General features: G+C 40.8%; 2 protein-coding genes across 6 annotated transcripts; one reads left to right on the plus strand and one right to left on the minus strand.

Annotated features, from left to right (window-relative positions):
• Positions 1 to 760: 760 nt before the first annotated feature.
• pold2.L (polymerase (DNA directed), delta 2, accessory subunit L homeolog) lies at positions 761 to 16687 on the plus strand. Of its 5 annotated transcripts, none has more exons than XM_018250685.2 (11): positions 761 to 909; positions 2954 to 3182; positions 4793 to 4914; positions 5788 to 5911; positions 7789 to 7903; positions 12166 to 12364; positions 13546 to 13626; positions 14177 to 14334; positions 15191 to 15318; positions 15473 to 15574; positions 16338 to 16685. In XM_018250685.2, the coding sequence occupies exons 2-11, from the start codon at positions 2963 to 2965 to the stop codon at positions 16478 to 16480; spliced, it is 1392 nt and encodes a 463-aa protein (XP_018106174.1). In that variant the 5' UTR covers positions 761 to 909; positions 2954 to 2962; the 3' UTR covers positions 16481 to 16685.
• Positions 16688 to 18353: 1666 nt separating this feature from the next.
• On the minus strand, positions 18354 to 54128 carry aebp1.L (AE binding protein 1 L homeolog). Its single transcript, XM_018253466.2, has 22 exons — positions 53772 to 54128; positions 46528 to 46865; positions 43641 to 44141; positions 41613 to 41678; positions 40996 to 41058; positions 40742 to 40834; positions 37601 to 37666; positions 37283 to 37363; positions 37007 to 37066; positions 36562 to 36627; positions 35927 to 36036; positions 34717 to 34856; positions 33961 to 34045; positions 30208 to 30352; positions 29229 to 29317; positions 29007 to 29130; positions 25868 to 26064; positions 25425 to 25604; positions 24384 to 24771; positions 22729 to 22868; positions 21523 to 21622; positions 18354 to 19166 (listed from the first exon to the last, which is right to left on the minus strand). Exons 2-22 carry the CDS (start codon positions 46817 to 46819, stop codon positions 18619 to 18621), a joined length of 3534 nt encoding a protein of 1177 aa, XP_018108955.1. The 5' UTR covers positions 46820 to 46865; positions 53772 to 54128; the 3' UTR covers positions 18354 to 18618.
• Between the last annotated feature and the right edge of the window lie 17961 nt (positions 54129 to 72089).

Consider the following 72089-nt stretch of genomic DNA (forward strand, 5'->3'; position numbering starts at 1 on the left):
AATGTACGATCTTTTGCAGCCTATTACCCTGAAAAACTGAAAAGTCGCCAGCGTTTTTGGGACTTTGAAATTTTTCAACTATTTTTTTTGAGGAAGTCCTATGTACTCTATTGTACTTCGCCTGGTCTGAGGTGGCGAAGGCAAGTCTGGCGCAAGAGGTAATGTTCAGTAAAATCCGCATCTTAGTGAATTTGCATAGTTACGTCCATTCGCCAAAGCGAAAATTCATCTGGGGTTAAGAGTGCAAAGTACCGCTAGAGTCTATCTCCTTCGCTAGCGAATTTACGCCTGTGCCCGTTAGTAAATTCGGTGATTAAATGACGTCACACTGGCGAATTTTCACTAACATTAGTCGAATTTTCACTAACAGTCACTTCGCCCTTTAGTGAATTTCCCACTAATAGTCAAATGCTCTGTAAGGCTTCAGGCCCTCTCTTATTCATATTTCGGATTCTAAATCAAATCAGTGCATGGTTGCCAGGGTCATTTAGACCCTAGCAACGAAATTGCTGCAATTGTGCCAGGAGGAGTTGTAGCGAGAAGCGAAAGCAATTACAGGGTAACTTGGGACTCGGACCTGGGTATTGCTCCCAGTCCCAACCACCACAAATAAAATTAAATGATTTTTATTGTCTGTTTTGATCCAAAACAAGAAAACTAGTTGTGAGCGAATGGCCGCGGCCCGCTGTATCCAGCGCGTTCCAGTAGCAGTTCAAGCTGCATCACCATAAGCGCCTCGATCTGCGTAATATGCGTGCGCCGACCTGTAGCGTCTCTGTTCTTATACACTGCGAGGTGGTGACGTCTCAGTCTCATCTCGCGAGACTTGTGAGGAAATTGAGAGAGCGCGCCGGCGGGAGCTGAGGAGGTGGAAATTTAAACAGGGATCCGAAGTGCGGGCTGTGTTATGTAGGTGTCAGGTAAATGGCGGCGAGATGTCATTAATATAATGGGTTGTACAGAGACGTGTGCGGGAGGCCCCGGCTTGCGGCAGCTGCTAATAGTAATGTCCGCACTACTGCATTGTAGTACTGAGCACTCAATGTCTCTGCCTCTCCTCACTGTCAGTGGGGCTCAATGCTGCTCAATGCTGCTCAATGCTGCTCAATGCTGCTCAATGCTGCTCAATGCTGCTCAATGCTGCTCAATGCTGCTCAATGCTGCTCAATGCTGCTCAATGCTGCTCAATGCTGCCTGACCCATAACTGATTGTGCCCAGGAATTCATCTGCCAGGCTCAAAATACAGGTGTGGCCTATGTAAAGGGCCGGTTTACCTTTAAGTCAACTTGTAGTATGTTATAGAATGGCTTTTTAATTATTTCCCTGCTTTTACTGCCACTTTCCAGCTCTGAAATGGGGGTCACTGACCCCATCTTAAAAACAAACTTTCTGTAAGGCAACATTTATTGTTATTGCTACTTTTTATTGCTCAACTTTCTATTCAGGCCTCTCCTGTTCATATTCCTGTCTCTTATTCAAATCCAGGCATGGTTGCTAGGGTACTTTGCACCCTAGCAACCAGATTGCTGACATTTCAAACTGGAGAGCTGCTAAAAAGCCTTAAATTGGCCCTTTGCACCCTAGCAACCAGATTGCTGACATTTCAAACTGGAGAGCTGCTAAAAAGCCTTAAATTGGCCCTCTGTGTACTTGGTATGTCAGGGCCTATTCTGACTCCCAGTCCTGACCTGATTATGCACTTTTTGGGGTGCATTGTTGTTTGCTTCCACCATCACAGGTGGCTTCATTGAAAGCTGTAGTGACGTGCCAGCAAACTACCTGACCAGTTGCATGTGCTCAGGGTGTGACAAAGAACTCCATGAAGATGGCAGGACATCAGCAAGGGATGAAACCCACACGGTGTTACTGCTGAAATTATTGGGGTGGGTCGCTGCTCACCCTTCACTTTTAGTAATCATAAAATGGCTAATTCTCAGCGACTTTTCCAGGCCCGGACTGGCAATCTGTGGGTTCTGGCAAATGCCAGAGGGGTTGCTATAAGGTGCCATAGACACTAGGGATGCACAGAATTCGGTCCAGGATTCGGCCTTTTTCATATTATTTTTGCATATGCAAATTAGGATTCAGTTCGGTATTCGGCTGAATCTTTCACGAAGGCGGTTCGGCCGAATCCAAAATAGTGGATTCGTTGCATCCCTAATAGACACTCACTGTTTAATGGACTGGTGGTGGCTGTTTGGGCCTCTGTGTACCTGAAATGCCAGGGCCTGTTTTGATTCTCAGTCCAGACCTGGACTTTTCAATTGGACTTAAGTTTTTCTTTTTTTTTATATAGTTTTTTAATTATTAGCCTTTTTCTTCTGACTCTTTCCAGGTTTCGATCAGTGGTCAATAACTCCATCTAAAAAATAAATGCTCTGTAAGGCTACACATTTATTGTTATTGCTTACTCTTCTTTTTATTCAGGCCCTCTCTTATATCTCTCCCTCTTTCATATTCCAAATCAGTGTACTGTTGCTGGGGTAAATTGGACCATAGCAACCGGAGAGCTGCTGAATAAAAAACGAAATAACTCCAAATAATGCCAAAACCAATTGCAAATTGTCTCAGAATATCACCCTCTACAGCATACTAATTTTAAGGTAAACGCTCCTTTTAAGGGACACAGTAAATTGTATGCATTGATCGGAAGCCTGCCATTGATATAAAGCTTGTCATCTGACTTTTTTTTACCAAACATGGGAGAATATGGAACTCTGTATTTGTGGACTGCACCTGTTATATGCAGATGTCATATGTTGGGAGTTCCCCAAACACGGGGCAATAAGTCTGGAGGGGTGAAGTAGGCAGTCTTCATTAGCCCGTGTATGGTCACTTTTAGACAGTTGATGTGGAATAATACTTAATACTTGCATTAAGAAAACATTCATGCTTTATCGTATAAAATGGTATTTTTTTAAAAAATCTTAATCCTCTTTCCTTTTCTCCCAGGTTGAAATAATGTTTACAGATCTAGCTATTTCTGGGGGGCCTGGCCTTCTTACAGCCCCTTCTGAGGTCCAGTCCACATTTACACGAGTGTCCAACACACAGTACTCCAACTGCTCAAGCATATTCCGATTGGGAGAACGCACCTTTACTCGGCAGTATGCACACATATATGCCACTCGCCTGGAACAAATGCGCCCGCATTTGATAAAGAGCGCAAAGCAGCGATGGGGTAAGTATATTGCTGAATTCATATATTCAAGAAACTCTCTTAAAAAAGCAACTATCTTATGAAATTGCGGTATATAATTTAGACAAGTGTGGAAAGCCAAACTGCATTGAACCGATTAGTCATCATAATCGCACACACTCCTCAGGAACATGAAGCAGGTGAAGTATTTTGTTCCCTGGAAAGAAACCTATAGCAACCAATCAGATGTTTGTTTTCTAAGGGGAACTATTGCGAAAATGAAAGTTTAATATAAGCTTCCCCTTACTTAAATAAGAAACTTTCTAAATATAATCGATTAAAAATTCTGAATTGTTTCTGAAATAATCAAGTTTATATTCACTTCCTCTCTCAGCATCTGTTTCTCTTCATTCTGTTTTCATGCAGCAGTTGTGTGTCAGATGAACAATCCAATATATCTTATAGGGGGCTTCCTTTTCTAGCAGATTCGAGCTCACTCAAATAACTGATTCCAGTACAAGCAAAATAACTGCCTTTTGCACAAATCCTGCATGTAGAGAGACATGATGTCTGGTGATTTTAATAGTGAGCTGTAATACATCTTCTAGGCAAAAGGAGCCCCCCTATAAGATATATTGGATCTAACTCTCAATGAATATCTGACATCAGAATTAAGAATTCTTTGAAGCTAATCTTCAAAGGGTGTTCTAATATCATCTGCTGCTCAATCAAACCGTGATCTGGTTTTGCCACTTCCAGAGTAAATGTATCATGTAAATAATGAAGCTTCACTTGAGAGCAGATTAGTTCAATTTCTTTGTGAATTTTTTCATAGTGCTACATGTTTCAGACATGGGTCCTTTTTCTGGTGCAGTTCTGCGCCCACTGTGAGTTTTTGGGTTTGGGTTTTGTTTTTTGTGTTTTTTTATTTTTACAAAGGCTGATATTGATTACTGACTTAATCACTCTTGACCAAGTCAACAGCCTGCAAGCTGAAACAATGACTCCCATCAGTCTGTATGTGAGTAGGTTCAAACAGATAAAAAATCTTGGTGGTGAGGACTGAATCAGGCTTTGGATACGGTGCACTTTGGATTTGACTGCTCCCGATGTGATCCAGTTATCAGTCCAAGGGGCCAGTTTGTTGGATTAGCTAAATTCGGTTCACCACTTCGGTACCAAGAAAATATCTTATTTGGTCAACTTCCTATGAGAGAGAATCTTAGGTTTTTACGACGAATTTTGGTGCAGGATGCAGATCTGTGAGTTTAGGGCAAGGGCACTGCTCTGTTCTGCATCTCTGTGGATCTGCTCTGAAAAGTGGATCTGCTTCTTTCCGCCTGCAGCTAAAACTACTGGCCGAGTGCAGCAGAGCCAACTTGCCTTAGTGCCAAGGTATCGGACACAAGATGCTTTTTAAAAAGATTGTTTCATAACACCAGCAGTGGATATGAGGCGCTTATATGTAGAGGAGATTTGCCTGAAGACCAATTGAGGTTTCTTAAAATTAGCCATTCTATAATATCCTAAAAGTTACTTAGAGATGAGCCACCCCTTTAATGAATGCTTGCAGTAGGTGGTTCATTCCTTTAGTCCACTGTCAATTTTGTTTTGTGTAAATATTTAATAGATGATTTGTGTATTGTACACAGGTGATGATATAGCTGTGCGGAAGCTGTGTGAGCTGCAGGGGGGAGAGAAGTGTTGTGTGATAGGAACCCTATTTAAATCCATGGAACTCCAACCTTCAATCCTGCGGGAGATAAGTGAAGAGGTGAGAATTAAAGCTCTGCTAAAAATTATATGTTTTAAAAATGACTCATTGGTTATTTTGCCAAACTGAACAGCAGAGGGCAGTGTTGCCGAAGTAAATGAAATTGGGAGCACGAGTGCAAAGAAAACATTTGTAGTGGGCACCTATTAATGTAGCCAGCAGCCAATGTGCTAGTCTACTTTTCTGTTTGGAAAGGTGGATTTATTGACTGTCCCACTCTGCTTCTTCTTAACCTGCAACTGAAAAATTTGGTTATTGGTATCACTGACCATGACAACCAAAAACAGACACTTTGAGGCTTCAATTTTATTGTAATTCTTATTTTTTAACTGGTTATCATTCTGTTCAGGCCATCTGCTACCCATCTACCATTCTGACTTTCAAGATGCTGCCTGGTTATTTGAAAGGTTAAACCCCAACAAACAGAAAGCAGTTTTAATTCAAAGAGCTTGAGCACGACAAATATATAAATTCAAAAACTATGAATTTAAAAAAAGAAAAATTAACTTCTTATACACTGCCTTGGAAAACTGCTTTATATATAATATTAAAAGTACATTTTCAGCTGAACTAATCTTATGTCAGTATCGTTCGTGAAGGTGTCCATAAACTGTGGAACCCCGCACAATATCAGACTAATTTGGCATATGCTGACAAATGCCATAAGATGCCATAGATGGGGTCTGTTTGGGCCTCTATACTTACTCCGTACCATACTTGAAACACAAGTGTCTTCTGAATCTGTCCTTTAATGATCATTCAACCATAATCCATGCAAAAAAAAAAAATGTAATGGTGGTAGGGCCCAAATATACAAGACTGAAAGGCTGATTAATGTTTCCCTTATATTTTCCTCCATATAAATGTTTCCAGCACAACCTTCTGCCCCAGCCTGCAAGGCAAAAATATATCAGTGACTCAGATGAGTTAATATTGGAGGATGAGCTGCAGAGAATCAAGCTCGAGGGGGCTACAGATGTGCAACAGCTTGTGACTGGTGAGTGTGTAAGGCATTACAGTGAGTGTGCTGAAAAACACACATGGGAAAGCACGGTGTAACTTGCTTGAATGTTTAAAGGCCGACAGCCCTTCATGATTTATTAGCCTAACTTATCTGCCTCTGATGCTGGATATCAACCTGGTGCCAACTTTATGCAAATCGCTCAATTTCTTGCTGTCTGCATACTAATGTGCGTCCTTGAATGCTCTCCTTAAAACCCTGCAAAGCTGTTTGAGCCTCATGAGGAAAATATGTTATAAATATAATGCATATAATATAAATAATTTTTCTCTCTAATGCATTGTATCACAAAAGGCAGCACTGGTTATGGTGTATAGCATGCACTTATACCCGCAGGTGTCCAAACACAGGCCATTGATGGATCTGATCAATCATATTGGATAAGGGGCCCATACACAGTATTGTTCCTCTTGGAATAGCAGTGGAGGGGTTGTGGCTTGTCTTTATCTATATGTGTATAGCCAGCTTGAGTGCAGAGGTTTTCAGACCTTTTGGGGTTAAGTTCCCCTTTGCAGTCCAGCTCTGTTCCCATTGATTATTTAGCCTGTGATATAAGATATCATGTCATTGCAATAAATCTAGAAGTCATGTTTTTGGGGCTGAAGCAGGTTGAGGTTAATCGAGGAGCAGCATTGTTGAACTGCATATTGACTTCACTCAAGTGAAAGGACCCATGTTGGATTTATAAAGTCAGCACTGGACTTGGGAGCATGATGTAGTGATATGATTAGTGTAGCTTTCCTTCTGTTTGGCTACAGCTATATTTCAGGTCTTTTTTGAACACGCAGACAGTTCCAAGTACAAGGCACTTATTGGTTTGGATATGACATAAGGACATACATTTACATAAGACATTGGCAGTTCTAAGTTTCTGTGCATTTAGCTTATAGGAATGATGGGTCTCTGCATTCTGCTTTTGTTCTTCCATATATTAACCTTAAGGCCCCCATACACAGGCAGATATAAACTGTCGACAGATGTCGCCCAGCTGGGATTAAAAATCCCGTTGGATCAAGGACTGCATCAGTTCCTCAATCCTATGGACCATTTTCGCCTCCTTCTGATCCAATCGTTGATTCCTAGGGCCCACGATCAGATCAACCTGATATCGTCCCACCTGAAGGTGGGCATATCGGGGAGTGATCTGCTTGTTTGGCAACCTCGCCAAACGAGCGGATCTCCATATGTATGACTTTAGCCCTGGGGTGACTGTAGCAGTTCCACTTATTTCATATACACAATTTAAGCATTTTTTAATAATCTGTTTTCTATGCTTCATGTTATGCCCTTTCATGGTTCTCCCATATGGTCTTGCTTTCTGATATTATTGTAATTTTTTTGATTACTCATTGTGATTTTGTTCCTTTCATCGAGTACACTTCTGTGGGTATTAGTTTTTCTATTGTATGTACTTTTATGACACTTTATGTATTGTACACTATTTATTGGATCATTTTAACTATATATGAGAGTTTTTTTTAGATGTGTTTTTAACTTATATTGATTGGATAATTAATGATGACACGCTAATTGAACAATGCACTGCTCTATTTATTTGCACTCTGTATGTAGATCACGTATGCTTGACAAAGGGGTTTTACTCCCCGAAACGTTGCATCGCACTCCGCATTGAAATACATTTTTGAAGATTTCTCACAGTCATGTGTGCCGTTGGAATTCTTTTGCTGTACTCTGTTGTGGGGCTGCCGAACCTCTGCCAGTGAGCACCAGGCATATTGCTGTTATCTGTTGGGTGTGCGGGATCCTGCTTTGTTCCTAGCTTGCTTTCTGATGTCTCCTTTTCCTTTTCTCCCAATTCATTTTTATTTCTTTCCCCTGTTCTACTCCCTTAGGTGCAGTTCTGGCAGTTCTCGGTGCAGAAGAGGATGCTGGGAAGTTTGTGGTGGAAGATTTTTGTCTGACTTCTCTTCCTGTGCAATCTCCACTCCCCAGGCTAAGTGAGGACAGGTGAGTCCCTAATTAAACAAGTCTGTGTTGCATTTCGGGGTGACACAAACAAGTGCTGTGTGCAGTAATCCTAAATATTTTCTGCTGCTGTGCCATCACCACATGATGCAGTCTGCTGGAAACAACACGTTCTTTTTTACTGGACAGGGCTTGGAACTGTGCACAACATGTGTTTCTCTATGAGCCCATTGCCTTCCGGCTGCTCCTTTGTACTGTATCTGTTTATTTTGTGTTACGGCTCTCTTTGTCCTGTTCATCAATATTCTGTCTGGTTAGAATAGAAGAAACAAGTGAAGTCAATGGTTTTAGGAGTGTTCTCTTTCCTAGGTAATGGCACACATTGTATTCTCACCACCAGCAGTAACTGACATAAATAGTGTGGCCTAATTCTGCAGATAGGCAACCTTGCCTTGGTTGTCAAAACTCTTTGACCCCACTTGTGTGACTGGTCTTTTGCAAATAAATAAAGGATCAGGTTGCAGGCACCACATTTATACTGTCAACCAGAAAAGAAGATAAATCTAAAAGTGATCTGGCTTACGTTGATTAGGTGTTTACTCATACCTTTAGTACCCATTGCTGTAACAGGCAGAACAGTGGCGTAACTAGATGCTACGGGGCCCCACAGCAAATTCAATTTAGGGCCCTAAAATATTGATAAGTTGGCCTATTCTACCAAAATATATTAAAATAGGGCTTCACTGGGCCCCCTACACTCTTGGTACCCCTACACTCCTGGGGTAGATTCCTGCGCGGAACCAATTTCTAAGACCCCAACCGCAACCCGCATATTTAGCCACTTTGATCCGATACCGGACCCGCAACTGCCTTATCCGCAACCCGCCGACAACCATCAAACAGGAAGTGGCGGTGCTGCATGCCGGAAGTGACATCATCAAAAGTGGGCGGGACAGAAACAAGTTTTGTAAAACTTTAAAAGGAGTAAAAAATCGACAATATTAGTCTTTAGTCTATTAGTCTTAGAGAAGACATTTAGATGAGACCCGCAACCCGACCCGCGGCTATACCCGCACCTGAAAATCGGGTAACCCACGGGTACCTGACTCTATCTATGGGCCCCCCTGTAGCCGCAGGGTCTGCTTCCTCTGTAATTACGCCGCTGAAGTAGAAAATCTGATGTAAAGAATAACAAGATAATTTGTGACATAAGTAGTCCTTGTGGTTGATCTGTATATGTTTGTATAAAGAGATCAGACAGTAATCTGTTGGAGCCATGAGGAGTTAAAATTGAGTATTGTATCGGGTAATGGGAAACATCCCATTGTCTTCAGAAGTGCTTCCATTCCTGAACAGGAACCAGTGTGGGAGTCATTTTACTGAATGTTTCGCAAAGAATAAACACATGGCTTTGGAAGCCTCTTCAAAGTGTTGAAATTCTGGCTAATTCCATGGAACAAAAAACAGAGGCACATCTGGTTTTAGATTCAGGGAAACAGCACAGAAAAATAATATATTAATAGGATGTGCTTGTCTCTGGGCTTTTATTTTTTTCATCTGCTGTTTACCTGCCTTAGACTGTAAAAACAAATGCGGTATATGTCTAGTACCGGGCATCACTGGCTTCCCGAACTACTCGTGAAACTAGATTATTTTAATGCACTTCTTACTATTCAGGCCCTTTGCCATTTCATCCTTCCTTCTGGCAGATGTTGTGTTACTAGTGTCATTGAACTCTGCAACCAGAATATTTAAGTTTTTTGAGCTGCATACATATTAAGTCTTATAAAAAAATACCTAAACATTAAAAAGACGTTAGATTGCAAAGTCTTTTCTCTTATTAGGAGTTAATTGTATAGTGAGATTCCCCATAAATGGGATCTAAACCCCAAAACAAATTGATGTAAAGTTACTGAGAGGGATTCTCTGTGCACTTTTGCAGTTCAGTCATCTCATTTCTGAGATATTAGCCATTTCAAACTGCTGATAGCAGGCTTTCACTCAATATTTCTCTCAGAAATTCATAGTCAGCAACACTGGGCTTAACTAGCTTTTTAGGAAGTGCATACACCATTATAGTGGCCTTTTTAACTTATTGCCCCGTATGGTGCCAGCAGACAAGTCTGACCCATATATATGACTGAAAATTGGCTAGATATCTATTAGGCAGGTTTGATTTTGCTGTTGGATCAAAGTTCACATCTGTGCATTTATTCGGTCATTTTCTTGACTGCCTGCTAGGAACAATTTCGATCCAAAATTGCTGCCCAAGGGCTTAATGATCAATTCAGCCCAACATAAGCCACCTCAAAGTTGGCATATTGCTGAAATATCCTCTTGTTAAGTGTCCCCGCCAAAGTAGAAGATCTTTGCATAATGGCTAACTTAGGGTTGCTGCCACTCTGACCTTCAAAGAGAACTGCTGAGCTAAAAACTGCTATTAGCAGAACTTTCTTCAGGAAACTCAGGAAGTTGCTAGCTCTAGAGGGAAAATCCTGTTGTCCATTGAAATCCCGCTCGGGTGTAAAGGATCGTGGGGTGGCAGAAATCCGTGAGCCATACCATGCACGCTTGGTATTTGCCACAACCTGCCCAAAAAAGGGAGGTTGCAGCAGGAAACGTAATCTAGAGAGTGAGTCTAGGGAACAGGCCTTGGCCGGCAAGGCCCGCAAGAGCCTGGGGCCCACCGGGTTTTTTTCCGGTACCCCGCCAGCCCGGTCTGACCTTGCATATGCAGTTGGACAGATTACATAACCCTGTCTTGTATCCCTCACAGTTTATAAAATACCACATTACCTGCAAGTCAATTTCACTTAGAGGGAAATAACATATTAGGGTTCTCCATATTGACGGCATCTGTGTTCTATACTAAGGTAGTAAAGCATTCGTTAATCTGGTTATTCCCCTATTTGGTTAGCTACAGACTCAAGGTCGCACCAGGAGCCCCAGAATTTATCAAACTTCTATGATCCTCTATTTTCATATGTTAGTTTTATACAGTGGGATCACTTTGTTAAATAGTTGCTTCCAGAGCTTCAGTGTGGGAGGTGTGGTGCCCATTCAATGCATAGCTGCTGTTTTCTTGGCATAGAAAAGTAGTAATGTAAATAATAGTCTGGAGTGTTTCAGAGGCACTGTGTCATCTAGGGAAAAGGCCAGGTTATTTGCCAGAAATTCTACTACTGCCGACCAAAATCGGTAAGATTGGGGACAGGACCAAATCACATGAAACAAGTAGCCGAGGCAGTACCGTATCCAGGGCAACAGTCCATAGGTACTTGTGTCATCTGGTCCAACTTCATAGGTGTCACTTACAGGCGATGGAACATTTTATATTGAATAAACCTGTCTCTTATCAAAACAAGACAGATTTTATGTAATTAGATTAATACACATGGAAGTCCAACATGTGCATTTTACCAGAGAATTCCTGGTTTGTTCTGACGTATTGGGGGCTTTTTGTGCAGAAAGGAAACAAATGGTGAGCAAGACCACAGTAACACAAGTAGACAATGGGGCAGATTTACTGAAGGGCGAAGTGGCCAACACTAGCGTCAATTCGACTGAAATCCCATCTGCAGGGACGTCGCCAATTTACTAACAGGCGTAGAGGACAGTTCACTGGGGAACGAGACAGTTGCTAGCACTCTATCGCCAGGTGACTTTTACAAAACATTCTCTTTCATCAGTTTCCTTCACCACCTCAGACCAGGCGAACTGATAAGATGAAGCTACATCCTCCTCAATCTTATGTCAGTGACATCATATCCTGAATGCCGAAAAGTCATAAAAGTTGTAAAAACGCTGGCGACTTGTCCCTTTTTTTAAGCGAGATTGCCTTTAAAAGTCCAAACTATTAAACTTTTTTGTGTTAACATTTTTCCCCAGACATTTGAGAGGCATGGCACATTTGTTTTAGGGTGGGCTCATGTCTAGGGCATTAGAGGATCTCTTTTGGTTTTTATTTTGCTTCCTTGGACATGTGTAATATTAAGTGGCCACTTCAAGTACTTGCACCAATATTACTATACGACTTTTAGGTACCCGCCCTATTCAAATTGACCTTAGTGTAAGAGGACTAACAAAGTTTTGATATGCAGAAGTGATCGGTAGCTAGCGAAAAGTTGCCAGAGTTCAGCGCGCAGGACGCAACTTCACATTTTAATGAATTAGCGTAGTGGTAACTAATTTTTGCCTGGGGAAGTGTGGTTAAGCGTTCACTGGCGACAATTCGCCCTTTAGTGAGTTTGCCCCGATGTGTCTTGCAACTTGCACCTAAAGCATTTTTTTGATTTGTGTGACAGGTTTGTGCTGCTGACCTCTGGCCTTGGTTTAGGTGGGGGCAGCGGGGACAGTCTGATGGGACTGCAGTTGTTACTGGATCTAGTGACTGGCCAGGCGGGTGCAGAGGAAGATCAAGGTTGTGCGGCTCGGATATCCCGCGTTATCTTGGCTGGGAACCTGCTGAGTGAGAACACACAGGGCAAGGATTCTCTCAATAAGGTACTAGGAGATTTATTTTTTTTTGCTTGAATGTTTAAAGAAAAGTTTACATTGATTTTACATATACAGGTAGCGAGTGAGTAGCAACTGCAATGGTGCTTGACTTGGCAGAGGTGCCTTCCATAAAGAGACAGAAGAAAACCTATTTAATGAAAGCTATATAAGCCAAAAATATGTTGTGTGAGAGCACTTTTTGCACACAGACTGGTTCTCTCACTAAACCACTTTCCTGCCTGTGCAGTTTCTTTTCAGAAATCACTGGCTACTGAAACTAACTTTATCACTTTTCTGTGTTTTGCTTATAGCTGCCCCAGCTCTCCCTTCATGTCATGGGCTGAATGGCTGGAGAGCATTTTTTTCCAGTCATTTGTCGTCCTTTTTAGTTGCTCATCTGCCAATGCACTGGCCAACCTGCCCAATTCCAAAACTAACTGATATTACATAGTATAGGGACATCAGTAGGGACTTGCAGGCCTCCATACACATCAATAATTGTAAGATTTTGCTACAGGTATGAGACCTGTTATACAGAATGCTTAGGACCTGGGGTTTTCCAATAACCGATCTTTCCATAATTTGGATCTTCATACCTTACGTCTACTAGAAAATCATGAAAACATTAAATAAACCCAGTAGGCAGGTTTTGCTTCCAATAAGGATTAATTATATCTTTGTTTGGATCAAGTACAAGTTAATGTTTTATTACTACAGAGAAAAAGGAAATTAATTTTAAAAAAAATTGGATTATTTGGGTAAAATAGAGCCCATGGGAGACAGCCTTTCCATAATTCGGAGCTTTCTGGATAAATGGTTTCCAGATAACCAATCCCATACCTGTATATGAATGGCCAACTATAGGCTTTTTTTGATGTCTAGGAACAGACTGGCCAGATCAGGCAGGAAAGTTCAGAGCTTCAACAGTGGCCTTAATAGTTAAATATGAGTGTTTATTCCTGTAAACATGGCACAATATTTGAGGAAATTCCTTGTGAAACATGAGAAATTATGAATCCTCACTGCTGATTCCCTGGTTGTGATTTAATTTTTTTTTTTTAACAATTCTTTATTGTGCAATTATAGCAATACAGAAAGACAGTCGTATAATAGCCTGGTTGTGATTTATAATGAAATCTGGAGACCCCAAACGAGTGCTTGTGGCTCTAACACTTGATGTTTTCTAGGCTAAGTATCTCAGCAAGAAAACTCAGGCCGCCAGTGTGGAAGCTGTAAAGATGTTGGACGAGATCCTCCTTCAGATGAGTGTAAGTAGAATCCAAGCTAGGAGCATCCTTGCCGTTTCTTCATTTTAATTCCGGTTGGGTTCCGATGAGTTGGCTATAGAGAGAATTTTGTTGGTTGTTAGAGACTAGACAGAGGCTCCCTTATTCACTGAAGTCTTTGGGATGAAAATTATTCTTTGTGTATCAATAAACCTTTTTAGTTGAACTATTAAAGTGCACCGACACCTGACCTAAAATGCAAGACGGATGCGTGGCATGGTCAAACCGTGGGCTCCCAGGGTTCGTTTATGAAATTGTAATCAACATTACTTCTTGGGATGGTCCTTCTAGTTTGGTTTATCACTTAAAGGAACAGTAACATCAAAAAAGTGTTTTAAAGTAATAAAAATATAATGCAATGTTGCCCTGCACTGGTAAAAATGTGTTTGCTTCAGAGACAGAAATCCACCAAGCCCTGTAATCTCCTGGAACCTCCATTTGTCTCTGTTCTGATATAACTCTTATGCCCTGTTTCATTTGTATAAAGTGCTTTTACATGCCGATTGTTTTGATTCCCACGTTCTTTCCCCAGGGCTCAGTGTCTGTGGATGTGATGCCTGGTGCATTTGACCCTACAAACTACATCCTTCCCCAGCAGCCCTTGCACCGCTGTATGTTCCCACAGTCTGCTCTATACTCCACCCTTCAGCTTGTGACAAACCCCTACGAAGCAGAGATCGATGGTGTCAGGTACTTGTCCTTGCATCTTATCAGTCTAACTTTTTTTTACAAAAGACCATAGACCTAGAGATAAGCTCGTTTGGCGATATTGCACATTGAAGTGGGCGATATCGGGCTGATCCAATCGTGGGCCCTAGGGCCCAACGATCCGATCAGAATGGATCCGATAGGGGTGGTCGGATCACGGGGACCGCATAGACGCACGGATGTTGCCGCGATCCTATGGGATTTTTTAACCTGCCTGATCGATATCTGGCTGACTTTCGGGCAGATAGCCCCCGTTTCGGGGAAGCCCGTCAGATGGCCCCACACTTGGGCCAATAAGCTGCCAACTCGGCCTGTCTGCAGCTTTTATCGTCTTTCAAGGAGAATTCAACCTGTAATAAAAAAAAAAATACATATACCCCCCCCAGACACACACCCTCGTGCAAATACCCCTAATTTTTTACTCGCCCTCTGTGCAAATTCTGGCCTCGGAGTTCATGGCAGCCATCTTCTTTCTTTGGTCTTTTTCGGAAGTTTCAGCACATGGGCTGTGTGAGAAAGTTTCCAGTCCCGGACCACTGCACATGCCCCCAAAGTGACAAATTTCTAAAAAAATTTCAGAAATTTTCATCACTTTCACTGTATGCACAGTTGTTCAGGACCGGAAATTTACTCCAACTGCGTATGTGAGAAAAAGAAAGAATAAGAGAGAAGAAGATGGCTGCTGTGAATCTGCACGGAGGGGTGAGTAAGAAATTAGGCTGGGGGGGAGGAGGGAAGGGCATCTACCCAGAGTAGGGAGGAGGGTTTTTTTATTACGGGTTGAATTCTCCTTTTAGGGCAGTATGGTCATCTTTCACTGAGAGACATTCTTTTTTAGGTTCCTGGGGACATCTGGTCAGAATATCGGGGACATCTATAAGTACAGCAGCATGCAGGATTATCTGGATATATTAGAGTGGACCCTACAGGTTGGACACTTGTGCCCTACTGCCCCTGACACACTTGGTAAGTGTTTTTATCTGCAGCGATCTATAAAACCATATGATATGGCCGCCTAGCAATGGTGTCTGGCTAGTAGTTGCTTTTCATTGTCGTTTGTTATTGTTGTTTGGCTTATCGAAGTATTGTCATCCCCATCTAACGCCAACTCTCTCTGCAGGCTGTTACCCCTTCTACAAGTCTGATCCGTTCATCTTGCAAAACTGCCCCCATGTGTACTTTTGTGGTAGTGCCCCCAAGTTCAGTTGCAAAGAGGTTACAGGTGAGAGGGATGGGTGCAAGTGATTGCCTTAAAGGAGAACTAAAGCTTAACTAAACAAGTAGTTGTTGTACATTATGTTTTGTGCTTCTGTTCCAGCCCAAGGCAACCACAGCCCTTTAGCAGTAAAGATCTGTGTCTCCAAAGATGCCCCAGTAGCTCCCCATCTTCTTTTCTGCTGATTCACTGCACATGCTCTGTGCTGCTGTCACTTACTGAGCTTAGGGACCCACTCACAATATACAGTACACATAGAATAGAAATGTCACAATATAAGGCTGATTAGTAATTAATACAGATAATTACTACATGGCAGCACAGAAACCAGTGCAATTAGCATTAGAATTTAATAATCAGCCCTGTAGCATCAGCTTATATTACAGTCCAACCTCATTTTCTGCTGGATAATTAGTGACGAGCCCTAAGCTTAGCTTCTCAACAGCCAATCAGAGCCCACTGAGCATGTGAGTGTCACAGACACTTTCCAAGATGGTGACCCCCTGTGACAAGTTTGAAGTCCTGGATCATTGCTGCTATTGAGAAGCTGAAACTTTAGGCTGGTGCAATAAGTTCACTATATAAAATATGGCATTTTTAGCCATATTTATTTTTATGATTTAGTTCTCCTTTATATCCTGTCTGCAAATATCTTACACTGTTTAAAAGCTTCACTTTGCCTTTCTTTCTCTCCTCTCATTGGCGGCTCTTTTACAGCTTACTGGCCACATTCTAATAACTTGTCATTTTGGGCTGATTATATTCCCAGGTGCCGAGGGCCAGCGAGTTCTGCTTCTCACCGTCCCAGAATTCTGCAGCACGCAGACTGCCTGTCTGGTGAATTTGCGTACCCTGCAGTGCCAGCCAATCAGCTTCTCTGGCTTCGGTGCAGATGACGAATTGGGTGATTGATCTGCTGAAATGTTTAAGCTACGGAAGTAGAACGAGTGGAGACCTGTACATTTCTGAGCACTAAGGATCATTGTGTTATACTCTAGATATCCATTTTTTTTTTACTAAGAAGTTAATGTGAAATGTATACCCTAATATGATGTTTCTTTATATATATATATTTTTTAATGAAATGTCCCTGAGAGAATAAAACGTTCTCGCTCTGCTCTTGTTTGTCCAATTATTCATGTAATTGCTGGTTTCGTCACATGATAAATACTCGTAGGTATTGGCTGTTTATAGACCCCTTTATTAGTGATCGAAGGGGCTGTATCAGGATAATATGGATTCAGTTTGGCTATGAGTCCACCTGATCAAAGCATAAAGGGCACAATAGGAAAGGAATATTCTTTTATAAATAAATGTGTTTGCCAATTGTAGATAGATATAGATATCTATCTATCTATACAAAATTGGCAAACACATTTATTTATAAAAGAATATTCCTTTCCTATTATTATATAGATATATATATCTCTATCTATATATCTCTATCTATCTCTATATCTATCTATCTCTATATCTATCTATCTCTATATCTATCTATCTCTATATCTATCTATCTCTATATCTATCTATCTATCTATCTATCTATCTCTATCTATCTCTCTATCTATCTCTCTATCTATCTATCTCTATCTATTGTCTGTCTGTCTGTCTGTCTGTCTGTCTGTCTGTCTGTATCATCTATCTATCTATCTCATCTATCTGTCTGTATCATCTATCTATCTATCTATCTATCTCCATGCACAGCTTCTGTTGCTTTCCTGAGTGTGGACTGAAAGACGAGGCTCCACAAATAATAAGAAAATGAATATCCCTTATTTTATTCACAGGAATTCTATGTTCTAGACACAGCTTTTGCCACCCACAATAGTTTCACATTTACCTGTGTCCTATAAAAATAGATGCAAGAATGTGGATATTCCGATTTTTAAGCAGTGTGCTATTAAAGTGTACCTGTTCCATATCCGAATGCTTCATTCAGGACCAGATATTATGCTGGCAGCGAGATGGCAGTTTCTAATGAGCTTTGTAATTAAAGGGATTCGGTCATGATATTTAAGATGTATTTTTTTTATTTCCAAATTACACTGTTTACACTGCAAATAATTCACTCTACCATATAAAATTTAATTCCTGAACCAGCAAGTGTATTTTTTTTAGTTGTAATATTGGTGTGTAGGCTCCATCTCAGGTCATTTTGCCTGGTCATGTGATTTCAGAAAGTGCCAGCACTTTAAAATGGAACTGCTTTCTGACAGGTTGTTTTTTCTGCTACTTAATGTAACTGAATGCGTCTTGAGTGGGACTTGGATTTAACTATTGAGTGCTGATCTTATATCTACCAGGCAGCTGTTATCTGGTTACCTTCCCATTGTTCTGTTGTTAGTAGGGATGCACCGAATCCAGGATTTGCCATTTTTCAACAGGATTCAGATTCGGCCAAATCCTTCTGCCTGGCCGAAACAAATCCTTATTTGCATATGCAAATTGGGGATGGGAAAGGAAATTCAGTGATTTTTTTTTATTTTTTTTTTGTAACAAAACAAAGTAAAAAATGTTTTCCCCTTCCCACCCCTAATTTGCTTATGCAAATTTGGGTTTGGTAATCGGCTGAATTCCCAAAGGATTCGGTGGGTTTGGCCGAATCCAAAATAGTGGATTCGGTGCATCCCTAGTTGTTAGGCTGCTGGGGGGGGAGGGGGGGATTTCACTCCAACTTGCAGAAAAGAGTAACTGAAGTTTATCAGAGCACAAGTCACATGACTGGGAGCCGCTGGGAAACTGACAATATGTCTAGCCCCATGTCAGATTTCAAAATTTAAATATAAAAAAAATCTGTTTGCTCTTTTGAGAAATGGATTTCAGTGCAGAATTCTGCTGGAGCAGCACTATTAACTGATACGTGTTGACATGAGAGTATTTCTCTAAGAATTCAGCATTGAATGAAACTCGTAGCCCCAGTTGGGCAGCCTTACATGGAGGGTATTATTGTTCCTCTGCATATCAAGCTCTACACAAGACGTAACTGTGGAGTGGACTCCATTTTGGTAATGATTTTGTATCTGTCCTCATGTTTCTGTTTGTTTGGCCAATCAGAAATCCCCAAAGTTCACAGTGTAAGTCTCTCCTGTGGTAAATGGGGCTGCGGGCGTGCTCACCTCCTCCTCCCAAATCTCTGTCTCCACTTCTGTAAAGATTTCTGTGTAAGTCTCAGTCTCTGTATCCCAAAGTGACTCTGTAGGGGTTGGAGGTTCCAGTCTGCGCGGGGGCATTGTGGTTGGGGTCTCAGTGGGAGGTAAGGTGGTTGAGGGAACAAGAGGAGTGGTGGTGGGAGGCAGAGTAGTGGTGCGGTTTCTTTGTCTGTTCTGCGACAGGCGCCGGCGTTGCTGCAAACGTTGACGGGCGGCCGGTGATAGACGACGCCCCCCTGGGGGTGCCAAACGGAAGCGGCCATTTCCCTGCATTGCAATGATCTCTTTGATCCTCTTCCAGTTCGAACGTGCCAAGACAAAGTTGCAGTGGGTTGCCCCGATATCATAGCCCACACTGCATGTCTTGCTGCTCTGAGTGTAGCCTTCAGCACGGACTGTGACTCGGTATTCTCCAGGGTTCAGGATTCGCCAGTAATCACCGTTGCTGGCTGCCAAAGGAATTGATAAAGACGTTTGTCATCAAGGTCCCACAAATGTATTTATATATATTAACTACAGGTATGGAATCCGTTATCCAGAATCACAGAGAGGCCGTCTCCCATTATCCAAATACATTTTTAAAAATGATTTCCCTTTTCTCTGTAATAATAAAACAGTACCTTGTATTTGATCCCAACTAAGATATAATTAATCCTTATTGGAAGCAAAACCAGCCTATTTGTTTCATTTATTGTTTACATGATTTTCTAGTAGACTTAAGGTAGGAAGATCCAAATTATGGAAATATCCGTTATCCGGAAAACCACAGGTCCCGAGCATTCTGGATAACAGGTCCCATACATGTAGTCGAATGATAACGAGCTCGGTTCGCTTTGTGTTTCCTCCAAGGTTGGAGCCTTGTCTAAAGGTCGTGAGTTACAAGACATGGGAGCAAATTTTACACCTTTTACTACGGTATGTTTAACTACATAAATAGGAAATTATTTTAAAACATTTGGATAAAATGGAGTCTATGGGAGATGGCCTTTCCCTGTAATTCAGATCTTTCTGGATAACAGCTTTCTGGATTTCCGATCCCATACCTGTACTCCCAATGCTACTCACACATGCACCCATCTCTTATACCAGACACACGTTGCAGTATGTAGAGCATGGAGGACCATAAACTCTAGGGGGCAAATTTACTAAAGGGCGAAGTAACCAACGCTGGCGAAATATCGCAAGAGTGATGTAATTTTGGTACTTTGCCGATTTACTAACAGGCGCAGGCGTAACTTCGCTAGCGAAAGAGACTGAAGCTGGCGATCGTTCGCACTCAATCGCCAGGCGAAGTTGCGCTCTGGCGAACAGTCGTTACTCCGCAAATTCAGTAAAGTCTGTTTTTTACTGAACGTTACCTCTTGCGCCAGACTTGCCTTCGCCACCTCAGACCAGGCGAAGTGACATAGAGTAGATAAGACTTCCTAAAAATTTAGTTGAAAACATTTCCCAAAAACCGCTGGCGTCTTCTCCTTTTTTCAGGTGATTTTTTGGGATAACCGACTTCCCCCTACATTTCCTAACATATGGCACATAAACTATACACTGGGCTGAGCAATATAACAACTTTATTTTATTTTATTAAGGTTCCCTGGGCTTGTGTAATGTAATGTATTTGCTACAACATATCCGTCCATTCAACTTTAACTTCCCGACGTATACAAATTAGCCAATGCTAGCGCAACTTTGCTCTGCTTGCCGAATTAACGCTAGCACAACTTCCCCAGCGTTCCGCTCCCTGGTCGCAACTTCACATTGTTAGTAAATTAGCGTTGTCTGAGTAAATTTTTCACCTGGCGAAGTGTTGTCGCTGCCGTCTATGTCGAATTTACGCCGCTTAGTAAATTTGCCCCTATATGCATGGGAATTACCTGGTAGATTTAGGAGCACCTATTGAAATATGAGTTAGAAGGCGCACACCCAATAAACAATGCGAGGTGCTAATCCAAAGGAGGCTCCCCATACGAGTCTCCAAGATAATAATGGATAAAAAATCAAACGAAGCATTGCACACCCAAGCTCAAGCACCCAAAAAGAGTTTTTATTACATCAAAAAAGAAAAAGTTACAAAAATAGTCCAGAAACGATCTTTCATTGTCATTAGCTGAATGGGTTTCGATCAAAAATTAGAGTGAAGATTTTTTTATTTTGACTGCCCCGGAGGAAGACTTTTTTGGTCAAAACGCACTGGGCTAATGATATTTCTTTAACACAGGGGGTCCTTCACCTCCCAGCTCCCATCATAGCGAGTACAAACAGCAGATCAGGGCTCAGTGCAATTCTAGAGGCATCCCTGTAGCTACAATTAGTGGATGGCAAATGATAGGGACAACTGTGCACCCACTTTAGCACCCATTGCTGCTTCTTATAGTTGTAAATGAACCTGATCAGTTGAAAGATTGTTTGCTGTGTGATAACTACAGTAAGTACAATAAGTATAGGTATGGGACCTTTTTTCCAGAATGCTGGGGATTTCCAGATAATGTATCTTTCCATAATTTGGATCTTCATACCTTAAAGCTACTAGAAAATCATTTAAGCATTAATAACCCCAATAGGCAGGTTTTGCTTCCAGTAAGGATTAATTATATCATAGCTGGGATCAAGTACAAGATACTGTTTTATATTTACAGCGAAAAAGGAAATACAGTTTTAAAATTTTGTATTATTTGGATAAAATGGATTCTATGGGAGTGGGCCTTTCCATAATTCAGAACTTTGTGCATAATGGATCCCATACCTGTACAGGTGCCCCTTCCAAAGTTAATGTCTCCACTGCATTCCTGTCCACCCACCAGCCATTACCTGTTTTTATATTGCGGTTGATCTCTCCTATATAGATGGTGGCATTGGCTATAGGCTCTCCTTCTCTGTCTGTCACAATCCCTTTAATGCCACGGTGTACCTGTAAGTGTGGGAATGTGGATGGATTAAACCTGCTAACTGTCATCTGTTTGTCATTATATTTATTCTGCATTAATAAGCACATAGATCTATGAGGACACTACTACTGCAGACAAGACACAGGGCTCTTCTGAGTGGACTATAAACTCTTGCAAAGATGACTGACGCCCTATGTATTTTTAAGGAGAAGGAAAGGCTAAGTAAGCTTTATAAGAAAGGTCTATATAAATACACCAGTAAACCCTCAAAGTAATGCCTCTGTCAATAAAACCACAGCATTTCTTTCCTTCTCTAGTGTACACATGGGCTTCTGTATCAGACTTTCTGTTTTCAGCTGAAACCTCCAGGGCTAGGGCTTGAGCATGCTCAGTTTGCTCCTCTCTCCTCCCTCTCTGCTGTAATCCGAGTCCAGAGCTATGAGTGAGCAGGAAGAGACTCAGGCAGGACGTGATGTCACACCAAGCTAATATGGCAGCTACTATCCTAAACAAACAGAGAGCTTCTAGAGTGGTTTACTCAAGTATGGTATAGAATTCTACTGTAAATATAGTGTTATAGCTTGCACTATTGTGGCTAATCTATTGACAATAAACTGCTTCGGTTGCTTTCCTTCTCCTTTAATACAAAGCGGAACAATGTGTATCTGTATCAGTATGATGTGCATATTGTTATGTCTTGTGTAAATCACCACTGGAAACTATGGTGCTATATAATCAATAGTTATGCAGTGGGTTGATTATCCAGTTCACCACATGGGGGCAGCATATTATTATGAATACAGAAAAAAAATGGAGACTTTGGGGAGGAGTAGAGGGAAATAAAAAATATGTTGGACCATCTCAACCAACTAATGTGCCTCCACTTGTACAGGCCAGAGACAAGGCCAAGGTTTTTATCTAGATGGATATTGACACTAGAATTAAAGCTTAAGGTATTACTGACACCTGCCAATGTTGGAGTCACTTTTCTGTGCCTACATGAGGAAGGTGCATTTCTTGGCCAATGAGCAGCAGTACAATTTTGCTTTATGATGTCAGTTCTAGAGATGGATGAGCATTTGTAGGACACATGAAAAGCAATCCAGCCATGTCTGTAAAGTGCACTTACCTGCTCCATGAAGGAAAGAAGAGACTCCTTGTTATTCTCCCACTCCTCAGCCAGCTCAGTCTCGTGTGGGTACTTGTCACACCCCAGGTATATGGACATTTCCAGGCAGTTGGTGTGCAGGTAACTGAAATCATTCATAGCTGAAAGTAAAGATCAGGGTAAGAGGAAGAGAAGAATGACAAAGAGCATATATTGTGAAAAAAATCGAACCCTCTTTCTTTCACTCATCCACAATACTTTTGGTGGCATGCGAGTTATAATTCCTCCCATAAAAAGTTCAGGCATGCAAGATATTCATCTCTCCACATATTCTCCCTGCAACTGTATTGTGGTACTACTTGAGCTCTCCCTATGTTAAAAGAGACTTATTGTGTAAAAACAACAAGTGTGCCAGTGTATTAAACTCTTTTAGATGTTGAAGGAATGTGCTTTAAAAAGTAGTTTTTCTGGTTTCTTTATTGAAAATTTCTGCATAAACCCACCTATGCCCATCTGTTCCACTTTCTGCTGCCTCCTTTCCCAGGCTGTGCAGGGGAGCTGGCGGCACTCAGCACTGCACTGTAGCATAGGAACCAACCAGCCCGTAAACTGACCGGATAGGGAACTGAAGCCTGTCTGTGCTTGTGTTACTGCAGGGCTGTGATTGGCTGTCCCCCTCCTAAGGTAGCCATATACGAAAAGATCCGCTCATTTGGCAAAGTCGCCAAACGAGCGGATCTTAACCCAATGTCCACCAAAGGCAGGGAGATATCGGGCTAATCCGATCATTTGGCCCTAGGGCCAAACGATCAACAAAGGAAATGGGCGCCAACGGGATGAGGACAGTATCAACTAGCCAATGAAGTCCTCGATCGCCAAGAAAAATCCAACCTGATGATCAATATCTGGTCGATTTTTCGCAGATAAACTGCCGAATTGGAGCTATTTCGGCAGTTTTAATCTGCTCATGAATGGCCACCAGGGATTGACCCAATGTTTCCACTCCTGTAGGACTGTCTGGAGCAGAACCAATCTTAAATAGAATTTACAGAGCAAAGAGGGCCGGAATTTCACTTGGTTTTTGTCCCTGGCAGAAAATATAATATTCTAGTTGTGAAGTAGATTAGTGGAAAGGGGTCCAGAGCTAGAGCAATGATTGAACTATTTCACCTATAAATTTGCAGATATATAAGTAGTTATTCTTAAAATGGGAATTTTTGGATGCATCAAATCCAGGATTTGAATTCGGTCAAATGCCAAATATTCAGCTAAATACAACCAGAACTAATAATCTAAAGACTTCATTTTTTAGTTTAGGATTGATGCCATCTTTTACTTTTTTTACTCAAGGTGGAATACTCAAATTAAGGTTTGGATTCGGTTTGCTTTGGTATTATGGTATTTGCCATTAATCGGAATCCAGAAATGATGGGTTTGGTGCAGACCTAATGGGAATGTCTTTCTCAGGACAAGACAGCTTTTTGAATAATGGTAAATTTACCTGAAAACATTTTTCTGTTATCTCCAAATCAAATGTTAAATTTGGGAAATGATTTTTCAGAATTTTAGTTAATGAGCTCCCAGATGCCCTGCAACTCTCTTTACTACAGTGATTGATATTAGATTTTCCCCTCCCTGTAAATTGGCACTTGGAGTTTAGAATCAGTATGTCTTACTGCCAGATTGTGGCCTCCATTTTGCCCCATTGACAATGCCCATTCCCTTTGTGTAGTCTTCCGCGTGGCAGCTTCCCCGGGTTGTCTCCCCCATGTTAAGGTGGGCTGAAGAATAAGAAATGGCAAGCCATCGAAAGATTGCATGATCAGGAGTCCGGGACACCCCTTCATCATCCTCAGTTCCAACCTCCATGAACTCTTCTTCTTCTTCCTCCTCTTCCTGTTGGAACTGTTGATAACGTGGTCTTTCTGGAGATGCCTCCTCTTTTACTGGCCGCGCCATGTCATATGGGTAAGATATTAGCTTTTCCCCTCCCTGTAAATTGGCACCCAGCACAAATGGGATTTTTTCCATCCAAGCTATGATGGATTTTGTCTCCATAGCAACCTAAGGATGGATGGAAAAATGAAACCATATTATTATTCTTTATATATACTGTATAACATTAGCCTGGTAGGCCACACTTTACAGAGAAGGGTTATAACTTTTCACATTGTTCTTCACCCAGCAGAGTTTACAATCTAAGGCCCCTATAACAATATATATATACACTTATATATACACTGGGGTCAATTGCAATGCAGTTAAATATTTTTTGGAAAATGGGAAGAAATCCATGTAGACATGGGATGAACATTCAAATGTAGAACTCAAGATCACCAACCCTCCCCACCCCCAGAGTTATATGACAGAGGTACAATTCTCAAGTTATTAAATTTAAGGTTTGTAACCATGAGTCCAGTGACATTTCTATGATTGTTTTCAACATTAAAATAAGAACACACACAATTTAGAGTTGTCGAGCCTTAGCTAAGGAGCCAAGTTCCTTTTCTTAAGGTGAGAACAATTGTGTTTTTTCAAACCAGGTAGTCCCTTAAAGTAACAAAGCTACTTGTTAAGACAAGGAACCACTTTGAGACCTGATCCACTCCAGTGTTGTGTCAAATTAGAATCACAACAAAGAAATACATTTTCCTCCACAACCAAATGTTAGTGATTTTCCAGAGTAGCATGTTCAGGTTCTTACTGAACTCACTTACCGTAGCATCTTCTGCCATGAAACTGTCTGGAATAGGTAGATGATGGTTGGGCACACGGTGTGGAACCCACTTTCTTTCTTCTGCTGCCCAAAGCGCTGTGTTCAGGTCTGGGAAATTGGTGAAAATATCATAACCTTCTTCTGTCCAGTGACCCAATGCCCAGTTCCCTAACTCTGAACCCTGAAACAACAAGTAATACTATTAGCCCAAGGCTTCCACTTTCAAAATATTTATCTTTAACAGTTCACCTTGCAAAGCTTTCTTATCTCTATTACACAGGTTCATCTGTTGTCTCTTAGGTGGTCTAAAATCTCTACTATGAAGATAGCTAGAATCTTAGCCACAAAGCATAACAGAACTGCTGCTTTTAGAGATAGGAGGAAGGCACACAGTGGACCATTTTCGGGCACAAAGAAAACATTTTTCTAATCATATTTCCCTACCATCTGGCTTGCAATCTCATAACCATCTGGATTTAGTGAAGGGACAAGATGTATTCTAGTATCCCGGACCAAGCTTGTGATGCGAGGGTTCCCATCTCGAAATTCTTTGCATATGAACTGCATGAGGAGAAGCAGCAACTCTCGGCCTAAAACCTCATTGCCATGAAGGCCTGCTGTGTAGCGGAACTCCGGCTCGCCTAGAACCAGAAGGAGTAAAGAAAACGGATCAGGGACAGTTAGGAAAATACTGATTTGAAAGAAAACATTTCCAAAAATAAAGTAAATCCAGGACATAGAGCTTCAGAAAAAGATCAATGTGGTGTCCAGGTGGACATACCTTAAAGGAAAACTATACCCCCCAAACAATGTAGGTCTCTATTAAAAGATACTGAGTAAAACAGCTCATGTGTAAAACCCTGCTTCATGTAAATGAACCATTATCATAATAATATACTTTTTTAGTAGTATGTGCCATTGGGTAATCATAAATAGTAAATTGCCATTTTAAAAAATAAGGGCCACCCCCTGAGATCGTAAGATTCACTGTGCACACATACAAACCACATGTAAGATCACATGAGCCAATTAACAGACAGAGTTGTGCCTTTTGCTTCCTCACTTCTTCCTGTTACAGTTAGTGTTGTAGTATTTCTGGTCAGGTGATCTCTGAGGCAGCACAGATAGAGTCACAAATGGTGGTTCAAGGCAAGAGATGTAAAAGGGCAATATTTATGTAAATATATATTCCAGTTTGGTAAGATTCTTTAATATGTCATTCAATTTGATATAAACTATCTGTTGCTTAAGTATTCATTTTGGGGGTAAAGTTTTCCTTTAAGACCCTCAGCCTATAAAGGGTTTAGATGAATGTCAATAGAAAAGTTATATGGGATGGCACAAGACTGGACCAACAAAAGTGATGCATTAAAAATTTATTTATTTATAGAAAAAGCATTAGACAAAAAGATTTAGCCTTACACATTCCGTGCCTATGGGTCACTTAATCATAGGCTCAGTTAGGAAAATATGAGAATGAATTTTGGGGTTTGTGTATTGTTAGGGTTGCCACCCAGCCGGTATTTAACCGGCCCAGCCGGAAAAAAGGATCTCAAGGCCGGTGCCGGTATTAAAAAAATACCGTCAATTACATTGAGGGTAGAATTCTGAGGGAAAGAACTGCAACTTAGTTTTAAGCAGCTTCGCTGCACCCTCATCCCTCCCTGCTTGAAATTCCCCAGCTACGCATCACCTGTCACAACGCTTACGTGACCTGGAAGGTGTTGTTTAGGGTTGTCACTGCCGGCTCCGCACCTTTTTGCGTCACAGTCCGCCCCTTTAGTACCCCACCACTGGCCGGTAATTTTTTTTTTAAAAGGTGGCAACCCTAGGTATTGTTAGGATGGTGGCAGAAGAGGCTACTGGGGGAGATTAGTCACCCAGTGACAAATCGCCTCTTCTTCAGGTGACTAATCTCCCCTAAATGCCTTCCCGCCAGCTAGAATGTAAATCGCTGGTGGGATGACACTCGGATCACTTCGGCTTTCCAAAGTCACCTGAAGTTTCCTTGTGAATAGTATTCTTGCAAATTGGGAACAAAGCGTCCATTCAGAATTTCAACAACAGTGTAACCCAACCTTTGTTAATAGAATTTCTCCCTGGAAGCAATACCCAATGGGGCTCATTTATAACCACTAGGCAAATTTGCACCTGGGCAGTAACCCATAGCAACCAATCAGCTCTTTCAGTGTCCTGCAGGTTGAACGCTGAATGTTTGCCATGGGTTATTGCCCATAAGCAAATTTCTCCAGTTTTTATAAATGGCCACCAGTGTGTACAGGATATACATCGCACTGATCATAAAATAAATCACTAGCAACACACACACACAACAACACCACAACAAATGAAAGAGTATAACAGAAATGTATGATCTCAATTATGGAACTTTTTGTAGATGTAACAACCCACCAAGTTAAACCAGATTCAGATGCCATCTCTTTTTATGAACCCTTATCCTGAAAGGCTCACTTAAAAGAAATACACAATTGTATTTTGGGGATGACTACAATGAAGCTGCTGGAATTTTCCATGAATTTCTATTAGCAGAAAAACTTTAAAATTCTATGACATCTGTAGCCTGAACATGAAAAGTGGTAACTTGTCTTCGACTGCAGCCATACGGTTTCTCCTAGGCATTTGTAATTTCCATGGTTTCTTGGTGGGACACATGCTAACTACAGCACAAACCTTCCAAGGCCTTTCCAGAGCATCGTATCTTCTTTCGGAGGGGGAGTAAAAATTACTGAGGCCATACTGACAGAACACTTTTATCTCCAACGTTTCATTGGGTTTTGATGACTGTTATTTACTTTCTCGTAAACTTCAAAGTGCCCTTTATTCTCTGAGGAGTCATCCTTTAGAAAAATAGTGTGTTAAGCAGTTTCATAGTCTAATGGCCTCAGAGCCTTAAACAAAAGAATTTAAATAACAGAACCCTGCTCCGTTTGGCCTAATTATCAAAATTGCCCATAATTGTTACATCTTGCTTTCTCCCTATTTCTATGAGAACAAAGAGGCTAAATAGATGGAATAACAGAGTAAACTGTAATAAAAAAGAGATTTGGAGAATAGAGGTTGATTGAGGAGAGGAAGAATAATAATACTGAGAGTGGCCCCTGGTCTAAGATTAATTGGTGGGCCCCTGGTAAAGGTTTTTGGGTGGGGCCCTGGTGTCCCAGTCCGACACTGAGTAGAGAGCCCTGACCTCCTACTTTAACATAAAATCTTATTCTGAACCTTATTCCTATAGCTATAGGGGAATAATTTGCACCAAATGGTGAATGGAGGAAATTAACAGAAGGTGAAAAATAGAAGCGCAAAACAAAGTAACTTAATTGTAATGATCTGGATGTAATGGGACATTTAAAAGGTTGGGTTCACCAAAGATCAGAGAACAGAAGTTGGCAAAAAAAAAGGCATGTCTTTCTCCAGGGCAGTTTAAAAGAAAAAGTTCAATTGGGCAGACATTCTAAAACCTGCCAGTGATCTTTACATTTGTTCTTTGATCATCTTCACTGTTATATACCTCCTGAACTATATCATGTATTCTGCTTGAAAACTCTCAAAGCTTTCTACAGACCTGTCTCGTGGTCTCCTGGGTTGTCAGAAATCTCCATGGCATAGATCTTTAGTCCCTTGGGTGTCTTCCCGATGTTGTATATCCTAGTTATAGTTGGACATTCATCATTTACAACTTTCATGACCTGCAGAAAACAGAGAGGAAATGAAAGCAATTATTAAATAGTTTATTATTTTATTAAAGGAGCTTCATTCAGCAAGCTCTAAGGGCAGGGCAGCTCACCTGTCTCATGTCTTTGTAATTGTGATGTCGGAAATCCAGATTATCTGGGGATGTTAACACCTCATTCTGACTGTAAAAATGGACCACATCTGGGGACAAAGCAATATAGGTTAAAAGTTGTGCACCTATAAAAAAAGGTTAATACTTGAGATAGCAATAGGTAGAAATGGAGGTGCTATACTATAGAATAGTAGAGTAGTTGGCACTGCTGTTCATTGAGTGAATGTATGAGAAATAAGATTTATTGCCATGGGTCACTAGATCTGATGCATACTGTATGTCGTGATCTTTATTGCCTTCCCTAGTCAGCGGAAAAAGGTGTGCAATATAAATGGAACTAATTAAAGGAAATCTATACCCCCCCAAACAATGTAGGTCTCTATTAAAAGATACTGAGTAAAACAGCTCATGTGTAAAACCCTGCTTCATGTAAATGAACCATTATCATAATAATATACTTTTTTAGTAGTATGTGCCATTGGGTAATTATAAATAGAAAATTGCCATTTTAAAAGATAAGGGCCGCCCCTTGGGATCATACGATTCACTGTGCACACATACAAACCACATGTAAGGTCACATGAGCCAATTAACAGACAGAGTTCTGCCTTTTGCTTCCTCACTTCTTCCTGTTACAGTTAGAGCTGCAGTATTTCTGGTCAGGTGATCTCTGAGGCAGCACACAGATCATCACGAAATGGTGGCTCAAGGCAAGAGATGTAAAAGGGCAAGATTTACTTAAATATATATTCCAGTTTGGTAAGATTCTTTAATATGTCATTCAATTTGATATAAACTATCTGTTGCTTAAGTATTCATTTTGGGGGTAGAGTTTTCCTTTAAGAGTCTGGGTAAAATAAAAGGTTTATTTAGTGGTGTACCCAAGAATGTGTGTGTGAGAGATGGAGTTGGGTTTCTGACTGTGGATATATATACAGTTTTATAGTGTGAATACACTTTGTATAGCAACTATGCTTACTAGAGAGAGGACAGCCAAGCACCTCCATACGCATACACTGACTGCCATTCCAGGTCTGTGGGTATATTCTGATGAATCGCGCTGCCACTGGTTCAGGGAAATCTGTTTGCACTGGTGTGTCTTTATCCACATTACCATAGAATAACTGTGGGCAGGGTGGAAGGCAAAGCATTACAAAGAAATAGACCTATAGCCATAACACATCTCCGTCTCATTTATTAACAGCACTCAACAAATTAAACCCCTGCCTATAATGCTAATTAAAACTTAAATCCCTCTTTTACAAAGAGTTTCTTTCAACTATTTAGTGTATCTGCCATTAAAGCTCACTAAAAGTGCATTCAACAATATAATAATAAATTCTCCTTCTGTAGCTGAAGATAAAAACTAATATCCTTCCCACCACACTTTGGGAGACACTTAAATGCGTTTTAAGGGGACATCTGATCTCTTTAGGTACTAATCTAAAAAGAGAAAAGAGAAATGAGATCACTGTCTTACTAAAAGAAATAGCATCCTTAGAACAGGCCCATAAAGAATCGTTAGCCCAAAAAACTTTTGCCACCCTGGAGAGCAGAAGGCTCAAACTAAAATCTCTCCTTGACCAAAAAACCCAGAAGGCCTACTTAAGTAGTAAGCAAAAATACTACGAATTGAACGACAAGAGCACCAAACATTTTGCTAGAACGTTGAAATTGTTACAACCACAAACACATATTACATCCATCGTAGATAAAAATAATATTCCACAATGTAGCACTAGGGGTATTGCTGAAACATTTCAAGCATATTATCAGGCACTTTATAAACTTAAACCCCGATATAATTCTGAACAAACAAAGGGAAAAATTTAAAAGTTTGTTGAGGAGGCGAATCTCCCAAAATTAACCTTGGAACAAGCAGCAGCCCTAGATGTACCTTTCTCTTTAGCAGAGATAGAAAATTGTATTACCTCACTGCCTAATGGGAAAAGTCCTGGACCTGATGGTTATACAGTACTATTCTACAAAGTTTTTTTAAAAGATATCTCTCCGCATCTACTGGAATATTTTAATTCTATAAATAATGTTACGAAATTTCACCCCCAGGCTCAAGAAGCCCACATCACCCTAATTCCGAAACCAGATAAAGACCCACAATTATGCTCGAGTTACAGGCCTATTTCCTTAATAAATGTGGACCTAAAAATTTATGCAAAAATCATAAGCAATAGATTAAAAGAATATCTTTCAGAATTAGTTCATCAGGACCAAACTGGATTCATACCCAAAAGACAGGGAAAGGAGAACACTGCTAAGGTCATCTCATTAATAAAGTACTCTCAAGAGGAAAATATACCAACCCTTCTACTGACTATGGATGCGGAGAAGGCCTTTGATCGGGTCTCTTGGTCTTTCCTAGGAGAAACCTTAAAGGGCCTGGGTTTAGGAAACATTACTATACAAAGAATTATGGCATTATACGACAACCCTACCGCAAAATTAAAGGTAAATGGTTCACTATCATCTAAGGTTCAAATATCCAACGGGACTAGACAAGGGTGCCCACTTTCCCCAATTCTGTTTGTGTTTGTAATGGAATCTCTCCTTGCCCATATTAGGAGAAACCCAAACATACACGGGTTACAGATAGAAGGGAAAGAACATAAGTGTATCGCCTTTGCGGATGACTTGTTATTGTGTATTTCGGACCCCTTTACTTCTCTCCCAAATATAGTGGCCATATTGAAAACATTTGGGGAAGTTTCAAATTTTAAAGTTAACTATGCAAAATCGGAAATCTTAAATATTAATATTCCAGTAAGATCATTCTCATTGATACAACAAAATTTCCCATTTAAATGGGCGAATAGCGCTATTAAATATTTAGGCGTTCGAATTCAATCTGACTTAAATAAAATATATCATGATAACTATGACCCTCTAGTGACAACACTTCAAAATCAATTAGACAAATGGGACAAATTGCAACTTTCTTGGTTTGGTAGGATACATGCAATTAAAATGATTTTACTACCAAAAATTTTGTACCTTTTCCAGGTACTACCAATATTTTTGCCCCAGTCCTTCTTTATATCCATAAAGTCTATGTTAATCAGATTCATATGGGGGGGTAAAAACCCTAGATTGAAATATCATCTCCTAACCCAGCCCAAAAACAAAGGTGGGCTTGGATTACCAGATATATTTCTATATTATATAGCAGTTCACTTAGAACGGATCTATGGCTGGGCTAATGATAAAGTAAAGAAGGACTGGTGCACCCTGGAACAGGCATTTATCCCTTACCCTATCGAAAACACTTTGTGGGTTGAGAACGAGAGTTCCCTTAAAGAACTGTTAAAGCACCCACTTATAGGGGCAACTTTGAGGGTCTGGTTAAGAAATAGAGATAAATACCAACTTACTATCCGGCCATACTATCTTCAACCTTTAATGTATAACCCCAACTTCGTGCCAAGCATGGAAAGGGGTTCCTTTAATAGGTGGAATATGTGGGATAACAGAAAAACAAGAATGGGTGACCTATTTATAACTAATAAATTGATACCATTATCTGACATGCAAAAACGATGGGGTTGTCATCCAAGAGACAATTGGGGATATAACCAACTCCTTGGGTACACTCAAACAAACAAAGCACCAAAGAAGTTATTAAATTGGAACAGACCGGCAACTAGCTGGGAACAAATACTTATAACATCACCTGCGGTCGAAAAAGTTCTAGCAAAATCATATAAAATCCTCTTAAACTCTCAGGCCTATCCTTTATCTAAAAACACTTTTTGTAGCGCATGGGATAAAGAGTTAAACATTACTACATCCGATTATACGTGGGAATTAGTATTTAAATCAATTCATAAATCATCAAGAGCTTCGAGGACTAGGGAGGCCTCGTATAAATTGGTCACCAGATGGCACCTTACTCCGGCCAAATTGAACAAAATTTCCTCGAAATTGATTATTAATTGTTGGCGATGTATGGAACATAAGGGAACACACGAACACATTTGGCTGACTTGTCCAATTTTAACCACATACTGGGAAGAAATTATTCATGTAATAAATGTGGTTACAAAAAGTGATTTTAGATCTAACAATTATGCGCTAATTCTGCTGAATATTATGCCCAGCTCTGAAAGGGTAGTAACCGATTCTCTCACCATTCACTTACTTCACTCAGCTAAAGCAATGATACCCCTAAAATGGAAATCTACCAGTCCTCCAACGTTCTCCGAATGGGTAACAAAAGTAGAAGAAATCAGGAGGTTGGAAGAATTGTCCCATATTATACAGAATAGTAGTAATATTTATTGGAACATTTGGCGCCCTTGGATAGACTATTTAGAGAATCGTTAAACCCACATGGTATAATAAGAATCAATTTGACAGACCCTTTGATTATCTGACTAGTACTTTTTGTATAATTGATATGATAAGCTATGCGGCATTTACCCCCAAAACCCCACCTTTTCCCTCCCCTTTTCTTTCCTTCTGTAACCCCCCCCCTCCTCTTGAATACTTTTGTATGGATAAAATCTTAAATAAAGATATTACAAAAAAAAAAACTAATTTCTTCGTTACAATTGATGTCAGATCTCTTTCACAGTTATTGCCTGTAGTTACCAGGCCCACCTTCATAACTGAAATTCTTCCTTTCATTAGACGTGTTTCTGTGATCTCTCTATAGTTTCACCAGTTCAAGCACACACACACATGGAACCACAAGTTAATGGAAGGTTCACACACTCACCATCTCCTCATATCCATTGCTGTACAAGACCCACTTCTGGCTGTCATTGCTAAACCCCACATGGAACGACGTGACAAAATCATCACTGTGAGAAGCAAGGAAGTAATAGAGATAATTGGGAGCTGACCTCCATACTTCATCATCATTCATCATCATTTATTTATATAGCGCTGTCAAGATACGCAGTGCTTTACTGGGTAAGACAAAACACATGGGGGCCAGGTCTAATTCGCACTTTAGTGATTTTGAGAGTAACATTTATTCGCCTGAAGCTACGTGATTGGCAGTATCTTTCGCTAGCAAATAGTCGTCTACGCCTGTTAGTAAATTGACGATGTCCCCGTGGATGAGATTTCTTGGGGAATTTTCGCTAGCGACGGCCACTTCGCCATTTAGTAGGGATGCACTGAATCCACTATTTTGGATTTGGCCGAACCCCCGAATCCTTTGTGAAAGATTCGGCCGAATACCGAACCGAATCCGAACCCTAATTTGCATATGCAAATTAGGGGTGGGAAGGGGGGAAATAATTAACTTCCTTGTTTTGTGACGAAAAGTCACGTGATTTCCCTCCCCATCCCTAATTTGCCTATGCAAATTAGGATTCGGATTCGGTTCGGCTGGGCAGAAGGATTCGGCCGAATCCGAATCCTGCTGAAAAAGGCCGAATCTTGGCCGAATCCCGAACCAAATCCTGGATTCGGTGCATCCCTACCATTTAGTAAATCATGAAATGGATGGGACAGGGATACATACTGGATAAGGGAATCCCGGCCTTGTGTTATTACTCCAGTGAACAATGTGGTTCTCCGTGTGTCCACCTCCAACCACTGCACCTGGCTCTCATCCTCCGCACACCAGGCGCCATCAAAGAAATCATCCTCATTGGCTCCTGTCTGGAGATGGCACAGGAAACAAAAAGAGGGGGACATAAGCTATAGGTGAAGTCATTTTTAGCTTCTAATTAATCTTTTTTCAGAAGGTTCCATCATGACTAAAATAAAGTCAGAGTTAAACAGAATTATACTGGTGCTTGACAAATCCCACAAACAAGGAATATATTGTGACACCATGAGAGGAAATGCACAGAGAATGGAGGGGGAAATATATCTGAATATTAATTAACTGTCCCCTTGGTAACAGGGTACTGCATCACACATGCATGGAAATGAGAGAAAACCATTAAAATGATAATACCAAGGGGTACTAATGTTGCTTTAGGACAATTGAGGTCAGCTTCTGGCAGATATCCAGTCATTCCTCTACACCCAGGGTCACACACACACACATTGGCACTTAATATCCTCCTTTTTGTGTCTGTAAGTTACCCTCCCATTTAGATTGTAAGCTCTATGGAGCAGGGACCTCCATCCTCTTGTCTCTGTGACACTAAACTCTTAATCTTTAGTGTGTATTTATTATGGCAATGACTCCCTGTTTTTTCTATTAATTTCTTGTTCTGCTGTACAGTGCTGCAATTTCAAGTAGCGCTATATTACTAAAAATATACATACATACCCACATCTCCCAACATTTCGGAAATAGAAAGAGGGACAAAAAGATTTGCTTCATGGAGCGCAGGGAATTTTTTTGTCACACCCATTTTGTGGCCACACCCCCTAATTATCATGCTCATTTTACAAAATTTGGCAAGTTATTACAGTTTTGCTAATGAAGGTGAATTGCCCTTTAAACTGCCTGCAAGTCACAGTTTCCACGACCTGCTTATCTTAAATTGTTTCTTTGTTTATCTTAAATTGTTACTAAAGTATCTAAGTGCACCTGGTGGCTGTTCTGGGCTTTCTGCCAAAAGCCAATTAAATGAGAAACTTTGTATCTTTTTCTAGCTGTTCATTGCAGGAGATCAAAGAGAAAGTTGGGACATTTCCGTAACAAACCAGGGACTGCAGGTTGAGCTGTCACAATCGGGACTGTCCTGCGAAAGACAGTTTGGAGGTATACATACCTGCATATTGAGTCTTCCTCTCTGAGCATGGAGGCCGTGGCGCAACATGGAGGAGGCCAGAATCTGATCATCCTCGATGCGGTGGGATTCCAATCCAATAGGTGGGCACTCTGTGGGAGGAATGAATAAGAGCAGGCAGGGTTAGATGTGTGAAATGCAATTACATTGTTAATAGCAATACCCTTTACTCATGTCCAAAATATTTTATATTTTTTCTTAGCTGGATGAAATATGTCTGTGTTTTTGAGATAGGGCAAGTGGTAGACAGCCAGGGCCATAGTAAAGAGACAGACTCTGGCGCCTGGTGATGGTGATAGGACGAGGCTGCAAATAATGGGGTGGAATTACATAAATCGTGATGTTTAGCCTATTGCCCTTCAGCTGTTGTTGTACTGCACCCCCAGCTTCCCTGAAAAGGATGTTTAGAGTAGTGGTTCAACAATAGCTGGAGTTGCAGATCCCTTGTGTACAACTTGTCCTTTGTACTTATATCTCCATTTCACAACCCTGGGGCCTCTTTTTATTTTATAAAGACCTCTCTGCATGCATGACAAGGAGGCAGAGTATCTCTGTAAGCCAGTGGCACTAGTACTCATTGGCTTGTATGCTTGGTTCGGCTAGTGAGGATCACTCACTTTTCCTCTCTTTTGGAAGCTGCTCCTCTTCCTCTTCCGAATCCCAGGATTCAGGTTTTTTCTTCTCTGCAATGTGACGGAGAGATATAAGCAATGTATCCTAGGATTTACCTGGTTCCAGTACAGAGTGTCCCACCATTAAGCCCTTCCTCTCACCCAGTTCTTAACCATCTGCTTCTTCTGGAACTCCCACTTATTATCCATAAAGGAGACATTATACTGATTAATTATGGTTATTGAAAGATTAGTCCAACATGAGAATAAACTTGCTGGGATTTTGCCTTCTTTCAAAACAAATTAACTATGACAATTAACTTTGTAATTTTCTCTATGATAATTATTCCTTCGGTTTAGTTTTTTACTTTTTACCGTTGGTTGCTACACACACCTGAATTCCTCCCATCTTTCCTCCCCCTTCTTCCTCCATTTTATTTCCTTTTCTCACCTTTTTCCTTCTCCTCTCTTTCCCGTTCTTCTTTGCTGCTGGTTGGTTTCTGAGGTTTCTCTTTAATTGGAAAAATAGTACGATATGTGTTATATCACTGAAATCTGTTTGTAGAATGAAAGCCCAGTAAATAAGGATGGCAACAGTAAGGAATTAGGGATAGTAGAAGAGAATACAAGGGGGTATTTATAGCTTGTGGGGGGCCTAAATAATTTATTTCAACCACTGGTGACTGCCATTCTAAGTATGCCAATTGGTAGGCCTGGTAATCATTACTTGAGGTATATTTCTCTTCATCTGTTCCCTCCTCTTCCTCCTTCTTTCGATCTGGTGGTCTAAAATGCACTGTGTAATCATCTGAAAAAATAAGAGCACATTTCTGGGGTTACATTGCACTCTCTTTCTACTAGCCTGAAATATTTTAGTTCTCACCCACTTCCACAGAAAACTCTTACAAGAAGCTCTATATCACTGCACTTCTTACCCCTGCTGACTCTAATAGAGAGAGAGCTATATAACATATAACAGATAACTGCACTACTTTACCAATGTAGAAATGCTAGTGTTTGTATGTGTTGCCGGTGCTGTACTTACAGTCATCATAATTGAATTTGAAATCAGGATAATCGGGGGGCAGCGTGGGTGGTGCCACAGGTTTCCCTGAAATGAAAAAGAAGTCAGTTATGGACACATTCTTTCCATTTTTGATCATTCAGGAGCTGTGGTTCACCAGTGTACAGTTCCACGAACAGATAGTTCAGACCAGAGTCCAGAGCAAATAATTTTATTCCTCATTTCTCTTATTAAACAACCCAGTTTTAGCAAAGAACTAAAATGATGAGTTTATTTACTGCATGACCATTTCATAAAAAATAGATGTATATGATACATAAACTCAGTTTATTTAAGGGATGCACTGAATCCAGTTTTTTCGATTTGGCCAAACCTCCGAATCCTTCGTGAAAGATTCGAGCGAATACCGAACCGAATCTGAACCCTCATTTGCATATGCTAATCAGTGAGGCTGACTGAAAAAAATTTGACTTTAAAAATTTTACCTTGTTTTGTGACAAAAAGTCACATGATTTTAAGGATCTGAATCCTGCTGAAAATGGCCGAATCCTGGCCGAATACCTAACCGAATCTATTTAGTTTATTTATATAAATATCCTTATCGCTTTACCCAGTTTTATGCTATATCTGAACGTGTATGAAAATATTTTTTTTATATATATTACAGTGAACTTTTCCATTAAATTATTCACTGAAAAGTTTGGGGCAGTGTTCCTCTTGGGCTACCACTAGGGTTGCCACCTGGAAGGTATTTTAACGGCCTGGCCAGTAAAAATTGTTGCTTGATGCCAATGTTATTTATAGGGAAAAACCATACAAATATAGGAAGACAACCTTAGCTATGACAGTTAGATCAGTATTTTAGCAATGAAACAGTGCACTGGTTCCCCCGGGCAATATAAAATTTGGAGTCCCAGCCACGACAGAAAACATGACCTTCATTCCCACTACTAACTCCCCACAGTCATGGAGTCTGTATAATTGTAGTTTCGCCATGAGCTCAGAGGAAATTCAAAATGGCCATGCCCACACTGAGCATTAAACATACCAGTGTGATACATTGTGGTGCAGACAATCATACATGTTAAGTAAACAGTGTCAGTGACTTTTCTGGGTTTTGCCTCCCCCATCACTAAAAGCAATCACTGGGGCAGCTACATACAAATACAGACTTGCTGGGTGACTAAGGGTATAGAAGTATTATAGAGTATTTGTATGATAGAAACCAGTGACTCAATATTATTATAAAGGGAGTTCACCTCTAAGTTAACTTTTAGTATAGAATTCTAAGCTACTTTTCATCGATCTTTATTATTATTTTTATTTTTGGTTTTTTCATTATTTACCGTCTTCTAACTCTTTCCAGCTTTCAAATAGGGGTCATTGACCCCATCTATAAAACAAATTCTCTGTAAGGCTACACATTAATTATTACTATTACTTTTTATTACTCATCTTTCTATTCAGGCTTTCTTCTACTCATATTCCAGTCTCTTATTCAAATCAATGCATAGTTGCTAGGGGAATTTGAACCCAAGCAACCGGATTGGTGAAATTAGAAACTGGGGAGCTGCTGAATAAAAAGCTAAATAACTAAAAAATAACACATAATAAAAAATGAAAATCAACTGCAAATTGCCACGGAATATCACTCTCTACATCATACTAAAAGTTAACTCAAAAGTGAACAACCCCTTTAAGAATATCTAGACAGAGCAGCTATTTCTGGTGTGACATAACACAAAAATGTAAAAAGTCTTAACTGTCCTTAGGATATTTCCTACCTAAAATATGCCAAAATCCCATAGGTGCACGTGAACTTGCATATAATTCCTTATAAAGCCAGCCAAGAATGGCAATGCAAGTAATGAATTCAACTTATAAGGAGCATTTGCTTTAACTACAACACAGATTTTATCTGAGAGTCTCAGAGGATCTCAAAATAGAGTTCCCATTATTTGTTTTGGACACTATACAAAAATTCCAAATTACTGAACAATTCTCCAGGTCTGAATGCACATGATGTTGGAGGTTAACAATGTTTCCATATCCACATGAACTGTTTAGCGATCATTTTTTGTTTTGTTTTGAAGCCCCTTGTGGAGCCAAGTAAAGTAGCCACCATTTCTGGAAAATAAATAATTGACCTTCCCATTAGTTTTATCTTCCTACCCTATTAATAGGCCATATAAAACTCTAGCAGAAGTTTTTGTGCCACTTCCAACATGGCAGGGGTATTAGTTACTGTGCTTAGTTGCTCTAAAATAGAACAGAAAGGAAATAAACAATTCCCAAAACTTCCGTGATGATAAAAAAATAAGTAATAACTAAGAAAAAATGTGTAATAAAAAGTCTTTAGCATCATCCAATTAAAATAATTAGCACAACACATGGCAAGAAACAACCTGGAGACTCACAAAAATCAAACTCATGCAATGCAGAAAATGAATATTCTGTAAACGATATTCTGTCCGGGCCTCAGCTATACCAAGAAGTTATTTTAGATATGGTTTTCACTGTCATCAGAACATATGGAAACATATTTGCCTTTGCAGACAGGCTAGACAAAATCCACCCACCAAGACTGACCCACAGCTGTTTTTCATACAGAGATTCTGCAGGCAAAGCTTATTTTGTAGGTGAAGACAAATGTGGTTGGCACAGGAAAGTCTGTATTACCAGAAAAAAAAAGCGCAATCCAGCAAGAATGAAAAGTGAATCACTAAGAATGAGACCAAATAATGATCTTGTGATTCAGTGTCATTTCCTGAAATCTCTTGGACCTTACCATAAGGTTTAAAATTTAGTTTAGTCCCCTCATAACATTGTTAAAACATATATGAAAAGATTTCTGCATCTGCCATGCAGCCATGGTTCTAATAATATCTGTCAAAACATAGATAGTAAACTATAAATCCCCACTCCTAAACCTTCCAACCTTGACCTCCAGTCTTAGCATCAAGGAGACAAAATAGGCAGATCTCATTCTAAGTGGTCTATATGCTGGGTTCCCCTATCCTGTAGGAGTCAGCCCCATAGTTTGGGAACCATTGCTTTAGGGGGCTGTGATATAATACAGGCACATCTAGGCCAGTCCTGTAACCAGCAGCTAGCCGATATTGGTCTAATGCAGTTATGATCAACATTTAAAAATGTACTCACTTGGTGGAGGTTTCTCCTCAACAACAGGACTTTCTGGCCTTTTGTGCTCAGGGATCTTGGGTGGCTTCTTCTTCTGGCGCCTAATGTAGGCATCTGAAGGAGCAAAAAGAAGACATCATATTAAAATAACAAAAATCAAAACTGTGGAAACTGAGGAAGGAAGAGAATGTAAGAGATTGAGGAATACAGAAGAAGAGACAGAAAACAAGAAATATAGCGTGATGGGGAAAATATGGAGTACTCTGTGTTCATACAGTCATCATAATCCTCCCTTTCCAAGCGTTCATTGTAGTCCTCGGTTGGAAGTTCTTCTTTTTCTGGCAAAATAAAACAGTTACTGACCACACTGTATATTGAGACGATAATTTTCCTTGTATACTACATGGCTATATGTTGAGAAGCTTGTACAGTATATGATCTAATTTTGTTTGTCTTTCTTCACACACCACATGTTGGCATTTAACACGTGGCATGTAACAGATCAAAGTACTAACCACAGCACTACAAATTTCAATTTTAGTTAGTGCTAAGATAATGTAAGAGCAATCACCCTCACGTTTGCTGAATAACTTGCTGCTGCTTGGAGACCCTTTCAAACCGATTAAACAAGGGCTGTGGCACATTTCACTTGACACAATGAGCTATGGGCTTTCCAGCACCAGTGATCAATTGAAGCATATTCACTGGTATCAGGTGGCCAACAGAGCATCCTATTCAAGTGGAAAGGAAAGCAGAGCAATCCTTGGCCCATAGTGGTGTGTTAATCACTGCCACAAATAGTGTGGCTTAGCCCTGAAAGAAGCAACTCTAATTGGAAGAAACAACTCTGAAATAACATTGCATGAGATTTGATGAGATGTAAGTGACTCACCAGGCTGAGGTCGGCGCTCCTCTCTGTCTGGTTCTGGAGGTTCAGGAATTGGTAATACAGGAATTTCTGGAATATAATATGTAAATATTTGAGAAAGGTGGAAACTGGCTCAGTCCATTTTACAGGCCCTTTAAGCTCTGTAAAATAGGGGCCTAAAAATAACTCTTCTGTTACACCCCTACATGGTAGCCTCTAGCACTTACTATATTACACACTGTGCAGGTAATTCATTAAGGGGCATTTTAGGACTCTGTGCTACCCTGAGGCGGCCAAGTCGATGCCACCCTCTAGATTCGTTTTTTTACTGTCAGTGAAAGAAAGGGTTGCAGCTTGACTATATTGCGAAGGAAGAAACGGCAGGTTTTGGCAGTAGTATTAATATGAATAGAGAAGGAGAGAGACTAGTTAAAGGTGACCCCCAAGCAGTGTGCTTAAATAACAGGATTAATGGTCATGCCATCAATAGTTATGGTTTGGGTGGGAAGACCATGAGCTCAGTTTTGTCAAGTTGAGCTTGATGTGGTGTTGGTTCATCCAGGAGGAAATAGTTAGTAGGCAGTTTGCTATCTGGTTCTAAATGTCAGTGGTTAGTGAAGGGGAGTCTAAATATATCTGGATGTCATTAGCATACATGTGATATTTAATGCCAAATGAAGATATAAAGTCTCATAAAGGAAGAGTGTACAAGGAAAACAGCAGAGGACAAAGTACAGAACCCTAAGACACCCCCATATTAAGATGGACAGGGGGAGAGATTAGCAAAAGTCACAGAGAAAGAGCAGTCAGAATGGTAGGAAGAGAACCAGGATACAGCTCAATCTCGAATAGCAATTGAATAGAGCATTGGCACTAGAACATAATGGTCAACAGTATCAAAAGCAGAAGATAAGTCCAGGAGAATGAGGATAGAGTAATGTCCTTTGGCCATAGCAGTCTGGAGATCATTTGCAACGCTACATAAGGCAGTCTCTGTGGAGTATGTAGGTCGAAAGCCAGACTGCATGGGGTCAAGCAGATAACTGGTGCAGAGAAAGTTAGTAATACTGGAAAAGACAAGACATTCCAGATGTTTAGGGGCTAGCAATAAGAGAGAGGCAGGCGGTAGTTAGAGAAACAGTATGGGTTCAGTGTAGCCTTCTTGCAGAACTTGAAACTAATATTTTCATTGAAACTAATCCAATTATAGTATTTGCTTCTTACCCATCACCTATTTTTTATATTGCCCTTGATGATTTTTTCTGTAACCATATGTTCTCCTGAAGCATAAGCCATACTGTAGCTCTGTGAAACTGGTGGCACCATATTGAAGGCATTGCTTGTGCACCAACACCATAAAACAAAACATTTACTGTGGGTACAATATGTGGGCTTTCACTTCCAGTGTTATTTATAAGCTGAATCCCTATATACCCAGGCCAGTATTTCAGTCAATAAGCAAGAGAACTTTAATTGACAGACATATGGCAATGAATATCAATGCATGCTCTAGTCTAAAGGTTCCCTATCTCACAGTTCCATTAGAGTAAAGGAATGAGACATGTCCTGCCTGATATTACTTCTCCCATTCCTGGCCCCTCTCTTTTTGCTGTCAGCCAACAAACGCCTCCTTGGGGACACTACATGCAGCTCAATTTTAAATCCCCTCAGCCACCTGATTGGATGTTTACATCAAGGCACCTGACTGGCCAAGGGTCAAAAAATCCAAGGAATCATAAACAACACACATATGGCCTTTAAAAATGTAAAAGGTCAGTTGTTGTCTTTTTTAGGGTCAGTCATCTTTAAAAATCAGTAGCTAGTATAGTAGAGAACTTTATAATATAATCCTAGGCAGGTCTCTGAAACATGACTTTGCTGCTGAGTAAGTGAGACTCAGAGAAGATGCTTCCATAGAAATGTTGGATAATCTTTTATCATGGAAATCAAGACTGGCAGCAGCTAGAGATATTGGACTGGGCAACTGACAACTGTACTCCCGATGGGAGCCAAAACCTTATGCCCTCCTATATTACTTGCATAGCAACTCACCTTCCTTCCATTCTTCTCCATCATATATTCTTCTACTGTCTGTTATTGTTGGTCTTTCGTATCCTTCCTCTGTTTCTTCTTTTCCATATCTCTCTTCTTCATCAGTAACTTGTGGTATCTTGTATGTCTCTTCTGTCTCAGTTACCTGTGGCCTTCTGGGCCTCTCATCTTCCTCTGTAACCTGGGGCCTCCTGTACCTATCTTCTTCTTCTTCTATAATTTCAGGCTCAATGTATGTCTCTTCCTCTTTTATTTCAGGCCTCTTAAGTCTCTCCTCCTCTTCCCGTCTTTCTGTTGGTCTCTCTGGCTTTTTCCCAGGGGTCTTCTTAGTGGGTTTTAGTGGCTTCTCTTTGGGTTTTTTAGTTGGTTTTGGCTTCTTCTCTTTTGGTTTCTTGGTGGGTTTGGGAGGCTTCTCCTTTTTCGGTGGTTTCTCCTTGGGTTTCTTGGTGGGCTTAATGGGTTTCTCTTTTTTCGGCTTTTCTTTACCCTTATCTTGTGTGTCTACAAAGGGTTTAGAAAACAAATATAAGAATTTGAAAGCACCCCAATAAATAGTACTGTTTTTTTCTGCAAATATCATTGGTGATTTTAGGGAAGATATTACTATGAGTGCTGCACTTTAAGCATTTTTGTCACTTTACAACTTACTACTCATTGCATTCCAAAGCCTTTTAAACAGGTCTAAGTTCTAACCAATCTGGATCCCAGATGTGGGTTGCTGCATGAATTATTATAAATAGGAACAACTTAGTTTTGGAATCCCCATTTGCTCACACGTGTGCTCTCCTGTCAGATAAGCGGCTACTGCTTATGTTTTATGTGCTGAGTTTGGCAAAAAGGAATCACAATATGAAGGCACCTGCAATATTATGGACTCTTTCCAGCCTAGAAAAGAGGGTCACTGACCCCATCTAAAAGCAAATGCTCTGTAAGGCTACAAATGTATTGTTATTTCTACTTTTTATTACTCATCTTTCTATTCAGGCCTCTCCTATTCATATTCCAGTCTCTTATTTATATCAATGCATGGTTTCTAGGGTAATTTGGACCCTAGCAATCAGATTCCTAAAATTGCAAACTGGAGAGCTGCTCAATAAAAATCTAAATAACTCAAAAAACACAAATAATAAAAAACGAAAACCAGAATATCTACATCATACTAAAAATGTATGTAATGGTGAACAAGCCCTTTAATAAAGATTAACCAAACTGATTCTTTGAAGGATATTATTTTGGGTAAAGCTACTGTCTTCATTTGCTTGAAAAAGGACTGGAGGCAGAATCAATAGAATTGTCTTTAACCCCAGTTGCTTTTTTTTTGTCTTAACTTGAAAAATTTTTTGACTGAAAAATACCCATAAAAACTAACGTTTTTTGTTGAAAAAACAACTGGACCTATGATAAAAAAAAACCTTAATCTCAGCCTTATTTAGCCAACAGTATCCTGATTCTTTGCTTGACTCCTTTCTATAATGCATAAAAACCAAATAACAGAAATTTTCTTCTTATCCAAATTACTCAAATTCCAGGGAGACGGAAACTTCCTGTGTTATTTTATACCATAATTTACGAGACAATTATTTAACAGCTTAAGACATTGCAGCTGCTTATGTGGTTTCATTGAGACAGTAATCCTGGGGTTATTACAGACCCATAACTATGTAACTGTTGTATATAATATTTCATGTACACAGCAAGGCTACACATGTACAATATATGTGGGCCCCATGCGATTTGTACTCATTTTGTAACCACAATAAAATGTTAAATCAAATTCAGAGAATAACAAAATATGGCTGGGCAACAGTTCACCTCTCTAGCAAGTCTGACAGCAATGCTGTCCAAGAGTTTCCATGTTGCAGGCCAATTATTCACTATTTCTGATAACGGCCTGCCTGCATTACTGTGATATAACACACGTTTAATGTTAGGCAGCATTGTATTCATGAGGGGCGTGCTTGGGGCGGTATAAAGGTGTCCCCTCATCCTATTCCCTACCTGCTCTCTAATTTGTATGTGCAAATGACACGAAATTCAGAACAAAGGGATTAAACATGTTTCTTGTAATCCACAGTACAGGAGCAAAACTTGCACCTGTTTATAAATAGTGTGTAAATTGTTCTTAAACTATTCTGGGTACCACCCTGGTACCACCCAATGCACAAGCCATGCAACGCATAACGTAAACCCCATAGGTAGAGGAAGTTAAGTTAACTTTTAGTATGATATGGAATGGCTAATTCTAAGCAACTTTTTAATTGGCCTTCATTTTTTTCTTTTTTTTTTATAGTTTTTGAGCTATTTGCCTTCTTCCTCTGACCCTTTCCAGCCTTGAAAAGAGGGTCACTGACCCCATCTAAAAGCAAAAGCTCTGTAAGGCTACAAATGTATTGTTATTGCTACTTACTTGATATTACTCATCTTTCTATTCAGGCCCTTTCCTATACATATTTTATTCTCTTATTGAAATCAATGCATGGTTGCTATGATAATTTGACACCTAGCAATCAGATTGCTAAAATTGCAAACTGGAGAGCCGCTGGATAAAAAGCTAAATAACTCAAAAAACACAAATCATAAAAAATGAAAACCAATTGCAAATTGTCTCAGAATATTAAGCTCTACATCATACTAAAAGTTAACTCAAAGGTGAACGACCCCTTTAAGTATTAACATCAAACTACTAATCTTGCTAAGGATCCAAGCCTATATGGATATACCTTATACTTTATATCTAGCAGTTCAACCACTTCTTGGAGACAATTCTACAAGTTCTTCATTCTTACTGTAAAACGATTCCTATAAGGGATGTCCTCTAGTTCCATGGAAAGATCCACTGGTAAATATCCATCCAGAGATCATATGTTTACTTTATACATTTACTCACCTCCACCTGTACTTTTTGGTGCCTTGGCTTTCTTCTTTGAAACAGTACCATCTTCCTCTTCATTTCCTCTAGTCCTACTACTCACTGCATCCCCTTCTTCCTGCTCCACCACCGTTGTCTCTCCAGGCTCCACCTTGTCATCCTCTTCTTCCTCAGGATCAAGTTCCTTCAGGAATCCCTGCAGGAACTCTTCAATCTCATCATCAGTCAGAACAGACTGTGCATGGGCCTGGGGTGATAACTGACCCAGAAGCAGAAACAGGAGGAATAGTGGGGCCCTGTATACCCACATTCTTCGCTTCTAGGGGGGCCACAGAATGTTTTGGTGATGGCAAAGCCTGTAAGAAGGAGAAGGAAAAAGTATATTGGAGCAACACAACAGATAACTTCTTATAGAAATTACCAATATACTATAGAACTCTTAGTCATTAAATCATTTATGCTTATTCTCACCCGGGTTGTGAGCAATATAATACACCATAATAACCTACTGGTGACTATTAGGCCATACATCAACATGTCCCTATGCAAAAGGTTATGTCTACTTTGGGTTAAAGCTGTGCCCATTTATATCTTGTATGAGCTCCCCTGTACCTCTGCATTCTTCATACTATTCCCGAGCCAAAATATCTCAAGACTGGACAATTTATGCCCACTGTCACGTTTCATTTCAGGAAAATGAACTACCCTCAAATAGTCCTCAAAATAAAAAACACATGTATGGGAGACTACAGACGATGACAGATCCCATACCTGTACCACTTGAAAAAGTATTTTTTATTTATGTACACACTTAGCTGCTTAATGATCTGACTTCTGCAGCAGCAAAAACATCATTCATTTTGTAGTGAATAACATCACAAATCTCTACTAGTGATCCTTGACCTTTGAAGGCCCAAGACACTGTCAAAGCCCTGTGGAATGTGCTCAACTCATTCATAATATTTGATTCATACACATTAATAATGCAGTAATCTCTTGCTGCCATTTGGGAAAAAAAAGATATTACAGGTGTGGAACCTGTTATCCAGAATGCTTGGGACCTGGGGTTTCCGAATAAGGGATCTCCATAGTCTACCTTAAGTCTACTAGAAAATCATGTAAACATTAAATAAACCTAATAGGCTGGTTTTGCTTCCAATAAGGATTAATTATAGATTAGTTGGGATCAAGTACAAGGTGCTGTTCTATTACTACAGAGAAAAAGGAAATCGTTTTTAAACATTTGGAATATCTGGATAAAATGGAGTCTATAGGGCAGATTTACTCGAGGGCGAAAAATTGCCAGCGACCGCTTCGCATCCATCGCAACACTTCGCCAGGCAAGTCTGGTGAACCAGGTAACGTTCTGTAAAAACCGCATCGCCAGGCGAAAAGTCACCTGGCGATAGAGTGGGAATCACTGCTAGCGTCTATCTCTTTCGCTACCGCCCGTTAGTAAATTGGCGTTGTCCCTGCGAGTGGTAACACTAGCAAATTCACGCTAGCGTTAGCCACTTGACCCTTAAGTAAATCAGCCCCAATGTACTAAGGAGAGCAGGCTTCATTACGCTAGCAAAAGAGATAGAAGTTAGCAGTGATTCGCACTCTATCGCCATGCGACTTTTCGCTCTTGCGAATGGACATTACTCTGCAAATTCACTAAAATGCAGATTTTACTGAAAGTCACCTCTTTCGACAGACTTGCCTTCACCAGCTCAGACCAGGCTAAGTGCAATGGAGTGCATAGATCTTCCTCAATCTTCTGTCACTTACATCATATTTTCTGAGTGGAAAAACGTCTAAGTTTATAAAAACAATGGTGTCTTCCTTTTTTCAGGGTGATAGGCTGCAAAAGTCCTAAAAAAATATTTTTGTGTAACCGGTTTCCCCCCTACATTTTCTAGCATATGGGAACATTATTTTACAGTGGGCTCATGTGTAGGGCATTAAAACAACTCTATTGGCTTTATGTCTAGTTATCAAAATCAATGTAATGTATTAGATGCAACATGTAACAAAAAGACGTCCATTCAACTTTAAATCTCCCACTGTATGCAAATTAGCCTGAGGGAAGACCTCTAACGAATTTGTGCTAGGCAAAATTGAAGCGCATCTTCACTTTGATTTGCTCGCATTGGCGAAGTAACGCTAGCGTATAATTCGCCAGTGTCTGTCAGCCAGGACAAAACTTGGCATTTAAATAAATTAGCATCGTTCCAGTGAATTTTTGTCTGGAGAAGTGTTGCAAAAGGGTGTGAATTGGTCGCTGGCGACTTTTTGCCCTTGAGTAAATCTGACCCCATGGGAGATGGCCTTTTTGTAATTCGTTGCTTTCTGAATAACAGGTTTCGCGATAACGGATCCCATAACCTGTATTAACAAGGTTATGGGATCCTGGTTGTAAGTGGTAGCACAAGGCAAGATTTGTGTATTTGATACAGTTAACTCAGTGGCCTTGAGAATTGTTATACCTAACACCAACTAGGAGACCCCGGCCAAACTGACTTTGCCAGATGTACCAAAGTCTAAGAAACGTAACAAGTGGTAAGCTTTGGCAGTCACCTTACGCAATAACATACCAGACCTTTCATTTTATACTTTAAAAAAGTCATCAATAGCGTTTTTTGGCTCAAGTTAGTCCTTAGCTATGTACAGGAAAAACAACCTTTACCATCTAGTTGGAAAAGCTCTGCTAAAGATGTGGAAAATGTTACATATGTCTGGGCCTCTCACAGAAAACTCTTTCATATATATAATTACTTTTTGTTTTAATGCCATTAGTCAATATGACTTAAGCAGTGAGTAGGGTGATGTTAACCGGTTTCAGAGGGTAGTGAAGGGGCTAAATACATTCATGTTTGTGATGTCAGCCTTGTGATTAAAGGTGGCCATACACGGAGAGTTCCGCTCGTTTGTCGATGTTGCCAAACGAGCAGATCTCTCCCGATATGCCCTGTCGGGCTGATCCGATCGTGGGCCCTAGGGCCCAACAATTGGATCCTAACGGTGGCTTTACGGGCGGTCGGATTGCAGGACCGAATCAATGAACAGATGCGGCCGCAATCCGACGGGATTTTTAGTCCCAATACGATCTGGATGATCTAGAAGCCCGTCAGGGGGCCCCATACACTCGGTCTGTCGGCAGCTTTTGTCGGCCCGAGTATGGCCACCTTTAGACTCTCAGTTATATTAATGCCAGGGCTGAGTTATAGCAAATACTATATAAAAATCATCTGGATCCTCACAACAGCCCTTTATCTTCAGCACATTTAATGGTGTTTATAATAGGGGTATTCCCCAGAGAAAGCCTTTCATTGAGAGAAGCAGGACAGCCACAAGCATAACATCCATCTTAATACTCACTAAGGAATACTGATTATGTCCTATTTCCTGTAAAATTACCTAAATTGGTCCCAACTGTGTATACTGCATATTTAATTTCTAGCTTTGCCGTTCCAGAGGTGGAAAGAGACAATTGAGGGCTTCAGTGCAACAGTCTGACATGGGCCCCCTCCCGTTTACATTCAGAGAACATAGTAACAACCAGCACTGATAGGCCCAGAGGGCACCTAAAGTTTCTGCGCCCCAGTTCCACTACACTGAACACACTGTGTATAGTTCTAGCCCTACATAGTTCAAAACAGATGTGTGCCCTGACATGGTTCCAATGTGCAATGACCTTATGTTTATAATGATTTCTTTCTAAGGGGACATTTCCCAATCCCACATGCACATAGCAGAGAGAAATTGGTAGATGGGAGTGGTAGGATTAAAAAACGGGTAATCATTAATGGGGGTTTAAAGGAACAGTAACACCAAAACATAAAAGTGTCTTAAATTAATGAAAATGTAATGTTGCCCTGCACTGGTATGTATTTGCTATAGAAACACTACTATAGTTTATATAAACACAAGTTGCTGTTTAGCCATAGGGACAGCCATTCAAGCTCAGGGGACATACCTTCCAACTGTCTCGTTTTTAGAGGGACAGTCCCTCTTTTGACAGCACAACCCGCAGTCCCTCATTTGTACTGGAAAGTCCAGCTTTTCTCTGCACTGAACAGCCAGAAAAAGAAACAACGTTTCTAACTTAATTGGCTTTTGGCAGAGAGCACAGAACAGCCACCAGGTGCACTTGGAAACTTTTGTAACAATTTCCAGATAAGTAATTGTAACAATATAAGATAACAGGTCCCTTGGGAAAAGTTAGACTCGCAGCTTAAAGGGCAATTCACCTTCATTAGCAAAACTGTAATAACACATAGAAACCACAGAAATGTGTTTAAACTTTCATAACCTGCCAAATTTTGCAAAATGAACATGGGGGTGTGGCCCAAAAATGAGTGTAGTCGTAAATTGCCGCGCTAAGCATGCCCACTTTTTTGTCCCTCTTTCTGTTCCAAAATGTTGAGAGGTATGGGATATGCAGTATATAGCAGATTCATTCTGAAGAATCCCATTGTATACTAAAGACCTTATCTGTTATCTGCTGTGTAACCTGAGCCTTTTCTTCTTTGAATGGCTGCCCCCATTGCTACACAGCAGTTTATTTATATAAACAATAGTAGTGTTTCTGAAGCAAACACACCAGTTTTACCAGTGCAGGGCAACACTGCATTATATTTTCATTACTTTAAAGGGATCCTGTCATGGGAAAACATGTTTTTTTCAAAACGCATCAGTTAATAGTGCTGCTCCAGCAGAATTCTGCACTGAAATCCATTTCTCAAAAGAGCAAACAGATTTTTTTATATTCAATTTTGAATTCTGACATGGGGCTAGACATTTTATCAATTTCCCAGCTGCCCCTGGTCATGTGACTTATGCCTGCACTTTAGGAGAGAAATGCTTCCTGGCAGACTGCTGTGTTTCCTTCTCAATGTAACTGAATGTGTCTCAGTGGGACATGGGTTTTTACTATTGAGTGTTGTTCTTAGATCTACCAGGCAGCTGTTATCTTGTGTTAGGGAGCTGCTATCTGGTTACCTTCCCATTGTTCTTTTGTTTGGCTGCTGGGGGGGGAAAGGGAGGGGGTGATATCACTCCAACTTGCAGTACAGCAGTAAAGAGTGATTGAAGTTTATCAGAGCACAAGTCACATGACTTGGGGCAGCTGGGAAATTGACAATATGTCTAGGCCCATGTCAGATTTCAAAATTGAATATAAAAAAATCTGTTTGCTCTTTTGAGAAATGGATTTCAGTGCAGAATTCTGCTGGATCAGCACTATTAACTGATTCATTTTGAAAAAAAATGTTTTTCCCATGACAGTATCCCTTTAAGACACTTTCATTTTTTGGTGTTACTGTTCCTTTAATGTTCCGCATTAATTCAGAACTATATGGGAGGCCTTAAATAAAGTATCTATAGCTATGCCACTGTGCAGCACCTAATTGTCACATATAATCAGCAGTATTGTAACTAGTATTGAGCTGTAAGCTGGAGCTTATTCAGCTGTGGAGAGACTAATAATTTTAAGTGGGACAAATTTAATAATACTGGGCAAATGTGCACTTGTACAATAACCCACAGCAACCAATTAGAGATTTGCTTACATTATACCACCCATGGTAGACTGACCCAAGCTAACTGCTCATTGGTTACTGCACAAGCAATGGAGCTCTATAAGTTCACATACACCACACTAAAGCCATGTGCAATCTATATTGCATTTTGTGACCATGTACAGAAAGACAAGGTATGATCCCCACATATGATACCAAAGAGCATTTGCAGCTTTTGCTGGAGGTCAGCAGGCTGGGCTTGCCTACTAGAAAATATTGCAGACAAATATTGGCACCGGGAACCAGCAGCCACATTCATTCAGTTTATTTAAAGTCTGAGCCTGTTTAGTCATGAAATCCCGCCCCACTCGCAGAGACACACATGGAGATTTGGGGAGATCAATCACCCAACGTCAAATCGCCTCTTTTTTGGGCGACTAATCTCCCCGCAGTACCTTCCTGCCAGCTAATATCTAAATCGCCGGCTGGATGGCACTCGGACCTTTTAGTTCTCCGAAGTCGCCCGAAGTTTCCTCGTGAAGAGTGCCATCCAGCCGGCGATTTCGATTATAGCCAGCGGCAAGGCAGTTCATGGAGATCAGTTGCCTGAAGAAGAGGCGATTTGTCGCCAGGTGACTGAACCCCCCCGAATCTCTATGTGTGACTCTGGGGCAGGGGCACACGGGCAGATTTCATCGCCTGGCGACTAATTGCCTCTTCTTCAGGGCGTCAATCTCCCCGAACTGCCTTCCGCTGTCTATAATGAGAAAACTCCAGCACAATGGCACTCGCGGTGATTCGATTTGCCTCACAAGGAAACTTCGGGCGACTTCAGAAATCGAAGCACCACAAGTGCATTGCCGCAGGGGGAAAGCAGTTTGGGGAGATTATTGCCCCGAAGAAAAGGCGATTTGTCGCCAGGTGACTAAATCTCCCCAAATCTGCCTGTGTGTCCCTGCCCTAAGAATCACATTGTGATATCAGATCACATCCAATGTTAAATGACCATATGTTGAAAGAAGTAGGATGGCACACACTTGTAGCAATTGTGCTAAAACATAGGTGCTTTATTTAGATCTCAAACACAACGTTTTGGAGGTGCCTTTCTGTAATTCCAAGCTTTCTAGATAATGAGTTTCCTGATAATGGATCCCATACCTGTATCTTTAAATTATTTTACTATGCTGAATCAGTACAGTATAGTCCGTTATCCGGAAACCTTTTATTCAGAAAGCCCCAAATTACAGGATGGCCATCTCCCATTTTAATCAAATAATTAAAATTCTTAAAAATGATTTCCTTTTTCACTGTAATAATAAAACAGTACCCTCTGTGTGATCCCAACTTTCATATAATCACTCCTTATTGTAGGCAAAATAGTGCTATTGGGTTTAATTAATGCTTAAATTATTTATCCGGAAAAACCCCAGGTCCCAAGCAGTCTGGATAAAAGGTCCTGTACCTGTACAACATATTGCTACACAATGTAACAGCCGACTTTACCTTTAGACAATCATGTTTTCTGCAATAGTTTAAATAAATACAGGTAATAAAAAACACTCATGTCAGTAATGTGAAATAATCCGAGTGTGTGATCTGCAAAGAGCAGTATGTGTGGTCACTATCTCATGTGTCTGGATCCTGGAGACTCCACAAGCATGGACTTGATCATAATCCCACTAAGCATGCACCATTCTAGCCCCGATTTAAGTGCAGCTCAGTAGTAAAGTTACTTGTAGCTGTTTAATCCCCACCTACCTCTTTTGACTTGGGGGGTAAGGTCTCAGGTGCCAGAATCCAATACACAACGTCGGGGGCGACTACGTTGGGGTGAGTGTCAGCCAACAAGCTGTCAGGGTAACAAAATCATGAATCCGCTGCACAAGGGATGTTAAAGCTGTCAGGTGATGGTGGGGGGCAGAATTGTATAGGGGCCACACAGGCAGACTGGATCCTCAAGGGCAGAAGTCGTGCTGAGCAGAGTGTGTCTGAATGGGGGGTGGTCTCAGTCCTTTCAGGGTGCAAGGGTAACCCCCAAAAAGGGATCCTCGTGAGTTCCTATTTTCCAGCAGTCTCAGTCTCTAGTCAGTACCTGACATCTGTAGCTCAGTAACTGCATCCAGCCCCTCTCTTCCCCCCTACCCTGCCCCCCCTCACCTAAATCCCTCCCAAGCACACAGATCATTTGGAGCCCATTCTACTGCCCCTTCTGCAGCACAAAGGAGGGGAAGGGAGAGAGACTGAGAGAAAGGAAGGGTTGCCAACTGAGTAGGGGTGATTTTAAGTTTTATATATAATTAATTAATATTTATAATTGTAATGCATTGTCCCCCTCAAGAAACCATTCGTCCCTTTTATAATATGTATAATTAAACCATAGAATTCTTAATGAATCAGATGAAAATTAAGCGTAGGACTGGCCAGATATGGGATGACTTTGACGTAGTTGGCCAGCTTAAATATATTGCAATATATGGACAACCAATCCCTGTGTTGTTTAAAGGGTAAGGCATTTTTTAGTAGCAGTATGCACAAAATGTCTCTGTCTTAAATATATTGATAATGGGTTGAGTGCGGAGGAATCTTGTATTTGTCTATATATATATATATATAGATAGATAGATAGATAGATAGATAGATAGAGATAGATAGATAGATAGATAGATATATAAATGGGGTGACTCATCTCTAAATATTAATGGGCCAGGCTCGTGCCTGGTTAGTTTATTTGGAAGTTTCCTTGGACTGTGTCTGTGCTTGTGGAATGAGTGGGAGGGAGCCATTCTGTGCCGAGGGGTGAACAGGGTCAGAAAACTGGCACATGTGTCTGAGGAGGAGGAGGAGGGTCATTGCTTTGGCTTTGAATGTGAGGTTTCTGTTTTGGTTGATGAAGTGCAGCTTTCCAATAATAAGAGAGGGGGTGAAATAGGACCTTTGGGAGACCAGGCTGACAGCGGAGAGCAAGGGGTTAAATCTGCATTTTCTAGCCCTGTAAATGTGGAAGTTAAAAATGATCTGACTATTTTATTCATGACAAATGTTATAGTTGGACTACAGCCCAAAAGTCATTTTATACACAAGGGCCCAGTGTCGGAATGGGACACCAGGGGCCCACCCAAAAACCTCTGACTAGGGGCCCACCAATTAATCTTAGACCAGGGGCCCACTCTTAGTAATATTATTCTTTCTCTCCTCACTCAACCTCTATTCTCCTAGTATCTTTTCTTTACATACTATAATCTATTATTCCATCTATTTCTCATAGAAATAATGAATGGCCATGAAATAGGCAAAATGTCTAGCAGCATAAGGGCCCACTGACACCTTGGCCCACTGGGACTTTTCCTGGTATCCCTGTGGGCCAGTCCGACACTGTGAGGGCCCTGAATAACCAGCAAAATACAGCCTTATAAACACTGCATAGTGATGTCATCAGCAATATTCGGTGCTTGGTGGTGTAGGCTGCCGGTCCAAATAGGGGCTACCAATAGCCAATTACAGCCCATATTTGGCACCCCTGAAACTATCTATAAACTTATGTTGCTCTCCAACTTTTTTTTTTACATTTGAATATGGCTCATGGGTAAAAAAAAAGGTTGGGGACCCCTGCTCTGGTTGGTTGTTTTTCACCCCCTCCACTTAGCTTGAGGCAGGTATGAGAGGGGAGGACATTAAAGCTTATAATGTGACATGGGGAGGAGAGGGGCCAGATAACCTTTATGTTTTGTGGTTTTTTTCCCACCCTCCAAACCCTTTAAGGGCAGAGACACATGCTGCTATTTCATGAGATTAGTCGCCCAGCGACAAATCACTTCTTCTTCGGGCAACTAATCTCCCCGAACTGCCTTCCCGCCAGCTAGAATGTAAATCGTTGGCGGGATGACACTCGGACCAATTCGGCTTTCTGAAGCTGCACAAAGTTTTCTTGTGAGGAAACTTCGTGCGACTTTGGAAAATGAAGCATTCCGAGTGCCATCCCGCCGGCGATTTACATTCTAGCCGACGGGAAGGCAGTTTGGGGAGATAAGTCGCCCGAAGAAGAAGCGATTTGTCACTGGGCGATTAATCTCCCGAAATAGCAGCATGTCTCTGCCCTAAGCTGTACAGGTTCAGATCTTCAAGAGGACAGAGGTCACAAGCAAGAGTGACTGAATGTACATCAGAACTCGGAGCAGCAGAATGCGGCAAGACATAAAAAGCGCCAGAGATTGGGGTTATGTCCAGGCTAGTAGGCTGGGATCATACGGTCAGGCTTGTGCAGAAACCTGTGGTATAGACCACCAAGGGGCGGACTGAGAAAAGAGCAATCAGGGAGAACAGGGCAAAGGGATCTGGGCTCATCCTTGGGGGAAGCTCTTAAAAATTGCATGTAATGTCAACTGGGCCTCATTTGGTGGAGGGGACTTAATATTCTAAATGTTTAATACAGCTTAATTAAGTTTTGTTGTTCAGTCTGGTTATTTAATTAGTAGAATTCATTTGTTGGATGGAAATATTTGTGTTGCAGTGACAACAGATAGTGACATAAAACATTTAGGGCTCAGAAGGCTGCACCCTGTTTATGCTGCCCACAACTGAGTCACCTACATTATTTGTAGAAGACTAGTAAGTTTTACATGATACTATATTTTACTGAAAATATTCAAAGCAGAACATGGGTTAAAATGTGCTGCTCACGTTTTGGGCACATGCCTCTGCTTTGGCAGCACCACAGTGATTTCCATCATTAGTAAAGAACTTGTTTGTTTTGGACAAAAATAAGACGATAAATACTTTGGAATGAGATTATGACATGGGACACATGGGGCCGAAAGAGTTAGACAAGGAACAACACAGATCCTTGCAGTCGATTAGGCAATAACCAGACTGAAAAACAACTTGTGTTTTTGAGTTATAGACACAACTGGGAGAGGTTATCAACACTGATTTATGGTTTAGTTACTATCACTAGTGATCCATACCTCCTAACTGTTCCGTTTTCTGCCAGATTTTGACAGCTCAGTCCAGGATTTTCTTACTGAAGTGTCCCGATTTTCTCTTTGATCTCCTGCACTCGAGAATAAGATACAAGAATAAGATACAATGTTTCTGAAACTAAATTATAATAAGAGGCTTTTGGCAGAGAGCCCAGAACACTCAGCAGCTGCACTTGGATACTTTTGTAACAATTTAAGGTAAGCAATGAAACAATTGTAACTACTTAAGATTAGCAAGTGTCTTGGGAGAACTGAGACTATTAGCTTAAAGGGCAATTCACTTTCATTAGCAAAACTGTTACAACACATAAAACATTGGCACTAAAACTCCCAGAAATGTGTTCAAACTTTCATAACCTGCCAAATTTTGTAAAATGGAAATGGTAATTAGGGCATGTGGTCATAAAATGGACAAGGCCAAAAAATTTTGCCCGCATATTCTTTTCTCTCTTTTCGTTTTTGAAATGTCGGGAGGTATGGTGATCTACCTACTATAATGAGGAAACCCCTGAACATTGAAGGTCTCTATATAAATATAAACTTGTATCTAAATGAATGTTTCATGCTAATGTAGGGGGACAGATAAATGTATCCCCATTTATTATGCATTCCCCAGAGTTTGTGCCCAAAGAGGACCCTAAGTCTAAGTGAAAGAGTAATGCCCCCTTTCCTGGGTCACAGTATAACCCCTATTTATCCCAAGTTTGGCCACTAGGTGGTTATAGCTGTGCTACAATACAAATGCATGAGAACACATGTGCTTAGGATCTGTTTTGTTAATCCCATTACCTGAGCAGGCAGGAGGGGTTGAAGTGGAACCTAGAGAATGTCAGGTCTTGTAAGGATAAGTTAGCTCACTTTCATAGAAATGACAGATAGTTATGCTATTTATCTGAGCAGCTGAAGCTCCACCAAGTAGTGTGAGAGGGATGATAATCCCGGGTACCAATTGCCCGGAAGTAGAGACTAAGAGCTAGAGTGCACTCCACTTATTGTAAAGGCTGAAAGCTAGGTGTACCTTCCTAGATGCTGTTTATGTATGTATATGGGGACTTATGTTGACCATTGATACTGTGAGTATATATGCCTATCCACTGTTTCATTTTCCTGCTCATCTCTATGTGAACTCCTTTGTGGATTACTCTCTTCAATACATAAATTCTCTGTTTCAATTGCAGGATCCACTGGCGTCCAATTTTTGTGCATTGTATATAGTTACATTCGTACAACACCCTGCCTCCAAACCATTACGAGGGCTCAACCCCTGAGGGTTTCATCTGGAGCATATTATTAATTAGTATATCCTTTTAATAAGATTCTTTGATTGGTCAGTTTTTAGGATAAAATTATATGTTGGCTAAGATTTTATTCAGAACTTTCACCTTAAGGAGACAATGAAGTTCATTGGCCAAATCTGCCACAATCCTATGATAATCCTATGACATTTTATCTGTTTGTGTATTGGGTCATACACCAATGGGAAGCCGTTGCATCTAGCATTGGTTGGCCAGCTTAGTAAAAAATGTTCAATTTACTAACTCCATGTTAATAACTTACTATCCAGGAGGACAGGAAGACAGTAAAACTGGGCAGAAGTTAGGGAAGGATAGGTATATCAGAGTGATTAACTTGGTGGTCTTGTGAGAACCCCTTGTGTAATTGCACACGCCACTGGTAAGTAGCGATGGAAGAATAAATTCGCCTGGCGTGAAATTTACGCGATTCTCTGCTGGTGAATAAATTCGCAGGCGCCAATTTTCAAGTTTCGCAAATTTTCTACCATTTGCGAATTTCGCTGGAAATTTGCTAATTTTCCAGCGAAGCAAAACGGGAGAAATTTTCCCATCACTACTGGTGAGCCCTGGAAAAATATCAAACTGTTGGCTATGGCACATACAAGCATCAACTAAAGCCTTGATCCTGGGATAAAGCAACTGTGTGTATTCAGCACAACATTATGAGCCACTGCTGGTTGTATTATACTGGAAAATTACAAAGAAAAATGTGACTAATCAATGCAAGAAAAGGCTTGCAAAATTTAATCCAGGTGCAAAAAGTCTGACAGTGTGGTTTGGAGCAGTATGACTGACTCTGACTCACCCCACATCCCCCAAACACACACACCCTGAGTCTTCTCGGACTTCGAAATCAGTTGCAGATTATGTTATTTCATAATATTACACTATGTAACTTTTTTAAAAGAATTATTTTATTTTTAATTTTTTTATATCTTTGATGTGACATTTACATTATACAAGGAACATAATTCACATCAGTCCTTACCCCAGTGAAGAAGAGCTGCGGCTTCTCTTCACATCCTCATCTGCTGGTGTACCATGCGCTGGGAGGGTGGGGGTTGTCTAGGTACTTTAATTATTCTATATGCAACTGGCTAAAAAAAGTAATGACTGACTGTTTGCTATGGGTAAAACAATCTCCAAATTGACCCAGTGGTGTAAAATGAGCCTGCTTGGAGGACCCAAAGTAAGTCAGTTATCAGAGTTAGGCCCCTTAAACTGGTTTAGAACTACTTTTTATCTAAGGAAGGAAGGTGAAAACCCCTTAAACATTGTGCATGCCAAACACTGTTTGCTCAGTATACCTTACAATAAAATATTTTAATAGAAGAGATGTAATTCTTCATTGAAATGTCAGTGTGCTTACTTACTTTGATAAACACGCCTTTAAAAATGCCATAGAAATGGATGGAAAAAGGTGGTATTTCACTCTAGTGGACTGGGTGATCTCTAACTTCACTCTTTGATAAATATACCCCTATGTGTGTTTTGGCACAGGCAATACTCAGTATTTGTAGCCACAAAAATCAGCTCCAGAGCTGCACTGCAAGTTAGAGTAATGACAAAGTGTTTATACAAGCCTAATTGTACCCTAACCTTTTAGTTTGTAAACCCTATTGTACTCTGTAATCCTTGTCTGTTATCCACCATTTATTCCCTGTTTGCTATAACTGCAGTAAAGCACTGCGTATCTTGACAGCGCTATATAAATAAATGATGATGATGCTCCATCCTATCCTATAGTATTGCATGAGTCAAAAGTTTGGCCTGGCTGGTGTGGCCTGAATAGGAGAGTGAGCTGCTATACAGGTGGAGATCGTTTGAACAAAACTCCATTTTGAAGTTAGATTAATGACCTGAGATGGCGCCTACACACCAATATTACAACTATAAAAAATAAACTTATTGGTTTAGGAATTGCATTTTATTTGTTAGAGTGAATTATTTGTAGTTTAGACAGTGTAATTTAGAAATAAACGCTACACTGTAAAAATCATAACAGAATCCCTTTAAAAGGGCCAGCTAAAGCCTCCAATCGATGTTTACTTTATGTAATACTCCTTGTGAGGTCGGCCGTGAAGCTGCACTGCATGCTGGGTACAGGAATTGATAAGTGTTGTTGTGTGTGAGACAGATAGAGATATGGTTTTGTGCATGATTACTTTAGGCCATTTTGAAAAGTATCTACAACTTATTCTGAGTCTTGTAATGGCCTGAATATTTGTATTTAATCATGTGTCCAGCTATGTCTGCCCATCTCCTTACAGTCTATATAAATACACCAGTAAACCCTCAAAGTAATTCTGCTCTGAGTCCTCTGTCAAAAGAAACACCACATTTCTTTCCTTCTATTGTGTACTCATGGGCTTCTGTATCAGACTTCCTGTTTTCAGCTGAAACCTCCAGGGCAGGGCTTGAGCATGCTCAGTTTGCTCCTCTTCCCTCCCTCCTCCCATGCCTGCTGTAATCTGAGCTCAGCGCTGTAAGTGAGCAGGGAGAGACTCAGGCAGGAAGTGATGTCACACCAAGTTTATATGACAGCTTTGTAATAAAATTACCTGGTGGTCTAGTGGTGGGGCGGCATGGATGGCCGCCACGCCGCCGCGCTCCTGTTCAGGCCTCCAGCGCCGGCGCCATCTTGGTTCTCTTGGGCGCGTGCGAAGCGCCTGCGCGCCTCTTAAAGGAACAGGCGCGCTGGCGCGATCACGCCAGCGCTCATTGGGCACGTTTTGGTGCGAAATTTGGAGGTATTTAATGCCCATTCTTACTCCCAGCCAGTGCCCGTGATAGAATCTTGATTCTGGTGGTTCCTGAAGCTTTGTGCTGTCTGTTCCTGTGAAACTTGTATCTGTTATTCCGGTTTTGATCCCTGCCTGTTCCTGACTATTCTGATATCCGAATCCTGACCTTTGTCTGCATCTCGACTACTCTTCTGCCTGACCCCGTCTGTTTGATTACCCGGTTTGACCCTTGCCTGCCTGAAGATTCTTGATATCTGCCTGCCTCGACCCTGCCTGTCTGACAATTCTCTTGCCTGCTCCATTTGTACCGTGACCTTCGGCCCAAAAGACTATCTACCTGCCGTGCCCCTCTGCTAGACAGAACATCTCGCCTTGTACCCCTTGTTAAGTCCAGGTGGCACCCAAGTAAGCTGAGGGCTCCTCCCGAAGCCCAACGGTGGTCTACTCAGGCCCGGATTTGGGGAAAGGCCACCTAGGCCCGGGCCTAGGGCAGCAGGATTTAGGGGGGCGGCATGCTGCCCAACCACACCCACATTGGTACAAAAACACTGGGGATGCGCTGGAGATACAATAATTTTTTAAATTTCCCCATTGATGATGAAAATTTGCATGAATAGGGGAGGGGACAGGGGTGACAAACGGCAGTGGGCCTAGGGGCACCCATTATGTAAATCCGGCCCTGGGTCTACTGGTGAAGCCGAGCCGAGACCAGGGTACTTGGCACCTGTTCTGGTATTGGGTGCCGCTGTGACAGCTTTTATCCTAAACAAACAGAGACAGTGTCTAGAGCTGTTTACTCAGGTATGGTAATGCATTCTGCAGAATAAATATAGCCTTCTAGCTTGCACTATTGTGGCTAATCTGTTGATAATAAACTGTCTTGGAGCTTTCCTTCTCCTTTAATGAAGGAGTAATGGTAATTTCCCTGCTCTGGGGCCCTGCTCTGGGGCCCACTAGGGCCTGGCTCTCCAGGATAATCTCTGGTGCTCTGGCAGGACAGTCCAACCCTGTTCCTGTTGGATGGCTATGTTATACAAGAAGAGTCTACAGAAAAATATACTTTGAAAACACATTCATTTAATCTGACCATACCAAACTATTATGATACAAGTCAACCACGCATTTATCCATTTTTACTGAATAGCCCCATCTGCCTTCGTTAAATGATCACATCTTGCAATAGATGGTGCTAGAGGGCAACACACCTAGGCCACATTAGGGAAACCAAAGGAGCTGTGGAACGGTTGTGTATGTCTGCTGTATTTGCCATATCCCTCACATCCTCCTCAAGGAGATTCATCAGTCTGCAGACACTGCCATTTCTGTCAAACATTCTCTGTGACTTGGAGTCATTTTCTGTTTTGTTGTAGTAAGGTGAGGATTACTCCTGTATCCTTCAGCTGATTCTATTTGCATACCGCCAAACTGTTTTTCATGGGACAGTCCCGAGCCAGAAAAAGATACAAAGTTTCTAAAACTTAACTGGCAGAGAGCCTAGCATATGTGGCTGGTGCACTTCGGTACATTTGTAACAATTTAAGATAAGCAAAGAAACAATTGTAACTATTTAGGATAAGCAGGTCTCTTGGGGAAACTGTGAATTGCATCTTAAAGGGCAATTCCCTTTCATTAGAAAAATAACACATAAAAACCACACAAATGTGTTCAAACTTTCATAGCCTGCCAAACTTTGTAAAATGAACATGGTAATTGGGGGTGTGGCCACAAAATGGGCATGGTCAAAAAGGAAGTGCTGCGCCAAATCTTTTTGTCGCTGTTTTTATTTCCAAATGTTAGGAGGTATGCATTTGTAGGGAATGTCTCTGCTGTGGGTTAGTGGTGCCCCAAATGCCCCCATACAGTTCTGTATATCGATTTGTGCATCTGGTTAATTTTGGAGCTTCTCTATTTTTTTTTGTATGGATATGAATTGAGCATTTGTATCATTTATAGTGAAGTCTAAATCCAAAACCTTTTGAAATTTTATATATGACATGAGGATGTGGAGAGAAGGTGGGAGAACACCCAGTTGTTCTCTTATTTGCAATCTGACTTTGTGATTGTCATCTGATTTCATACAAATCAAATAGAACCGAAAAAAAAGTGGAAAAACTGGTTTAAAGTATAATGTCAGACATGCAAAAATTTCCTATATAATGGGGTATTGTATTCATGCACATGGCACCTCATCATTTTATAAACCTTTGCTTATACTTCCCATAAACATCCATGCAACATTTCATCTGTGAACATAATTTGTTATATGTCTTTCAGATGTCAGGGCCCAGACCCTCAAGGGACTCCATCTCTGATCTCAGCTACTGCCCCAGAAACTTATACAGAGTAGTGTCCCTCGCCATTAGGCAGGGTTGAATAACTATTGGCACCCATCCACTGTTAGGGTCTCATTGACTAATGAAATACTGACTAATTATTTTTCAGCCATGTGAAAGAGGAGCCCAGAAATATCCCTGCACAGATGTGCATCTAGTCTGGTGAAGTGTTTGTTTCCATATGTAATTGTTTTGTCTTGTGTTTGTATCAGCTTACTCTGTAAAGCACAATGGAGCTATATCAATTATAATAATTATAACATACACTGCCTATGGTACATAGGTCAACTGCTTATGTTCTCTATCCATTTCAACCTCCCATAGTGACAACCGGAACCTGACGTATAAAAAATAAATGTGTGCTTTTCATTTATGGGGAATGTAGTAAATAGAAAAAGGGCCAAGAATTTCATAAAGAATGGACTGATCTCATTTCTTGCCTTAATGTTAATTGAACGAAATAGACGACTTTTTAGCTTTTATTCTACTGTGCATGCGCAGCCACGAGAAGATGGAAGAGAATCGCTCCGTGGGGCTCACTGGTATAACCCAGTGCAGTTTTCTGCTGATAGGAGCACCGACCCAGGGTTTCAGGTAAGTCAATACAATCACTAGGGGGTGCCTAAAATTTGGCACCCCCAAGTGCACAAAGCCTTTCCTTTTTCTTTAAAGGGGCTCTAACATCAAAGATGTAAACTTACTCTGAGCCCTTTTGCAGTTACAGTGTTTTTTTGTTTTTAGGGGTTTCTGAGATATTTGCATTATTAGACTGCTACCAGGCCCGGATTTGTGGAAAGGCCACCTAGGCCCGGGCCTAGGGCGGCAGGCTTTTAGGGGGACGGCATGCTTCCCAACCACACCCACATTGGTTCAAAAAACACTGGGGATGCGCTGGAGATACAACCATTTTTTAAATTTCCCATGCGTCAATCCCCATTGCTCCTGTCCCCCCTGGAGGGGACAGGGGCGACGAACGGCAGTGGGCCTAGGGGCGCCCACTATGTAAATCCGGCCCTGACTGCTACTACCAGGACTTTGCTTGAACAACCAGATTCAGCAACTGTAGGGTTAACTTAATCCAGTAATTGCACAGAAAGTGCATAGACAGGGCCACTGTCTCTCTTGGCATTCAAAGAGAGCTCTAGAGCTGAAGTACTCAAAGGACTGCTCTAAATATGTTTACATCAATTCTTGTTTTTGAGTTTAAATCCCCTTTAAGTCTGCAGTGTTTGTCCTAAACCTAAATGGGTTGAACAGTTGGAATCCATTAACAACAACAGTAGGGGAAATAGACTCCATTGCTGCAGAGAGGAATAGGGGACGAAGGCACAAGATAAGGATCCATGGCCTCCACCACCAGATATAAAAGATTGTGAGTTGTGGTAAAGGTAGGCTACCTGCCTGGTATTTTACTGGCCTGGCTAGTAAAAGTGATGCTTGATGCCTACGGTATATTATTAATAGGGCAAAATGATACAGTAAGTCTGGTATTTTTTCCAGTAAAATCAGCATTCCTAGGTGGAGTGGGGTCCCACAAATATTTTTTGTTGGGGGGCTCATGGAAGTTAAATTAGCCCTTGATGTTTCTCCTTCTTACTGCAACTTTAATTCCCATCTAAGTGTAAGCAAAAGCCAAGCAAATCTGAATCTCTGAATGTTGATTACGAAATGTAACATTCCACTTGTTGCTGCACTTATTTCAGTTTGATGGAAATCTTCCTGCCAGTCGGGTGACGCTATCCTAAACCCAATTCTGTGTACTCTTCAAACTGCCAGAAATCCAGTATTCAAAAAAATTTTTTTGGCAGGGAGAAGTGGATGATTCACACAAGCCAAGTATTTTCCATCCCGAAGAGCTGAAACTGACCCCCTCCCATACATAAAATGTCATTTTAGCATGTCATCCATTTGTTTAGAGTCTATATCATTTTATTTCCTGTACATGTATAACAACCCTGATACACCTCCACCCCATGTCTTAATGTTTGTTCCAATACTAATATTTTCCTTAGAGCTGCACAGAAATGTTGTCTCTGTCTATCAGGAACCAAAATAGATTTTAAGCTCTGAAATGTTGAAATAATTACTTATCTAAATCTATAAACATTCCTCCATGTCATCCAGTGGCTTAAAGGAGAAACAAACCCTTAATTAAAAAAACCCTACCCCCCTACATAGACCCCCCTCCCTCCTCCCCCCCCCAGCCTAGCTGCCCCTGGGCAAACTCTTTACTTACCCCTCTACGTAGATACTGTCCAGTGGAGTTCACGGCAGCCATCTTCTTCACTTCGGAATGAGACCGGCGAATCGGAGCTTGCGCAGTTGGAGCAATTTTCTGTTTTGCAACAACTGTGCATACATCGAATCTCACGAAAATTGTCGAAGCATCTGTCTTATTCCAAAGATCACCGAAGTGGCTGAAGATGGCACCCGTAAACTCCGCTGGACGGAAATCTGCACGGAGGGCCCTGTAATCCCATGACCATTTGTAAAGCATGGGAGCAGGGAATGACCTACCTATTCAGTACATTTCTACACTAAACTCTGATTCTGGTATCTGTTCTAATCCAACCAGATTCATTCAGAGCCATTGGAGTGAGATGGTTATGAGTGTTTCTAGGTGATAAGCATCTACCATCAGAGTGCAGTTAGGGTAGATATGGCATAGGGCAATGAAAGAAAATCTGAGGCAATTTTTCTTTCTTTCCATTTCACAACCTTTATCCCGCCTTAGAGTCCGGAATTTGCTAATACGATGTGCTTGGCTTTCCCAAGAGGGTCATTCCTCCCCAACCACTTACACATAAGGTGTTTTTTTTTATGTGTAATGTGATGGGGCATGTGGGATGCACAGCAGTAGGTGGTGAGATCCAAAATGACCAACTGCCAAACATTCTGCTGTCCAGGATGCTCATCAACAGACCCTGAAAAATCAACATTTTTATATTCCATACATAAAAAGGAATGTAAGATATATAGACACAGAACACACCGGCACAGCATGGGTATTACTAGCAGGTATGACCTTGCTCGTTTATTGCGGATGCAACGTTTCGGGGCGTGACCCCTTTCTCAAGCATGGTGTGGCCAGGGTGTGCAAGTGTAAGTTTGTTTTTTTACAATGTAAGATATATGTCATATAGGAGCAAGACCATTTGTTAACTGATGTAAAAGTGTAGAGAATCCTGTTACTGGACATGTTACTGGATATATGAGTTTGGAATAGAATCGGGTTATGGAAACCATGATAGATATTTATACATTATACATGGATTACAGGAATAGAAATACATTATATTTGTAATGTATCCGTTAATTGTGAAGATCATTTGGGATACTGACATAAAAAAAAACATATAAGCCAGAAATATAACACTGGGGTCTGGGATCACTATCTGACTTGAAGTCTATCAGAGAGATTGGCTTACAAGCAAGAGTGGAGCTTTGTAGTCAACGGCCAATGCAGCAAGTTCTATTATTTTCCAGAAACTACTGGCTAACATGGTACCACAGTTTTTGTTTTGTATCAATTCTTGACTGCCTTTCACTATAGAACAAGATTTAATGAATATAGTTATTGTTTAGAGAGCAAGGATTTGTTGGTTGTTTTTACCCTGTTGATGCCATTCAGTTAAGTGGTGCTGTTTCAGATCTGCCAGCCTGAGCTGTCAGTTTAAATGGCATGTCTCCATCTACTAACTTTTCATCTTTGGTGCAGTTTGCATTGGAATCCTCCATAAACCTGTTGCCTGTTCTTGTCTATGTTTCTCCTCCTACTTTGTTTGAATCAGAGCCCTCAGGCTGTTTCTCTATCACTTTCCACCCTTACTGGTCTAATTCCCTTCTTGTGCGCCGCTGCTTGTCTCCCTCTCCCCTGCTCCGTGTCTATTTCTCATTTCCTGACAGGGTGCGGGTGCCAAGGCTGAGTCAGCTGCTCTGGTCTTTAGTTGGAGGGGAGGGGGAGACTGCCTCAGATAGGGTCCTTGGTCTGTGACTGAGCCCCATTCTCACCCAGAGAGCCTAATGGACTGTGAGTCAGTCCTTTTATTCAGCAGGGCCTACAAGACAAACTGACTGGCACCCATAACTCTTTAATGTCATCAAAGTGTGCAGACATGTATAATACTCTACCTCTGAAACACGAGCATTCAAATACGTGACCTTCCTTGGCAGCATGCTCAGCAGTGCCAGTGTCTGTCCTACCAAAACCTGCAGTGTGATGGTGTGTGCCCAATGCTGGTACAACTCACACATACAGGAGATAACTCAGATGTTACATTACAATCAGGAGCATGAGACAGCTCTAAAATGCCTCTCATTCATACTTGATAAGTGCGATAAGATACTTGATAAGATACGGTATAAAATTCACACAGACAAATACAAGAAGTCCTCTGCACTCATTATCAATATATTAAGGACATTGAAACACTTTGTGCATTAAGCTACTAAAAATTGCCTTACCCTTTAAACAAAACAGGGATTGTTTGTCCATATATTGCAATACATTTACGCTGGCCAACTACGTCAAAGTCATCCCATATCTGGCCAGTCCTACGCTTAATTTTCATCTGATTCATTAAGAATTCTATTGCTTCATTATACATTTTACAAAGGGACTAAGTTTCACCTGTAACTTACTAGCTGCTTTCAAAGTAAAACTCCCAAATGTGGCTGCCCTTTTATTAGACACCAGTGGGATCACCTGACTATAGTTGGGAAGGGTGGGAGCTACAACATAGAGCTGGTCACTGCTCCTGTAGAACTATAACAAACAAGGGAAAGTTGTGCTCACCACTAATTTTTAAAAACATTAAGCGGGGTGCAATGAGGGTGTGGATCTTGTAAGGCCATCTCTTGAGTGCCAGTGACACTACACATGCTCAATGTGCTCTGGGCAGTTGCTGTAAAGCTAAGCTTGGGGGATGTTTGACAATAAATAAGCTTTGTCTGTCATAAAAGTTGCTGTTACAGATCAGATTATTAAATTCTGAAGCAGAATGCATTGGTTTTTGATCTGCCATGTAATGTAAATCTGAATTAATTACTAATTTGCCTTGGATCATCAGGCCAGAGCATGTGCAATGAATCAGCAGAAAAGAAGATGGTGAGATACTGGGGAACCTTTGGAGGCACAGATCTTTACTGCTAAATAAAACAAGTCCAAAACACAATGTGTAACATGCAGTGGTGTAACTATAGAGGAAGCAGACCCAATGGAACTCTCTTATCGCTTGGCCAGGGAAGGGGGCGGGGAGCAGGTAGTATGAGGCCGGAGTGGGAGGTAATGCAGTGGTATTTATTAATGTAATGTAATTCCTTCAAAAAAATGTTTTGCAGGGGGACTGGCGCACTGTAGTTACTCCACTGGTAACATACCTGGCCTACTTCTTTGTTAAGCTTTAGTTCTCCTTTAAACTCAGATCAGTTAGGGTCTCAAAATGCTTCGTAGAAACCAGAGAATGCGTATTGAATGTGTAAGTGAAGTGCCTGTGAGGTTTGGAGAGGTCTCTGCAGGTTAAGAGACTTGGCAGGCTACAGAAAAGGCAGATGGAGGTGGAAAAGAGAATGATGACTGGCTCTTCTAAAGATTTGTCCAGGGGGAAAAAAGAGGCCTGGCCTCTCCTCTGCACAACTGCTGGCTAAATATTATGTGAGTTAAGGATACAGTAATTTGTAATTACATGAGAATGCATACGCTCAGCTAACCTGAAATTCCATTTGCATTGTGTTATTTCCATGATAATAAAATACAGTGAGTCTGGGGACTTACTAATATCTTAAACATTTCTGTGATCCCGCTGAATATCTGAATTTAGATGTGCGTGCAAGAGAGATTGAGAGAGCTGTACACAGTAATGGAATTATATTTAGCCTTTTCTATATTATACATTAATTACAGTAACCCCTCTCCCAGCCCCCCCCCCAGCAGTACACAGACCCCACAGAAATAAACTACACACACAAAGAAACTCCATAAAACACATGTTATCCAGATTCCAGAGCAAAACAATAACAGATACACAATGGAATTACAGTATAATACAGTACATCGTATTTTATTCCACTGCCTGGAATAAAAAGTTGTTTGCAGTAATACTGCTGGAGTTCCTCTTCCTTCTCTTATACTTGGATCATATACATCGTATCTCTGAAATCTGAAAGCAGAAAAGAATAAGGGAAGGACAGCTTTGTGCAATAAAAAGTATAAATGATTGATATAGGTACATTAGGCATACTCTGGAACTGTGGGGTGAAGGCTCTCAAACCTCTCAAAGGCTCTATGTGTCCTATAGGGTCTGCCCTAAATAGAATTGGAGTTAAAAGACTCATAGGTAGAACAAACCAGGCAGGGAAAACTGCAGCTGCGGGAAAAAGAGAAGCCAAAAGGGTTAATGGATGATTTATAACTGTAATGTTCTCACAATTTACAATTATACACATTTTGTTGCGCACAATGAATATTCATCTTTATGATGCTTCACCAGGGCCCCATTTAGTTGTATTACTATAGATGGGTCCCCCTTGACTGCAAGGCCCATGAAGTTCTAGTTACACCTCTGGCAGGACTTCTGCCATAATTAATATCTGTCGTCTGGAATTCTCTCCTTTATCCCTTCATACAATTCCCCCTAACCCTCAAATAGTAAAGTTTTTATCTATACAGGGATGCCTCTCAGTGTCACAGTCTCAGTGTATATGTTTGAGTTCACACCCTGCTCTTCCTATACACTGACCCAACACAATAAGGTTCCGCAACTTTGCATCCTTCTACTACTGCAAATAATTCCACCAAATATTACTGTGCCAGCTCCAAACCCCATCTCACTAGTCTGCTTAACTACTTGCACTGGGGCAGTGCATTCACATAATGTACCCTTCCTTTCCCTTGCTGCCTCAATTACCCTCATAACTAGTGATGCTTAACTTTCACCTGTTAACTGCAATTTCTACCCTAATTTCTTTATTTATTTTTCTAAAGAAGAGCCGCAGGGATATGACAGTTGGGAATATATTAGTGGTTTATAAATAAAACCTATCCAGAGTCAATTTTAAGCAAATATTGGATAAAAGATCCCAATGAGGGTCACAGACCAAGACCTCTATACAGCTAATGTAACTTCTAATGTCCTAAAATTTCACAATGGGGGGGGCGGGGTTACATAATATTTTATAATACACATGTTACATCAATAAAGAGCAATGTTAACTGATGACATCAGTGAACACAATTTTATATATAAATATTTTACAGGATATTCATGGCTCTAGTGATATACACAGTGGTAACTGTAAGAGAAAGAGAATTTGCATATAGAACCTTCTCATGTTTGCTTTGTTGTGCCAGTGTCGGTGCCAGCTATTATGGAAGCTATGCAGCGGTAAGACCTGAGTCAGCTGTCTACCAAATTATTCCATGGATAGGCTCTATATGCAATAGGTAGGAATATGGAACCTTTGGTTGTACTGTCCATAGTCTATCAAGCTAGAAACTGAATGTACATGAAGGCAAATGAAGATCCATGCTACAGACCTGTATTTCAGTCTGGGGTTAAATTCCTACATAAAGTGTGTGAGGCTGGAACTATAGAAATGGAGCCATAAGTGTGCAAAGTCTCCTGCTGATGTTGGAATATGCCCTTTGCCTCTGCTTCCCCAGATGAATAATTAATAGAATTGTAGTAAGTTGTAGTAAGACTGCAAGCTTGGAGCAGAGTCTGAAAGACCATGGAACTAACTTTTTCAATGGAATAACTGTATAATACATTCTTACATTTAATAGCCCTCCAACCATATGGCAATGGCCTTACACATTTCATGCCATTCTCAAACTTTATAGATACACACTGTACCTAAAAACAGTGATCATGGGAAGCATAGATTCTGTATATTTATTTTTGCCCATGGGCTCATACTTTAAGGCATGACGTGGATTTCACATTTCTCAGAGGCTGCTTTAATTTAGGACAAATATGTAATTCATTCAGTGATGTCTTTTCACTTCCCTTTCCATTTTCTGCCCAGTGAAAACAGCCTAGAGGCTGATACTATCATAGCAAAGACCTGCCACCATATGCAATGTATCTTATTTTTTTTTACCTGTGGTCTATGTGGAATTCAGAGCCCATGTGGACTGTTTATATCCTTTATTACTAATTGGAAATAAAGGTTGGCATGTAGGAAAAGTCACAATGATAGTGCCGAACAGATTGTGCAATGGATATGGACATGGGCAGGAAGGTTGCTAATGAGATCCATAAGATAAGGACTATGCTGAGATCATAGATGACCAAGCCCAAAAGCATCTTGGGGAAGACAAGGCCTGGCTGACAGACCTGGAAAGGGAATGTTGTCTGTACAATGAACATTTTAACAGTAACATCAAATGAAACTATCAAGTGTGTCCTAAACACAAATAATTGCTCCATAACATCCATCTGATCTAGAATTCAGAATAAAAAGAAGTATATATAGCTATCTTCAATTGGCATAGAGGGGGAGAAGAAAATCCTTGACTCCTGTTTCGCAATCAGACAAGTGCTAGACTTGGCCTCTTAGGTCTCACTAGAGAACCTGCCATGGAGGGCCCACTCTCACAACAATTAGATATGGACAGTGTTTAATGTAATTGATGTAATAAAGATCTTTGGATGAAATAAAAAGGGCTGATTGGAATTGGCTAGGGATAGGGTTGCCACTCGTCCGGTTTTCACCCAGACAGCCCAGT

This window comes from Xenopus laevis, chromosome 3L, assembly GCF_017654675.1.
Source record: "Xenopus laevis strain J_2021 chromosome 3L, Xenopus_laevis_v10.1, whole genome shotgun sequence".
In the NCBI taxonomy this organism is placed as follows: domain Eukaryota; kingdom Metazoa; phylum Chordata; class Amphibia; order Anura; family Pipidae; genus Xenopus; species Xenopus laevis.

Coding starts and splice junctions, on each gene's coding strand:
- aebp1.L (XM_018253466.2), bottom strand. CDS start 46,819: ATGTGGGTATACAGGGCCCCACTATTCCTCCTGTTTCTGCTTCTGGGT. Junction 29,318..30,207: donor GCTTGGCTGTCCTCTCTCTA/GTAAGCATAGTT, acceptor CTTTGTCCCCAG/ATGTGGTCCATTTTTACAGT. Junction 21,623..22,728: donor TTCTTTCCTTCATGGAGCAG/GTAAGTGCACTT, acceptor CCACACTTACAG/GTACACCGTGGCATTAAAGG.
- pold2.L (XM_018250685.2), top strand. CDS start 2,963: ATGTTTACAGATCTAGCTATTTCTGGGGGGCCTGGCCTTCTTACAGCC. Junction 5,912..7,788: donor TGTGCAACAGCTTGTGACTG/GTGAGTGTGTAA, acceptor CTACTCCCTTAG/GTGCAGTTCTGGCAGTTCTC. Junction 12,365..13,545: donor GCAAGGATTCTCTCAATAAG/GTACTAGGAGAT, acceptor GATGTTTTCTAG/GCTAAGTATCTCAGCAAGAA.